General features: G+C 51.0%; 2 protein-coding genes and 2 long non-coding RNA genes across 4 annotated transcripts; 2 read left to right on the top strand and 2 right to left on the bottom strand.

Moving 5' to 3' along the window:
- Positions 1 to 17,329: 17,329 nt before the first annotated feature.
- LOC128138155 (uncharacterized) lies at positions 17,330 to 17,862 on the top strand. The gene is made up of 3 exons (XR_008233970.1): positions 17,330 to 17,398; positions 17,660 to 17,719; positions 17,807 to 17,862. It is a non-coding gene; the product is annotated as an uncharacterized LOC128138155 (long non-coding RNA).
- A 7,032-nt stretch (positions 17,863 to 24,894) lies between these two features.
- Positions 24,895 to 27,084, bottom strand: LOC128138152 (uncharacterized). Its single transcript, XR_008233967.1, has 3 exons — positions 26,213 to 27,084; positions 25,520 to 25,618; positions 24,895 to 25,027 (listed from the first exon to the last, which is right to left on the bottom strand). It is a non-coding gene; the product is annotated as an uncharacterized LOC128138152 (long non-coding RNA).
- An 8,435-nt stretch (positions 27,085 to 35,519) lies between these two features.
- On the top strand, positions 35,520 to 46,989 carry LOC128138158 (uncharacterized; the record flags this gene model as incomplete). The annotated part of the gene is made up of 7 exons (XM_052779464.1): positions 35,520 to 36,759; positions 42,089 to 42,200; positions 43,176 to 43,287; positions 44,928 to 45,101; positions 45,228 to 45,325; positions 46,519 to 46,715; positions 46,913 to 46,989. Coding segments are annotated over 7 exons (2,010 nt in total), but the record flags the coding sequence as incomplete, so codon positions are not given.
- Positions 46,990 to 48,186: 1,197 nt separating this feature from the next.
- Positions 48,187 to 58,756, bottom strand: LOC128138157 (uncharacterized). Its single transcript, XM_052779463.1, is given in 8 exon segments — positions 48,187 to 48,231; positions 48,234 to 48,393; positions 48,572 to 48,716; positions 49,117 to 49,189; positions 53,200 to 53,257; positions 55,631 to 55,737; positions 57,725 to 57,756; positions 58,699 to 58,756. Coding segments are annotated over 8 exon segments (678 nt in total).
- Positions 58,757 to 65,600: the final 6,844 nt, after the last annotated feature.

Genomic DNA, 65,600 nt, shown 5'->3' with positions numbered 1-65,600 from the left:
TCCTCCTCCTGTTTACTCTCTTCGCCTCCTAGTGCTGAATCTGGCTCATGTTGCCTCCTGTTGCATTGTTCCCCATTTGTTTCTCCTCCCCCTCCTCTTTCTTCCTCTTGCCTCTTGTTGCCTCCTCTTGCCTCCTCCTCCACCTCCTGCCATTGGTTCCTCTTGCCTCCCGTTCATTCCTCCACCTCACCCTGCTCTTGCCTCCCCCTCTTTTTCCTCGTATTATTGCCTCCTGTTGCATCCTCCTCCTCCTCTTGCCTCCTGTCTCCACGTCCTCTTGCCTTCTGCCGCCTTTCCTTGCCTGCTCTTCCCTCATTCTCCTGGGACCTCCTCTTGCCTCCTGGAGGAGAAGGGAACATGAGGGGGAGGCCGAGGACAAAACAGGTAGCAAGAGGAGGCAAGAGGAGAAAAGAGGAAGAGGGGAAGGAGGAGGAGGACACACCAAGGGTCAAAAGAAGGCAGCCAAAGGAGAAGGAGGAGGAGGAAGCAAGAGGACACAAGAGGAGGATGAGGAAGTGAAGGCAACAGGAGGCAGCAGAAGGCAACAGTTGAGAAGAGGAGGCCTACGAGATGGAGAAAAAGACAGAGGAAATAGGAGGCAAGAGAAGGCAAGAGGGGCTTAGGAGGAAGAGGTACCGGGAGACAAAGGTCAGCAAGAGGAGAAGGAGGAGGCGACAGGAGGCAACAGTGGGGGGAAATATGTGGAGGCAAGAGGAGGCCACAGCACGACACAGGAGGTAAAGGAGGAGGAGGCAACAGGAGGCAGCAGGAAAGGAGGAGGAGGCAACAGAGAGAGAAAAAGGAGGGGACAACACGATGCCAGATGAAGGAAGAGGAGGCAAGCGGAGGAGGAGGCAATAGGAGGCCACGGGAGAAGGAAAAAAGCAGAGGGAAGAACAGGACAGAGTAGGACATGGGGCTGCCAAGGGAAGGTGAGGGCCACCAACAGCTTTCAGTCCTGGCACCTTGCATGTGGGAGACCGAGGTGGTGGGTGTCCATTTTGGACCCGGGCTCTGGCTGGGCTGAGGGAGTAGATGAGGGTGACGGTTAGGTGGTAGAGCGAGCGCAGAGCCCCTTCCCCCTCCGCTGCCTCCCTGTGACAGAGTAAGGCTTCCCACGCGCTGCTGGTTAAGACACAGAAAGGCTTTCCCTGTGCTGACTCATCACGACACAGAAAAGCTTCCCCTCTCCTACCTCGGTACGTCACAGGAACCCTTACCCTGTGTTGCCTCAGTAGGACACAGAAAGGCTGTCCCTGCACTGGGGCTGGAAAACACAGAAATGCTTCTGCCACGCTGCCTCGGTGTGAGACAGAAAGGCTTCCCCCACAATGATTCGGCTGTCTTGGACAGGTCCAGAGGAGCCACTGGGCATGGACCTACTTCTAACATTGACAAAATGTCTCAGGTAGCTACCCTGGAGGTGTCTGGGGCTGCTACTTGGCACTTCACTTGTCTCTCGAGGAAGCCTAAAAACTCTTTGAGAAGTCCCGGGGAGATACAGGGCACGGATATGCCTCCAACTTAAACAACGCTCCTCGGGTGGCTACCTTAGAAGAGTCTGGGGCTGCTACCTGGAAACTCACCTGTCTCCAGAAGAAACCAAAATGCTCCTGGAGTTGCCTGGGAGGAGCACTGGGCAGCCAGAAGGCATGGACCTGCCTCTAACGTGGACAAAATGCCTTGGGCAACAACCTTGGAGGAGTCTAGAGCTGCTACCTGGGAATTCCTCCTCCACAAGAGGCCAAGACACCCCTGGAGATAACTGGAAGGAGTAATGGGGAGCTACTAGGCATGCACTTGAGTCCTACATGAAGAAACCTTGTCAGGCTGAAAGGAAGCTGCTGAATCTTGGATCATGTAATTAAGTTTCTCTTAATCACCCCCAAGACCCCTTGACCTATGTATTAACACTAATCAATAACCTACTGTTTAAAAGTAGATTGTTTAGATTATACTTTAATGAAAAAAGTAATTAGGTTTTGTAATTGATCAAAAAACTGTGTAGAAGTTATACAATGAATAATTATGTTCTCATGATATGGGGAACCAAAACCCACAGATGTGCAAACAGATAAGTCAACCATAAGCAGAACAAAGAGAAGTAAAACCTTCATGTAAGCAATAATGACTAATGCATGCATCGGGAGCTGCCAACAAGAAAACGTCAACTAAAGGACAAATGATGAAGAAGATGATACGACCACTAGATGAAGTCAAGGACCACCAGAGAGGCTGCGATGTTTAAAGGGGACACTAGATGGCAGCAAAGACCACGAAATGAAAGACTGTAACATGATGACATCATTTTTTTAGACTAGGCAGGTTTATGTAAAAGATTGCCAGGAAGATAACGTGGCTATGTAACAACTTTGTACATATAACTTGTTTGAAACCATCGTTTCGTTGGAGCACTTGTGGTGGACCAATCCCCAGCGCTGCCCAGCGCTGCTAATAAAGAATACCTGCTTAACAGTATCATCAAAGTGCTGTTAAGTTACATTTCTTGGTTTCAGGCCACTACCAAGGAGGAGTCTGCAGCTGCTACCCAGGAAACCCCCAGCTGTGCTCCAAGTGTTCTCCTGGCACAGGCGCAACTCTGGGTGTGCTTGGTGCGTACCATGCCTCCTGAAGGAGAACAGCAACACTCAAAGTTCCTCCTGGGCAGCGTCCTGCTGGGAAGAGCAGATTTCAAGGCAGGCTGGCAGCAGACCCTGAGGCTGTGCCAGGGCTGGCCACATCTGGCTCCTTCCAGCAGGATTTAGGAAATCCTCTTCCCAGCTGTGAGTGCCAAGCCAGGGGCAGAAACAGCCCCCACCTTCGAGGGCCCAGCTGGCCTCTGACCCCAAACTATTCAGACTTCCACACAGCCTCTCCCTCTAAATCAATTCTCTTCAGCTTTGAGAAAAGAAAGCATATACTTCCAGATTAAGTAGTCAAAGACTGTCAGAGGGCGATTTTGGCTTCAATTCCAGAACAAAAGAATTTCCACTACAGAATCTCAGCCACCACCTCCTTGATCATCTTGTCAGTGACCAACAAACACCATGCTGGAAAAAATCTAATGGCTAATAAAAAGTATCCGCTCCCTCCCAAATCTTTCCTTCTCTTATACCCTCAGACTAGCGCAGTAATAATCATACAATTATTCTGCAATTACCACCAATCTGAAACCCCTCTAAAGCATCGTTCACTGTTGATAAGGGAGAACCATCACTAACCATGCACCTACCCTTTAGTCCTTTTGCAGCAAGGCCTCTGTGACCAAGCACGTCTACATGGATATCTCTGCCTGACAGGAGATGACCGGCCAGAAAACAAAAATCTTAGGTCGTCTTGGCTCTAGTGAAAGCAAAGTATTTAGAATAATGATACAAACAATTTTAAGATGATGCAGGATCGCGGAAAAGGCAGAAGAGGTGATGTGTCGCACCCACCTCTAACTTCAGAGGAAGTTTCAAGGGGTTTTCTTTTTTTTTTTTTTTTTTTAATCATACCCCAGCACAAGCAAAAAAGCACACACCTGCTGCTTAAGGAGAATGGAAAACCACAAGAGTAAGACTATCGAGTCTGGGTAATTACTCTTCTTTCCAGGACACATTGGTCTTTTTTTTTTTTTATTTTTTTATATCTCAGTGGAGAGCTTTAACGGAAAATCACTGAGTTCTGATATGGGAATAGCAAAACGTCCTCTGTAAATCTTGGAAAAGAACAGTACATTGAAGGAAAACTGTTCATATAAACTGTTAATGACACGTTTCCGCTGTCAAAGATTCTAACGCTTTTGAGCATCTTTGCCATCCTCATCTTCCTTCCCTCCCCTTTCTTCTGATCGCACTATAGCTACCGTACCTCAGCATAACATTAAACTGTTCAAGTACTCTTGCAAATCGTATAAAATCCAAAATACCCCACACAGATGCCTACAGGTTTTGCTATTACCATCACGTTAACGACACAATTGGTCCTGCCAAACCTACTGTCGTGGTTTCAGCCCAGCCGGTAACAAAGGACCACGCAGCCGCTCGCTCACTCCTCCCGCCCCCCTCCGGTGGGATAGGGAGGAGACGGAGGAGAGAAAAGAAAAAAAAACTGGAACCTCGAGGGTTGAGATAAGGGCAGTTTACTGGGACAACACAAAAAAAAAGTTACAACAACAACAACGGTACTAATGAAAGAATATACAAAAAGAGTGATGCACAGTGCAACTGCTCACCACCCGGAACCCGATGCTCCGCCACTGAAAGTCCCGAGCCCTCCACCCGCCCCGCTCCCCATTTATATACTGAGCATGATGGCACATGCTATGGAATAGCTCCTTGGCTAGTTGAGGTCGGCTGCCCCGGCTATGCCCCCCCCACCTCCCAGGTTCCTGTAAAAATTAACTCTATCCCAGCTGAACCCAGGACATTATCCACCCCTTATTCTATACCATCTACATCATGCCCAGATCTTACATTTTCCAATCAACTACTATCACTTTCCTTGTCTTATATATATATATGTATATGGACACCTCCCCCCCCCCCACACACACAAATAGTATTCCCTTAGTCGATGGGCTATCCCTCCAATGTGTCCATCAATTTTATTTAGTCCATGACTTTGGGGCTCCATCTGTTGTAACAGTTCTTCAGGATAAGAGAGATGGTGTGAGGTGTGAGGTTGTTGTATGCTGCCTCTGGAACTTGTGGCTGGTACATTTGGTGCAACCCACACCCTTGGCCTGCAGGTCGAAGAGGCTGATCTTGAGGAAATTGCTGGGCACCAGTTCAAGTTCTATCACTGTTGTACTTGGCTCAGTTTCAAAGTCCATCCTTCAGTCATTTGGGTAATTCTTACAGTAATACCCTTGATATGGCATATAGACACTAGAGATACAATGACATACATTGGCAGGTTATTTAGCAGTTAAATATCATACAGCCTAATTCACTGGCTATTCTCTCCCAAAATCAAATCTCCCTGAGGTACACATCGAACTTCCCCATCCTTCTGCATCACCCACCAGGTGTACCCAGGTCCCTGAGCAAAAACAACCCCTTGGATGGGTTTGTCTCTGCTTGAGGGGGGGACTAACCCAGACTGCCTTTCCTAACATACTTCTCATGCGCACTACAGGGACTTTATCCCCTTCTACAGTATGTGGAAGTCTTGGTTGGGCAGGGCCAGCCCGATTGGCAGATCCTCTAGTATTAACTAACCAGGTGGCTTTTGTTAAATGTGTATCCCAATGTTTGAAAGTTCCACCCCCCATTGCTCTCAATGTAGTTTTCAGCAGTCCATTGTATCGTTCGATTTTTCCGGAGGCTGGTGCGTGATAAGGGATGTGATATACCCACTCAATGCCATGCTCTTTGGCCCAGGCGTCTATGAGGTTGTTTCAGAAGTGAGTCCCGTTGTCCGACTCGATTCTTTCTGGGGTGCCGTGTCGCCATAAAACTTTCTCTTCAAGGCCCAGGATAGTGTTCTGGGCAGTGGCGTGGGACACAGGATATGTTTCCAGCCGTCCAGTGGTTGCTTCCACCATTCTAAGCACATGGCACTTGCCTTGGCGGGTTCGTGGGAGTGTGATATAGTCAATCTGCCAGGCCTCCCACTGTTTATATTTCAGCCATCGCCCTCCACACGACAGGGGTTTTAACCGCTTGGCTTGCTTAATTGCAGCACGTTTCACATTCATGGATAACCTGCGCGATAGTGTCCATGGTCAAGTCCACCCCTCGATCACGAGCCCATCTATATGTTGCATCTCTTCCCTGATGGCCCGAGGTATCATGGGCCCACTGAGCCATAAATAGCTCACCCCTATGTTGCCAGTCCAGGTCCACCTGAGACACTTCAATCTTGGCGGCCTGATCTGCCTGCTGGTTGTTTTGATGTTCTTCAGTGGCCCGACTCTTGGGTACATGAGCATCTACGTGACGTACTTTTACCACTAGCTTCTCTATCCGAACAGCAATATCTTGCCACAGTGCGGCCGCCCAGATGGGTCTACCTCTGCGCTGCCAGTTGCTCTTCTTCCATTGCTGTAGCCACCCCCATAGGGCATTCGCCACCATCCATGAGTCAGTATAGAGATAGAGCACTGGCCACTTCTCTCTTTCAGCAATGTCTAACGCTAGCTGGATGGCTTTCACCTCTGCAAACTGAATTGATTCACTTTCTCCTTCAGCAGTTTCTGCGACTTGTCGTGTAGGACTCCATACAGCAGCCTTCCACCTCCGATGTTTTCCCACAATGCGGCAGGACCCATCAGTGAACAGGGCATATTGCCTCTCATTTTCTGGCAGTTTATTATACAGCTGGGCCTCTTCAGCCCGTGTCACCTCCTCCTCTGGCGACATTCCAAAATCTTTGCCTTCTGGCCAGTCCATGATCACTTCCACAATTCCTGGGCGACTGCGGTTTCCTATGTGAGCTCGTTGTGTGATCAGTGCGGCGCACTTACTCCACGTGGCATCAGTTGCATGATGTGTAGAGGAGACTTTCCCTTTGAACATCCAGCCCAGCACTGGCAGTTGGGGTGCTAAGAGGAGCTGTGTTTCAGTACCAACCACTTCTGAGGCAGCTCAAACTCCTTCATATGCTGCCAATATCTCTTTTTCAGTTGGAGTATAGCGAGCCTCGGATCCTCTGTATCCCCGACTCCAAAACCCCAGGGGTCGGCCTTAGGTCTCCCCATGTGCTTTCTGCCAGAGGCTCCAGGTAGGGCCATTCTCCCCAGCTCCAGTGTAGAGCACATTTTTAACATCTTGTCCTGCCCGGACTGGCCCAAGGGCTACTGCATGAACAATCTCCCACTTAATTTGTTCAAAGGCTTGTCGTTGCTCAGGCCCCCATTTAAAATCGTTCTTCCGGGTAACTTGGTAGAGAGGACTTACTATTTGACTGTAATTTGGAATGTGCTTTCTCCAAAAGCCCCCGACACCTAAGAAAGCCTGTGTTTCCTTTTTATTAGTCGGTGGGGACATAGCTGCTATTTTGTTGATCACATCCATAGGGATCTGACGACGCCCATCTTGCCATTTTACTCCTAAGAACTGGATCTCCTGTGCAGGTCCCTTGACCTTACTTTCTTTTATGGCAAAACCAGCCTTCAAAAGGATTTGGATTATTTTCTTCCCTTTCTCAAAAACTTCTTCTGCCGTGTTGCCCCATACGATGATGCCATCAATGTACTGCAGGTGCTCTGGAGCTTCACCTTTTTCCAGTGCAGCCTGGATCAGTCCATGGCAAATAGTGGGGCTGTGTTTCCACCCCTGGGGCATTCGATTCCAGGTGTACTGGATGCCCCTCCAAATGAAAGCAAACTGTGGCCTGCACTCCGCTGCCAAAGGAATGGAGAAAAATGCATTGGCAATGTCAATTGTGGCCTACCACTTAGCTGCCTTTGATTCCAGTTCGTATTGAAGCTCTAACATATCTGGCACAGCAGCGCTCAGCGGTGGCGTGACTTCATTCAGCCCACAATAATCTACTGTTAGTCTCCATTCCCCATTAGATTTCCGCACGGGCCATATGGGACTATTAAAGGGTGAGTGAGTCTTGCTGATCACTCCTTGGCTCTCCAATTGGCAAATCAGCTTATGGATGGGGATCAGGGAGTCTCGGTTGGTGCGATATTGCCGCCAGTGCACCGTCGTGGTAGCAATTGGCACCTGTTGTTCTTCAACCTTCAGCAACTCCACAACCGAAGGGTCTTGAGAGAGACCAGGCAGGGTAGACAGCTGTTCAATCTCCTCCGTCTCCAATGCAGCTATACCAAAGGCCCAACGGTACCCTTTTGGGTCCTTGAAATACCCCCTCCTGAGATAATCTATGCCAAGGATGCACGGGGCCTCTGGGCCAGTTGCAATGGGGTGTTTATGCCACTCATTCCCGGTTAGACTCATTTCAGCTTCCAATACGGTTAGCTCTTGGGATCCCCCTGTCACACCAGAGATACAGATGGGTTCTGCCCCTTTATAACTTGATGGCATTAGGGTGCATTGTGCACCAGTGTCTACTAGAGCCTTATATTCCTGTGGGTCTGATGTGCCAGGCCATCGATTCCACACTGTCCGGTAGACTCGGTTGTCCCTTTCCTCCACCTGGCTGGAGGCAGGGCCCCTCTAATCCTGGTTAGAATATCCGTTACTCACTTTTCGCACACGTGAATCAGAAGTCCCTTCAAGAGGATCAGAAATGGGATCAGCCCATCTACTGCGTCTGGGGGACTGCTCACGGGAAACTGGAGCAGCAGTTTTCCAAGAAGAATCCTCTTTTCTGGTTGCTTTTTCTCGCAACTCCTGTACCCGTGCATCCAGGACTGAGGTAGGTTTTCCATCCCACTTCCTCATGTCCTCTCCATGGTCACACAGGTAAAACCACAGGTTAGCCCGTCGTGTGTACTTTCTCTCTCCTCTCTCTTGGGCAGAGGAATGCTTACTCCTAATAGCTGCGATGCGGGCCTGTACAGGTGGGGAGGAGGACATATCCACTTTGAATTGCTGGAACTCTCGGGACAATTCCTCTACAGCCGAGACACAGGCCCGTAGGGAGGAAGAGAGACTTCCTTCGTATTGCCGGAGTTGGACAGCCAATTCGTCCACCGTTTGTCCATAGCCTTCTTTCCAGGACGTTACTGCCAATGAGTTGGCATAGGTTGGTGGTGCGCTTCGTAGAAACTTCCGCCACATCGGTTGTGTGCATTGGACTTCATCTGGATCTGTGGGTGGCTGCGCATTTTCTGGATCATTATAAATCACCTCCAGCACGGCTAATTCCCTCAGGTACTGGATACCTCTCTCCATGGTGGTCCACTTGCCTTGGTGACATGTAACTTCATCCTTGAAGGGGTATCTTTCCTTTACACCTAACAGAAGTCGCCTCCAGAGGCTGAGGACTTGTGTTTTTCTCCCAATCGCCTTGTCGATGCCCCCTTCCCTAGACAGAGATCCCAACTGCTTGGCTTCCTTACCCTCTAATTCCACACTACTAGCCCCATTACCCCAGCATCGGAGCAGCCAGGTAACAATGTGCTCACCTGGGTGGCGGCTAAAATCTTTTCGCATGTCACGCAACGCACTCAGGGATAGAGATCGGGTAATTATTTCAGGTTCTGCCTCTTCCTCCTGTTCTCGCGATGACCCTGGTTCATCTTCACCTCTCACTAAGCGAACTGATTTCTTTGTGTGTTTCTTTTTCTGTACAGGGGCGACTGATACTGGCACAGGTTGGTTCTCTGGTTTAGCTGCAGTACCTGTCACCGGGGTTGGGGTAGCCACGCTGCCTGTTGTCGGGGTTGGGGTAGCCACGGTGCCTGTTGCCCTGTTTTCCATCTTTTCCCCCTGAGGGTGCTGCCTAATATCAAGCAGTGTTTGGTAGATACTGGCCAGGGCCCAGCACAGTGCAGTGAGTTGTGTGTCTCTGGAATAGCCACAGCATTTTCCTTTCAAATATTCTACCACTTCATGAGGGTTCTGTAGTTGTTCGGGAGTGAACTTCCAAGCCACTGGAGGTGAGAAGTTCTCTAGATACCTGCCCGTATCCTCCCACATGCCGTGCCACCCATGAATATCCAGCTTTGGGGCAGATCTCTGGATGGTACTCTTAAAGAGCCTTTTTGTAGCCCTAAACAAGACCTGAAACACATTCAGGAGGCATAGCACTAACAGCACACTGGCTTGCACATCCCAAGGATATTCAAAATTCTCAAAAGCTGTTGTAATTAGTCGGAAGGAGAGAAGGGAGGTGAATGGACAGGGGGAAGTATCCCCCCCTGACTTCCCCATGGATTGGGTGTAATTACCAATAAAATCCGATAGAAGGTGCCCGAAGTATGGAAATTATATCACTGCCTCATACAGATACCAGCTTAACCTCATGACCAGTGATGTAATCATTTCACAAGTCAACATTGCCCAGTACAGCAAAATGCTAATCCCAATCACTCTCCCAGAGGTGAGAAACGTAACTATGTATTGCCTGTAGAGCATATAGGAACTTACAAAATGCCACCACGTAAACAAATGAACCAACATTGTGACTAACATCTATTTATCTAATATAAGAAATGCGTATGACAAATTTGTTTCAACACGCTCTGGCCAGATCCGTTGTTATCTCAACCCTTCGTGCCCCACGTTGGGCGCCAAAAAGGACTGTGGTGGTTTCAGCCCAGCCAGTAACAAAGGACCACGCAGCCGCTCGCTCACTCCTCCTGCCCCCCTCCGGTGGGATAGGGAGGAGAATCAGAGGAGAGAAAAGGGAAAAAAAAAACTGGAACCTCGAGGGTTGAGATAAGGGCAGTTTACTGGGACAACACACAAAAAAAGAGAAGTTACAACATCAACAACGGTACTAATAAAAGAATATAGAAAAGGAGTGATGCACAGTGCAACTGCTCACCACCCGGAACCCGACACTCCGCCACTTCCCCCACCGAAAGTCGAGAGAGAGCTCCCCCCGGCCCGCTCCCCATTTATATACTGAGCATGATGTCACATGCTATGGAATAGCTCTTTGGCTAGTTCAGGTCAGCTGCCCTGGCTGTGCCCCCCCCACCTCCCAGGTTCCTGTAAAAATTAACTCTATCCCAGCTGAACCCAGGACAGATGTCCCAGACAAAGCCCTGTCCAGCAGCATGTCCTGAATTAAAGCAATAAAGTTGAGTGCATTAATGAAGATTTGAGCTACCCGATGAAGGCAGGATCCTTGGAAGAACTGTCAACTGAAATGAATAGGGTTATATTATTATTATATAATTTTTGTTATTATGCTTCTAGGAATTACACGTAAATCTTTTATACTCAAAGGTGACATTTAATGAGTGTATCTTACGTGACAAAATTCCTTTACAGGATGATGTTTGATTAACATATTTTTGTCTAATAAGAATAGTACAGCTAATCTCCGTGTTAATTTGAATAAGGCTGTTGTTTTTGAACAGTAGTTTCTTTGTATTTTGGTTTAGAAGTTACGACCTTTTCTTGCATTGCTTCTCATAAGCACCTCTAAACGGATGTTTAGATACATTATTTGAGCAATTTTCGTCTTGTGGTACCTTTACCTACTTATTGTCATGCTGTTAGGTGATTGGGGATTATTTTTTAGGAACTATTTCTGTCACTTAGCAACCCTCAGTGTCTTCAAAAACCTTTGTTTATTTAGCTCCTAAGTAATTTTCTTCTTCAGAATGGTAGTACAAATTACAGATATAGCAGTGTTGATAGCATCACTGATACAAGGTACTTGTTGTGTATGTAGCCCACAACACAAAAGAATACAGAATACAAAAGCCCAGAATACAAAAGTTGGGAGGAAGGAGTGGCTGAGTGGGACTCCTATGGCTGGCAATTCCTGTAAGCCTGGAACTCCCTGTTGTTGCTGTTTAGGGGGGGTCTGCCTTCAGTGCAGCAAAACTGAAGACCAACCCAGGTGAATCCTGATGTAGTAGGTGGAAACTGCTGGGTTTGGCTTGGGAGGAGGGACTGTGACCTGAACACAGCTCCCCAGGGCATGATGCCCTTCCCCCCACCGTGCCCTGGTGATGGGGGGGGTGGGTGTTTTGATGACTCAAAATGCACGTATCACTTCCAAAAAGGCAAGGAACTCAATCCAGTGTTGACCAGGGATATGGTCAGAGATACGACCAGAGATCCAAGGCAGGGCAGGGGCTCAGCTTTGCTTTCCCACCCTCATCCCTTCGTGCCCTTCCCGTGGGCCTGGCCACGTCCAACGCCACAGGCTGCTCTGCACACAGCAGGCTGTCTGCCCCCGGGTCTCTCCCGGACACCGCAAGGCACCGCGGGAGTCCTCCCTTGGCGCTGGGAGTTCAGACCACTCTCCTGGGCGTGGGAGGGACAGCAGAATCACTGCCACAACTCTCTGTCCTCCTTGCAGACCCTGCGAGCCATGGACACCATGCTGGAGACGATGGTGCGCAGCTGTTCTGCCACCAGAGTCAGCGAGGAGCTGCAGAGTATCTTTCAGGTCTGGCATGTGAAAGGGGGGGCTTCACAGGGGCTGTTCCTCACCCTGGGGAGAAGGGGGTGTCCACTCTTGAGTGCATGGTCCTCACCCCAGTGCCATGCAGAGAGAGCACGCTGCAGGGAGGCTGCCCACCTCCCTTGGTAACCAGGGGCTGCCCAGCAGGCTCTTCTGGAGCACAGTGCCTGCAGAGGGTGGCATCTGCCTTCCTGCCCGGCCACAAGGTTGGCCCGGGGGATTTGTCCCAAGCCTGCGAGGGACCCTAGGGGCAGGAACCCCGCTACAGGCTTTGCTCGAGATCCCAGGCAGCCTTGACGGGCTGTGAGAGTCCAGCCCGGGAGCCGAGCAGTGCTGCTTCGGCTGGAGGCCATGTCTGCTCCCAGGGCACACCAGCAGCTTCTCTCTTCCCAGATGCTGCTGAACTTCACCAACTCTGAGAGAGCAGCTGTGCGGGAGAGGGCCGTGGGGAGGATTACGGTTCTGAGCCTTTTGCTGTCCAAGAATCCCACACTGAAGGTGAGGAGCCAGGCACCCTCCAGCCAGGCCATCTCCCCCTCCCTGCACACCAGAGCAGCCTGCAGCTCTGCCCACGCGGGGCTGCTGCCCAGCTAGCTGCTTTGGGAGCCGCGGCCGGCACGGCCCTGCAAAGCCCTGACTCACCGGGGATCCGGCCCTGGGCGCACTCTTGGGTTCAGGGCTTTGGCACCAGCTGCCTGCCCTCAACCCTTCTGCTGTTCTGCCTCCCTCGCCCAGGCTTGGCACCGCTTTGGACAAGACCCGTACGGCCCTCTCTGCTATGGAGACGTCCAGATCCCAATGCTGGGACAGCTGCTGGGACGTCTCCTCCTTTTCCGCTCTTCCAAGGAACAAATAAGCTGTGCTGCTTCTGATGCTGTTTATTTGCTCCATGTATTCATGCATAAACAAAAAAGTAAGGGGAGTTGTGGTGGGCTTTGTCCCTCTGCACGCAGACATCTGCTTCTCTTCCTGACCTCCTTTGCCCCTCACAGCTGCTCCCCGTAGCATCCCAGCTGTCGTTTTGCTGCAGAACCTGAGCGCTCTCCTGAAGTCCAGGACCTCTTCTCCGCTGCTCTCCTTCCTCCCTGCTTTCAGGATCTTGAAGCCCGCTGTTTTGCAGTCCCCACAGCCAAAGCCACCATTGATTACCATGTCCCAAAGCCACGTCTGCCCTGTTAGTGAAGAGCTGATCCATCTGTGCACCACCACGGCTGGCCCCTCCAGTGCCTGGAGCAAGAAGCTGTTCCTGACACCCTCCAGAAACCTCCTTGACCGCTTCTGTCCTGCCATCTTGCAAGCAGCTCTCAGGGCCGTTCGGTAAGCTTGCTGGCAAAGCTGCTGTGTCTTACTGACTCTTCTTTGTCCCTCCCCGCTGTTTAGGCAGGTCAACGCTAAAGGCTAAAGCACTGCGGCTCCGTTGGGAAGACGAGACCACCTCCTTGCTGCGTGTGACTGCCATCAAAGACATGGTAATGAGCTTCCCCCTTGCCGGGGCTCTTGTCCCTGCCGTCAGCCGGGGACTTGTGTCAGCAAAGGCATCCAGAATCGGCGGGGCTGGCATGGCCTCACTGCTGTCCCTGAGCAGGGACCATGCGAGGGCTGCACTCCAGTGTCCCACCAGCAGCAGCTCCAGCCCTCCTGGCCACCAGCAAGCCCTGCTTCTCTGGAGGGCCAGCACACTGTGCCCAGGAGCCCAACCCTCCCCCCTCACCCTGGGGGCCCTCTCTTCTCGTCCTCCCCCACCCAGTGACTGCAGCCCCTGCGGCCAGCTTTCCTGCGGGCACTGCTGCCAGCCAGCACTGCCGGCCATCTCTCGCCAGGGCCGCTCGCACTTGCCCAGCGAAGCAGCACCGTCAGGGCACTCGGTGTGACGCGTCTTCGCTCCCTTCCTTCCTCCCATAGTCCTTTGCAAAATACCTCACATCTTCTGAGAGGGCAGACATCATCCTTGTGGCCATCGAGGCGATGAGAGACTCCAGCATCCGTGAGAAGGAGGCGGCAAGAAAAGTGCTGCACGAGGTCATGAGAGACCCTGACTTCTGGCTGGCGGATGTAAGTGGCCTGTGGCCGCACTGCCCTGCCCTTCAGCCCTGTCAGGCCTTGTTCCTCCCTCCATCCCTCCCTCCCAAACCCAGCTGTCTCGGGCACCGCAAGCCACCGGAAGGCAGCAGAGAGGGATGGGAAGGGCAGCGGAGGAAATGGCTGCACTCCAGTGCCAGCACCATCCTCACCTGTGTCCTCTCCAGGTGCCAAAGATCACGAGCTGCATCCACAGAAACCTGGGATGCATCAACACGGAGTCAGCCCGGCAGAGCGTGGAGTCACTACTTCTCCTGATGAGCGACTGCTACCCCATCCAAGTGGTCACGAGCCTGCTGAAGTTCTCTCCGTCAGCAGACAGGTACTGGCCCTGACAGCCCTGAGGGCTTCTTCCCCATGGGGAGAGGGGCCCGGAGACTCTCTGGCTGCCAGACCCAAGGAATACTGCAGGACACCCCGAGGAGCAGGGCCCTCCATCCCACCACGCCTTCCAGCCCTGGTGGGTCGGCCAGGCCCGCAGCAGCCAAAGCTGGCCAAGCCAGCCCAGAGCCCTGCCACCACGCTCCTCCCAGCCCCACGGGGAACACCGCCTCAGCCTTCTGCTGCTGGCCCAGGGCATCCCAGCCGAGGGGTAGGGTCTGCCTTATGCGGGGCTGACCCAGGCCATGCTGCTGTGGCCGAGGCAGCCCTGCTGACAGAGCGCTCTGGCTTGCAGCACCGGCACGGCCGTGTGGGAGGCGATGTTGTCCACGCCCCGGACTTTGGAGGTGGTCTTCAAGGAGCAACTCGGCAAACTCCAGGGCATGGAATCACACAGCCCGGTCACCTCGGCCGCGGAGGACGCCTGCACCCCTCACTTGGCTGTGAGTTACCGGAAAGGGTCTTGATCACCTTCAACGAGCCCTGCAGGCTCTGCCAGGATCTCACAGCTGTGTTGTTTCAGCCGATGGCCTCCAGTGAGATCCAGTCAGAGGATTCTGGTGATGAGTCCCACATTGAGAGCTACCAGGGGCATCCAAGCCTGCGGACGGTCTCCCTGTTGCTCGAAAGCCTCATCACGCTGTCGGAGAGACCTGACTTGGTGAGCAGGGCATCATAAAGGGGAGCCATGTTGGCAGCCAGGCGCTGGGGCAGCGGGTAAGGCTGTCGCTTGGCCTTGGCTGGGAGTCGGGTGGTGGGGTGACTGCTCCAAATGCCCTCCCTGCCATGGTGGGGCCTGGTGGCTGCCTGGGGAGCTTTCCAGGCACAGAGGGTTACCAAGCCATCTGTCCCTTCGGGCCTGTGGCAAAAGGGGGTGGCTGAGCAGGGGGCAGGGAGCCTTTGCTTTCCTGCCCTCCCCGACCTAGCCCTGCTCTCCCGCGTCCCCAGCAGTGTGCCCACGGCCACCACCTACCAGGAGGCTGCCACAGAGACTCCTGTGCCGCCACCTGCCAGGAAGCCAGACAGGAGGCTGGAGCTCAGCAACCAGAGCATTCTCGCCAGGGTGGTCGCGGACCGTTTCACAAAGAGGAAACTCTGTCTTTCATACAGGCAGGAAAAATACAGGTCCTCCAGCCACACATCGCCGAGGTGTTCCACAACGGCAACACAGATATCAAGATGAAGGTCCTGATGGTCTTCAGAAACGTGATGGGTCACCTGAAGAGGACGGAGGCCAGCGCCATGGCTCTGCAGCTGGCGGAGGAGCTCCTACCCCTCTTTGATGACGTAAGGCTGATGTGGGAGCCTGAACCCTGCAGATGGGCACCCTGCAATGACAGCTGCCCTTCAGCCCAGCCCTGTGAGCAGCACTCACGGCAGGGACTTCTCTCCTTTCTCCCTCGGGCTCTTGTGGGATGGCTTCTGGGTTCTGCAGCCCAGCATGGCTTCCGCCGACAGGCTGATGACCCCGGGCGACCTGAGTCCCCTGTGCTGGGGCCCAGCCTGGCCCCTGTGCAAAGCACCTGTGGGCCAAGAGCTGCTCTCAGAGCCCCGAGGGCTCCCCAGCTGCGCTGCCAGGCAGGACCACAGATTGCCACAGCTCCTGCGCGCAGAGCCCTCCCCCAGAGCATCTCCCCACACACCTGCCCTCGGGCTAATGCTCACAGTAAGCAGGCAGTGGCTGTTTCTCAAGTCCCCCTCCCCTTCTCCCTACCAGGAGTCCAGCCAGATGAGAGAGCTCTCCATCAGCCTCTTCCGAGATGTGATGCAGACTGTGGTGGGGAATGACAAGAGGAGGATGAAGAAGAAAGTGCGAAGGGGCCTTCTCCCGCTCTTCTTTCACATGTGTGATGAGACCGACAGCGTGGCCAAGGTAGAGATTCCAAAGCTGGCCGGCGACACAGGGAAAGGCGTGCTGACCCCCCGGGCACCAGGGCCAAGAGCTGCTGGCACGCGGACTCTGGGAGCGTGTGTCATCTCGGGGTCCGACTGACCGAGTCGCTGAGGGCAGGGCAGGGCTCCCCTCCGTCCCTGCACCGCTTCCACCGCTGCCCTCCTCATCCCCCAGTGCCTCTTGCTGCAGAGGCAGAAGGGGAGGTGGGATCCACTCCCAGCCACGCTCCCTCCACTCAGCCCTCCTCCTAAGGCAGGGTCCCTGCAGAACCAGCGTGAGCAGGGGCAGAGAAGCTGGCATGGACATTTCCCTGCTCCGGCAGGGCTCAGCAGCAGCCCGTGGCCCGAGGCATGAATACGCACGTCCCTACAGGCTTCCCTGCTGTCCCTGCAGGTGTCAGAGGCCAGAGGTTTTCAGCCTCGATCCCTGTCCCCCAGGGCTGTGCCCAGGACACCCCCAGATGTTTGGGCCAGGGCATGTCCCAGCTTCCCAAGGGCAGGATCACCCCAGGAGCAAAGCCCAGAGGAGGGGGACGCCAGCTCTCCTTCCCCAGACCGTGGTGCCATCTCCCAGCTTCTGCTGCTCTCCAGGTCTCTGGGGAAGCCCTCATCACCACCGCAGAGCTCCTCAAGTGGAAAGAGCTCAAACACCTGGTGCAGACACAGCAGACATGGAGGATTGGAGAGTGCTTGGTGAGGACAAGCCCCAGGGCCTGGGGACCCTGGCCCGTGTGCGCCTTGCAGTGGGACGGAGGGGGTCTCAGCACCCCTTGGACCCCTCTGCCTGTGGCGCTCTCTCAAACTCACTCCCGCAGAGCTCCTGGCTGGGAGACGGGAATGGCCAGGGGGGGACGGGGAATGAGGGCTGCCGGGAGGAGGGACTGCTCCGGCCAACTGGGGAGGCTCTGTGACATGCCCGTACCCTTGTGCCCTCTCGCTCTCTCTCTCCAGCTGGTGCGGGACAGGAGCAGGGCGGAAGAATACTTGAGCCAGAGCCTGCCATACCTGGGGGACGCTCAGGCCACCTTGCGAGAGGTGGCCGTGAGGTTCATCGGTGAGCCACAGCCCCCGGGGTCCCTCTTTTGGCAGAGCCCCAGCTGCCCCGCGCGGGGCCTTGGCCTCCTTCTCCCACCCCTGCCCACGCAGGTGGGCTTGGTGGCCGCCTTGCGCAGTCCCACCCCCCTCGGCTACTGGTCTTCCCTGGGCTCAGCCCTGGCGAGGGGGAGGAGGGCGTGCAAGCCCAGGCAGCAGGGCTGGGGCTGTGCTGCTGGGAGCATGCTGGGGAGCGGGAGGTCTGACGACGCTCTGTGCCTAGGGCTTGCTGCGCGGCCCCTGAGGGACCAAAGCAGGGAGAAGCTGGCTGAGATCTGCAGGGGTGAGTAGGGAGCGTGGTCTGGAGGGGACGCCCGGGCGTCTCTGCAGACACGGTGGGTCATCTCGGCTCTGTTTCTTTCGGTTGCAGCTCTTCAGCCCATGCAAGAAGACAGCGAACCCGCCATCTGTTCCCTGGCACTTCAGACCGCCCTCATCCTGAACTCTCCAAGGGTGCAGCGGACACGGGGACGCAGCCTGCGAGCATTGTGCTGCGGGTGCTGCTGAGCCAGGCAGAGGTGCAGCTTTCCTCGGGAAAGCGGCTGTATTTTAATAAAGCTGGAACAACAAGCCCAAACCCACAGTGTCCGTCAGCTGTGTCGCGTGCTGAGCAGACAGCGTCATCCCTGGCCTGTCCCGCTGCCTGCAGGACAGCTCGCCCCTCGGCACGCCCTGGCCCCAGGCTTGTTTTACAAGTTTACCCCTCGACGACGGGTCTTTCCCCAGAAGAAGCCACCTTTGTTCACCCCCTGGGGAAGTCTTTTCCTTAGGGAGGCAGAGCGCAAAGGGGAAATGGCAGAGCGCAAAGGGGAAATGGCAGAGCGCAAAGGGGAAATGGCAGCCCCCGAAGGAATCGGGATTGCCCGGAGAGCTGCCTGACGCCCACGCTTGCCAGCAGCCCTCCAGAAGTTCTCCTTCGCTTCAGTCCCAGAGTCCTTCCCCACGCACAGCACCCCGGGGTATAGCTGGTATAGTGCTGTAGGTTGTATTTAGCATGACAATAATGTTGATAAAACAGTGATGTTTTAGTTGTCACGAGGCAGTGTTTATACTAAGTCAAGGATGTTTCAGCTTCTCATACTGCCCTGCCAGTGGAGGCTAGGAGTCCACACAGCTGGGACAGCTGACCCAAATGAGCCAAAAGGGTATTCCATAGCATATGATGTCCTGCCCAGTATATAAACGAGGGAAGCTGGCCAGGGGATGCTGCAGCTCAGGGATTGGCTGGGCACCTGTAGAGAAATTCCATGTGCGGACAGACAACAGCACACCAATGTGATGATCAAAGTCGCCGGTTTATTGAGCATAGCAGATCATTCTTATACAATTCTCTAAGTTCCTCAAAAGCTCTGATTGGTTGCTGCGTGCAAGCATACAGTGTCCACGCGCATAAACATAAAACATAATTGGTTATACTACTCTGTACACGCGCATAAACATAAGGCATAATTGGTTATATCAATCAAAACATGTGAAACTTGTCTCAATCTAATTGGTCAAGATAAACTGCCTAATTGAGGTTGGTTGTGCCAAGTTCCCTTTATCGTGGAATGTGCACCTGTGTTCTTCTAATTGGTAACTTTCTTTTTTTGTCTCCTTGTTTACCCTGTTCAAGGCCTTCTAAAGGCATCTGGAATGCTCTCGTGTACCCTACTTTCAGACCCAGTCACTAAGTTCCATATAATTGACTCCTACAGGCACCGGTCGGTGGGTGGTGAGCAAATGTTTATTCGTTAATGCGTGTAAGTCCTGGGAGTGAGTCTGCTCCGGGGCTTGGTGCCCGTACGCTCACCCTTCCCCTGGGACAACTTGGCAGTCGTTACTGCGGCAGCCGATACAGAGAACGAAAATACAGCGATGGGGAGCGAGAGAAAGAAACTGCGGTAGGTTGACCCTGGCTGGGTGCCAGGTGCCCACCAAAGCCGCTCTATCGCTCCCCCTCCTCAGCTGGACAGGGGAGAGAAAAATATAACAAAAGGCTCACGGGTCAAGATAAGGACAGCTTAATAAAGTGAAAGCAAAGGTCGCGCGCAAAAGCAAAGAAAAACAAATGATGTTATTCTCTAGTTCCCGTCAGCAGGCGATGTCTGACCGCCTCCTGGGAAGCAGGGCTTCGGTATGCGTAGCGGTCACTCCAAAAGACGAAAACACCCCCCTTCCGTCTCCCTTTACTTAGCTTTTATATCTAAGCTGACGTCCTATGGCATGGAACATCTGTTTGATTGGTTTAGGTCAGCTATCCTGGCTACGTCCCCTCCCGAGATCTTGCCCAGCCCCGGCCCGCCGTTGACGGGAGCAGAAATGTTGGAGAGACAGCCTCGATGCTGTGCCAGCGCTGCTCAGCAGTAGACAAAACACTGGAGTGTTATCGACACCTTTCTAGGTACCGATGCAGAGCACAGCACTACAAGGGCTGCTATGGGGAGAATTAACTCCATCTCAGCCAGACCCAATACAGGAACAGAAAGGGAAAAATAAAATGAGGGAGAAAGGCTGAGGAGCAGAGAAAGAAAGGTACAGGGCGATGCAAAGGTGTTTTGCTGAATACAATGACCTTGCTATTTCTCGACCCAATTATTTACTAACAGGTGGTAGATAAAAGTTCTGTATGTTACAAAACGTAGGAGAAATTGGTTTTGGATGGCCTTGCAGTTTCTGAAGAAGATTAGGACTTTAGCCCTCTCCCATAACTTAGCTTAGAAGTATCCATATGGATTACATCAAAGGGTAAGCATAGATAACAGAAGCACTAAGAAGCACTCTTTAGGATAAATTGTATCAAATATGCAGAAGATCGCACTGTGCAGAATCATCCGAGAAGGGTCAGACGGCAGACAAGCAAGGAGAACTACTGAAGACCGCCAGAGGACTCCTGAAGACCACCAGAGACCTCGAGTACGCCTGCGCGAAGGACGTTTACATATGATGATAATGAGTTCCCAGAAAACTAATGAATATGTAAAACTTTTCTCAGAAATCTGCTGAATACATATATAGAACCTGTATATAAACTATGCAATTAGCCTGACCAGGTACACACAATAGGAGGAGAAATGCCCTGTATGCCCAGCGCTGCAATAAAGGATACCTGCTGAATAGTCTTTTGACTATTGAGTCCCGATTTCGGCTTTTCACGGCTTCAAGGGAAAAGGACAGCGAGATGGAGAAATCGATAAAAGAGGGATGAGGAGCCCTGCAGGGACGTGGCAGAAGAAACACAGGGTCGGGGAGCATCACACGGCCCAGCTCACCTTCTCCCTCGGCGCAGTCGCAGCCCGGCAGTGCTTGACAACTGCTCTGCTCCTCCCTCGGCCTCTCTGCAGGCAGCCACCCCGTTAGAGGGAGGGGCTGTCACCATCATCCCCACTGCCTGCACCTGGGGCTCCTCCAGCCCTGGCCCACAGCTGGAGCCCAGCAGGACCACCAGGGGGGCATCCCCCGACCCCCACAATGCATCACCTCCTCCCCTGGACTCCCTCACAGCCCCTCGCTCCCTGCAGAGGGAGTGCAAAGGAGACGGCGAGTGTTTATTCAGTCATGCATGTAGTAAGTTCTGGGAGTGCATCTGCTCTGGGGCTCGAGGCCATCGCTGCTCCCCCTGCCCCTGGGACACCTTACAGTCGGTTGGTTGGCTCCTGGGGTGATGAGCTGGTGGGCAGAGGTGGAGGCTGCCAAAAACGATCAGGGTGCAGCACGCTAGAAGAGAGGAGAAAAGTGGCAGCCTCCTGGAGAGTGGGGGCTGTACTCAGAAAGCATGAGGCGGAGAACGGGACAGCGAGAGAAGGACGGGGACAGGGAGCCCGACAGGGATGGAGAAAGACACAGCAGGGAGAGCAGGAAGAGAGAGCGGGACAGCAACTGACAAGGAAGGATGGGGAGCAGGATGGAGATGCAGGAAAAACCTGGTATAGGCAGCATGACAGAGAGGGAAGAAAAAAGAACAAGGGCAGGGAGTTGGACTGAAAGATGCAGAAACACAAAAAAGGGACAAGGAACAGGGCACAGAAGGAAGAATGAAACGACAGAGAGTCAGGACAACAAATGATGGATGGAAGGGGCAAGGGCATGGGAAACAAACTGCATAGCTACACATAGCTACACAAACTGTACAAGCTACAGGGCAGAGAGGGAAGAATTAAGAAGGGGTGACAGTGAGGAATTAAGGAATAGGGACAGAGAGCTTGCCAGAGAGAGGTGGAGAAAGGCAAAAGACCGCACAGATGACAGGGCAGAGAGGGAGGAATTAAAAAACCAGGGACAGGGAGCTGGACAGAAAGAAAGGCAGAAATAAAATGGGAAAAAGCAACAGGCCACAGGGCAGAGAGAGAGGAATTGATAAATAGGGACAGGGGACCAGACAGAGCATGATAGAGAACAGAAAAGCAAGCAGTGGGCTACAGGGAAGAGAGAGGAAATAAAGAACAGGGAATGGGAGACAAAGAGAAAGCGGGGGCAGAAAGCAATGGCCTAAAAGACGTATAGGGAGGAAGTAAAAACTAGTAGCAGGGAGCCAGACAAGAGAGATGGAGTAAGACAGACAAATAGTGTGGGGCTTCGAGACAGAGACTGTGGAATTAAAACGGAGGGAGGGAGCCCAACAGAGAGAAGGGGGGGGTGGATCCAGACAGGCTATGGGGGCCAGAGGGAGGAATTAAGAACTGGGGACAAGGAGCCAGACAGAGAGAGATAGAAATTGCGGGGAATAGCTCTGGGCGCAGGAAGGAGGAGGAATTAATAAATAGGGACAGGGAGCTGGACAGAGAGGGTTGGAGAAAGGCAAAAATATCGGCATGGTACAGGGCAGAAAGGAAGAATTTAAAAATGGGGGCAGTGAGACTGACGTAGAGAGACTGAGAAAAGAAAAAAGCGACGAGCTATGCGGAAGAGAGGGAGGAATTAAAAAACAGGGCCGAATTAAAAAACAGGGCCAGGAAGCAAGAAAGAGCAAGGTGGAGAGCAAGGTGGAGAAAGGCGAGGGGGAACCCGAGGGTCAACAGGACAGAGCGGGAGGAATTAAAAGTGAGGGACTGGGAAAGGAGAGTCAACGAAAGAAACAGAATCACAACGTGCTGCAGAACCGAGAAGGAAGAAACTGAACAACAGGGACGGGGAGCCAGAGAAAGAAAGAGTAGCAATGGGCTACAGGACAGAGAGGGAGGAATGAAAAAATAGAGATCAGGGGGTGGGCAGAGAGAAATGGAGAAAGAGAAAATAGCCAGGGGCAACAGGGCAGAGAGAGGGGAGGGAGGAAGGAAAAAACAGGGATCCAGAGCCAAACACAGAGAGAGACACCACAAGAAAGTTATAGCGTCGGGCTACAGGGAGGAGAGCGGAATGAAAAGATAGGGACAGGGGGCCAGATGCAGGGTGACACACACGGGAAGTATAGCAACAGCCTGAGGGTGGAGAGGGAGGAATTAAAACAGTGACAGGGAGCCAGAGGTGGTGGTGGTGGTGGTGACACAAATAAGGGGCAGGGGGAAGAAAGATGGGCTGCAGGGAAGAGAAGGAGGAATTAAAAAATTGGTATCCAGAGCTGGACAGAGAGATGGAGAAAGAAAAAAATTGAAAAATAGGGAGAGGGAGCCAGCTAGAGAGACAGAGAAAGGAAAAAATGCGGTGGGCTCCAAGACAGTGAGGGAGGAATTTCAAAAAGGAAGGGACCAGGAGCCATGCAGAGAGAGACAGAGAAAGTGAAGTTAGCAATGGGCCGCAGGGCAGCAAGGGAAGAATTAAAAAGTAGGGACGGGGAGCTGGACAAGAGAGAGGTGAGGAAAGATCAATAACAACGTTGTGCTACAAGGCCGAGAGGGAGAAACTGAAAAATAGGGACCGAGAGCCAGAAAAAGGAGAGACAGAGAAAGAACAAATCACAGTAGGCCACAGGACAGAGGAGGAGGAATTTAAAGAGTGATGTGTAGAGGGCAGAGAAGGAGGAATTTAAAAAAAAAAAAAAAAAAGGACAGGGACAGGAAGCTGGACAGAGAGACACAGAGAAAGAAAAAACAGCAATGGTCCACAAGACAGACAGGGAGGAATTAAAAAATCCTGGCAGGGAGCCAGAGAGGGAAAGACAGCAGAAGAAATGACAATTGCAATGCGGCACAGGGCAAGGAAAGAGAAAATTGAAAAACAGGGCCTGGGAACTGGAGAGAGGCAGAGAAAAAAAAAGCTGCTCTAGCAGCAAAACGCGCCAGCATGCATGCGCGGCTCCCGAGCTGCAGTACCCACCTTTGGTCGCCAGGAGGCAGAATCCCCATAACGATCCTCCTCTGAGCGTCAGCTGGATGAGAGATGACTGACAGCCCAGCCCAGTATAGACCAGCCAAAGGTGGTAACTACTTACTGGGGGTACAGGGCTCACATTTCCCTGCCCTTTTCCCACTCGCAGCCCGGGCAGTCATCTTCATTGCCTCCGTACCAAAAAGAACCCGAGTGGCTGGAGCGTTTCCATCCTCTGCATTTGACTGCTTTAAAAGTCTGGGGGTCGCTTCTGTCCATGCCCCCCACCCCATTACCTGCAGAGGAGAAGCAGCACAGGGAACCTGCGAACAGGGGGGGCGGGGGGGTTGCCCTGGACCAAGCCCCAGGGACTGCTGTATCCATCTCTATGTGACATCGGGGTTGTGGGAGTGACAGCAGCCAGTCAACAGATGCTGGCAAGAGATTTTAAAACAATAAGGCAACACAGGTGACAGCCTGAAGGCAGGCCACGAGAGACCCAAAGCTGCTTCGTGCCAGAGGGGCAGCTCTGTTCAGCAGGAAACAGCGCATCCCAGCGGCCCAGATGCAAGCGGCCCATCTGCAAGTGAGCGATACCCTGGTGATCCTGGGGCTCTGTTGGGTTGGGCGCACCTTTCCTCACCTCTGTGCTGTCAGAACTCTGCTCTCCTAATCCTACACACACACAATTGTTGATCCTGTGATATCCTGTTGATAACACGCTGATGTTTTTAGTTGTTTCTAAGCCGTGTTTATACTAAGTCAAGGACTTTCCAGCTTCTCATACTGCCCTGCCAGCAGAGGCTGGGGGTGCACAAGAAGAGTGGCTGAGCTAAAGCAGGGTTCCAGGTAAACAGGTCAGCTCAAAATACACCACCTCCTTTAAAAGTTAGAGCAAATTGAACTCTTAAAATCAGCATTAAGACTGATACGATTTTGAACAACTTCTTAGCATAAAAGTAAACACTCCTGCCGGTGTTGGAAAACGCCTCCTCCCTTCCTTACGGCACTGCTGCAGGGAGATAACCCTGGGAGGCTGTGGGACGAGGTCGTACGCAATCAGAATCTACACTTACAGATCCACCACAACAGCTACAGCCCTTGCGCTGCTGCTGCTGTACATCTTGCTTGTTTGGGGAATAAAGCTGAAAGTGAAGTGGAAAACTGCAAAGAGCAAAATGAAAAATAAAGGATAAATCTCAATAATTCACTATAAAGGATAAATCTCAATAATTCACTTTATACTAAAAAGGTGTGCCCATGTTTATATACATCCAATAAAAATACATTATTGAAGCAGTAACTCACCAAAACCACCTCAGGACTCACTGTCACTAGTTACAAGGCTGCTAATGCTTCTTGGGAAAACCTGGAAAACACACGGAAGCGACGCCAGTTTGTCCTGTTTTGTCCACATCTCTTCTTGGACCTTGATTGCTTTTAGTACAGATGCTGGTTATCTCAGTAAGGTTTTCGAGTACTACTATAAGACATTTTAAAAAACTCATTGGCTGCAAATGCATAAAGCTTTTATCGTGAAAACAAAGCCTGTTTCTTCTGAACAGCTGAACGCTTACGAACAGTTTTTTCCCCTCTTTTAGTACAAAATTATTTTCACGGTATCATTTACTAGTAAGTGCACAGAAACAGAAGATTATATGCTTTCAGGAAGAGAAAATAAACGGAGGGAAGTAAACTTTGCATAGGCATAACATGCTCCAGAACAGACCTTAGTTTTACTATTTGTATTAAAATATTTCACAGAAAAAATGTAGAAGGAGAGTTGGCACATTCTTAATGTTAACTTTAGTCCATACTACAAGTACCTTCAGAAAAACGCAGACACACATCATAGGTGTACCTTGTACTCGCAGACCACTATGGAATCTTTCCATGTGTCTTGTCCTTTCATGGCAGAAGAAAGGGCAACCGCAGTGAAATGGTGGCAGCTGACATCCACCTGAGAGAGGAAAAAACCCTTTAGCATAAAACTAGGTAAAAATCCCAAACTGCCTTTTTTTGTGAAGGTTTGTGAAGACTGTATGACTGAGCGGAGGAAAAAGTATTTTGCATCATCTTCGGTACAGTTGTTGACACAGGCCACTAGAGCTTTTGCGTTTTTTTGACAACTGTGCCTTTTTTTTTTTTTTTTTGGCTCATTGGCAGCTTTAGTTTCACTAAAACTCACTTTCCTAGATACACGCAGATGACAGACATAGATACCTACATACATTTTCTCAAGCCTTAGTATAGCCAAGACTTCATCACCCTATACGTCTCAAGTTGAGTATTTTTGCTAAAGAGCACAGCAACATATCTGTCTTTGTGAACTGCCTCGTTGCAAAAAACGAATGATTTTTTCCAGGCCGTTGCTCCAAACGGTCAAGATCTTTTAAAACTGCAGTTGTGCCACCAAACCCGCTCAGGGTCCCTCCTAGCTTTTGACTGCCCTGAGATTTAACAGGCACACGCTCCATTCCATCTTCCAACAGCAAAAATACGTTAACGCTCTCGGACCCAGAGCACAACCCTACAGATGTCCACACACACACACCTTGCCGTTTTGATGAGGAGCCACTGAGCATCCCTGCGAGCACAGCTGCACACGCCACATCGGTTTCACCTACGCCGTGAGTTACCGGTTTCAGTGAATGTAGTTTCTGACGCTTTAAACCGAAAACCGTATCTCGACACTTCACCACAGCAGAAATGACCCATACCTAGAATGCTACAAAAATGCAGTAACACAAATTGCAAACCCACAGCAGCAACAGCTTCAGAAATATTTAGACCAGGAACAAGGGAGAAAAACAAAACAGCTTCATCTCACGCACAGGGGAGCGGCAGGCAGAGAAAAGGGTCGGCATTCCGAGCCCTTACAGAAAACAGGCATTCTCCTTCCATTCCTCAGCCTGTCCGTTAGGTCTAAATACCGCAACGCTACTGTGGCAATATCGAGAGTAGGGAACAACAGCCCTGCCACTGGACTAGCCATTGACCCATGCTATTTACGCAGCAGGACGCATACACAGAGGGACATGTTTTGCCACACACAACCCTGAACTTCCTCAAAATTTATGTTTACCAAAAAAAGCCATTTGGAACATATTGCCAAACAACATTTGGCAATAAAGCTTTGATGCGTTTGACACACACAAATTTTTGGTAACTTGCTATTTGCTTCCTGTTGTTGTTGTTGTTCTTCCTTCAGAAATTCTACTTGCAGCCAACTTATTCACTACTGGTTCAAGCATTTGCCTTCCTGCTATTACCAGCACATTTACAGAGGCAAGGAACTTAATTGCTCTTCTACAATTATCCAAATGACAACTACAGCCATGAAAGAGAAGGAGAGGTCAGGCAGCAGAAGAGCTCTGCAGGCTGGCACCAGTCAATGTTGCACTCTCTAAAAACAAACAACAACAAAACAAAACTGTGACCCTATTTTTTTTTTTTCTTTCAGAGCTCATCCCTGTCTCAGCATTTTGTCTTGTCAGAGCATGAAGTGCAGGTGATCTGTACCCTGACGGCATTCGTGTGTGAGGAACACCTGTTCAGAAATAGTCCAGATCTGTAGAGACTGGTGTCATTTTTATGGTTTTAATCATCATAACTCAAATTTTATATACTCACGCATTTGTGAGGAAACAATTAACTTTTAGACATTGCTTCTCCTTTTTGGGGAAAAAAAAAAAAAGTGTTAGAGACTGAAAAAAAATTATGATTCAGAGCTCCCAACCACGAGGGAGTGGTGGAGAAATCGGTGAAAGCGAAGACCAACAGCAGCAACATTAAGTGAAAGTTGGCTTTAATTCCGATCACGTACTTAAGCGACTCTCCAAGTCTATGCCTCAGTCCTATGAATGACTAGTCCTTTTTTGGAAAGACAAACTCTTTTACTTAAAAGTCCTAGACTGAAGACTCCGCTGAACAGAATGGGGACTGTGCCACGGGACAACATGCCATAACACTCTAATGAGAAAAAAAATCAAATAAAAATCAAGTTTAAGTACCAGTTTCCATCAGGTTTCATTCATTACATGTCTACTGGCATCTAGGTGCTCAAAATGAACTATAGGGACACCACATATTCCTAAAAATTCAGTTATACCTAAAAAAATAAAAGGCTATTTCCAACTTGCCCATAAAATCAGCATGAACAAAGAGAAGAGAAACACTTGGCCCTAAAGAAGCTAACAGGCAGCTCTGAGTTTATCATAGATGAAAGTTTGTTCTTTCACCTGAAACAAAAACATATCAAGGGACCAATTCAGGAACAGGGCACGATCTGTTAACAGCAATTTTTCATCAGCTTTTCTGCACTAGCAGCAAATTTGCCTTTTCTGGGTGTTTGATGTGGAGTATCTGTAGTGCCCTCGAACTCGCAAATGTTTCTCCCCACTCCCCCAGCCCAATACGTGCGATTACCTGAGCAGCAAGCGGAATTAACCATGCAGGATTTTCTTCGTGTGACACGGAAGGTGACACTGGGAAAAGAGGAGGCAAAAAGTGAACCTGCTTGTCACACCCAGCCAACAGTGAAAAGACAGGGGAGCATTCTGCTGGAAGGGCTCTGCGCCCCAGGAGCTCCGACCAGCCGGTTTCTCTCCCCTTTGCCCGGTACCGAGGGGACGACGACACCTCGCCTGCACCCCCTCGCAGGGGGGGCTGCCCCAGGAGAGCCGGGGGACCCCCACCTCACTTCTGCCCTCGGGAACGGACCGGGCGAGACCCTCCACGCAGAGAGAGGAGCGTGGCGTGGATCACATCCCCAAAGCAAGAGGCCGGGCTCTCCGCTGGCAGAAGGACAACTCCCCTCCCTGCTGCTCGGAGCTGCTTGCTACGGACAGCCCTGCCTGTGCCTGGCCGCTCTTCTGCCATGCTGGGAGCGCAGTCCAGCCGACGGACGCTCCAGCGAAAAGACAGTCCAGCTAATTGCAGCTCCTGCTCATTACAGCCACAGGTAATTTTGCCTCTGGCTAATGCACGCTCCAGACAGCAGACACCCCGCCTCGTTCCAGCTCCTGCTTGCTACAGTTCTGGCTAATTGAAGCCCCAGCTCCGCACTGAAGCTCCAGTTGATTTCAGCTTCTTCTTCTTACAAGCTCCAGCTACGTGCAACAGTCTGAGCTTTCGATAAGGTTGTGAATCAATTGGTGTCGAAACTTGAGCATTAGGATTAAACATCATAGTTATACGCTGTATAAATATTCATTAGTTTGTGCGATTAACTACTTAACAACTATTCTAAGCAGAGTAGAAAGAAGAGCTGGACTCAAAGAGGGCACGTGGGGTCTGAAAAGCGCCTTTCCCCCCAGAGACCATCACAGATGTTGAGTTCAGCCTGCTGCATGCTTGCCTCCTGAACTTCGGGGTCCAACACCACCAGACCCCCATCTCTGGGGAAGGTCCATGCACCCTGTCCACCCCCTGCTTTCCCCCGCAGCCCCCAACACCCTCCCACCTGCCTGCCTCTCACCCGTCTACAAAACCAGCCAAGCCGGCCTCTGCTTTTGGCCCCCAAACCAGCTGACTCGGTGCCCATTTAGAAACCAAAAAACCCAGCTGCTGAGCCTGTTCTCAAGGCCCAAAAATGCAGGGCTGGACCTCTGCTTCTGAGTCAAAAGCTGCGCAGCTCAGTCTGTTTCCGAGCTGCAAAATCAGCCGTGTGAGCCTGTTTAGAAGCCCCAGAACAGAAAACTCGTTCTCCGTTTCTGACCCTGCAGTGCCCATGGGCAATGCTGAGTGTAGCCACCCCACAGCCCTGCACCCCCGGGGCCCCACAAGCAGTTTTGGGGAGTGCTGGGGAACTGCGGAGGGCCCGGCCCCATGCCTCTGAGGGGCAGCCCCAGCACTGGCAGGGCGTTGCTTCATTATTGCCATTTCAGGCTTTATTTCCCTGGCATCACCAGCACGGCACGGCCAGGCCCGCACCCCAAACCACCAGCCAAAGCACCCCCGCGGGTAGCCAGGCCCAGCTACCCAGAAAACAATAAAACCAAAGAGGGAACAAGACAGAGTGCGGGGAAAGGCAAGGAGAAGGACAGAGAAACAGAGAGAGCGCGAGAGGGATAGGGAGCAGGACAGAGAGATGGAGCAAGAAAGGAAAAAAGGACGGGAGGCAGAACCAAGGGAAAGAGAGACAAGGATGGGGAGCAGGACAAAGGGATGGAAGAGAAAAAAAAGAGCGATGGGCTGCAGGACGGAGATGAAGGAATTAAACAGACACAAGGAGCATGACAGAAGGACAGAGAGAGAAAAAAGGGACAAAGAGCAGGCCAGCATTGGAGGGGAATAAACCAACTGCAATGGGCAGTGGGAGAGAGATACGGAAAAAGAAAAAAATACTGAGGAACAGAAAAAAGAAAGAAGAGACAGCTAGCTGGACAGGGGGACACAGTTAGAAAGGACGGGAGATGGAATGGGACAGAGAAAGACAGACGGAAAAGGTAGCGAAAGAAAGCAAGGCAGAGGGACAGCAAGGCAGGGGGGAACGGACAGGGGTCTGGACAGAGATGGAGAAATAAGCAGCAGGGACAGAGGAAAAGAGACAGAAAGAGGGACAGGGAACATGGCAAAGAAAGAAAAATCAGGACAGCGGCAGGACGGAGATAAAAAACTGGGACGGTCCTCAGGACAGAGAGCAATATGAATACGAGCAGGGAGCGGGACAAAGGGATACAGCGAGAAACGACGGGACAGGAAGCAAGACAGAGCGACAGACAAGAACAACGACAACGAGAGAGAGAGAGAAAGACAGGGACTGTGAGAAGCACAGGGGGCTGGAGAATTTAGAAAGAGAGGTATTAGGAGCCCTGCAGAGAGAGGGAGGATGAGTGAAAAAAGGGGCAGGAAGCAGCACAAAGGGTCAGAGAGAGTAAGAGATGAACAGGAAGGAGGACGGGGACAGTGAGATCCAGAATAAAAAAAATAAGCAGCAACAGCGAGCAAGACAAAGGGATAGAGAGAGAAAGAGAAAGTAGGAAGAAGAGAGATAGGAAGGCAGAGACACAGAGCGGCACGTACAGGCGCAGAGAGGAAAAGAACACCAGGGAACAGGCCAGAGAAATTGGAGGCGGGGGGGGGAAGAGACAGATGCAGATCAGGACGAGAAGATGGAAAAGGAAAAAACAGCGACTGGCTGCAGGACAAAGACACAGGGTGGGGGAAAAAAGAGGGAGAGGGAGCAGGACAAGAACGCAGAGAGAAAAAGAAAAGGGGGCAGTCGAACAAGAGAGAGAAAGGGAGAGAGGAAGAGGGAGCAGGACAAGAGAATAGACAGAAGAGGAGAGGTACAGGGAAGCAAAAAAAACCCCAAAACCCAAAAAACAAACATCACAGCAGCAGGGGAAAGAGAGGGGGCCAGGAGAGGGAGAGGGAGGGACCGGGACGCACGAGAGGAGCGACAGGGCCCCGAGGGCCCAGGACTCGCCACAGCTCTCACTCTTGGAGCTGCCAGGAGACCTTACCAGCTCAGATGCTTCTTTCTCCTTCTCTCCTCCCTTCCTCTTCTGTAGCTCCAGTCGCTTGGCTGTCCTCCACGTAATGGAACACACGAGTGTCTCACAGCTCTTATGAGACGAGGCTTCCTAGACACGTAGCCTCGCTCGCTCGCTCGCTCCCTACGTGGCCGTACCGCGCTGTTGGTCATGCATACCGACCCTGGTGGTCTGACCTGCTGTGGACTACAAAGAGGGATCCTTCCTCACCCAGAGAGGCAGGGTCTTCTCTTGCCTGCAGCGGGAGGCAGCTGCTGGCCAGATGGCCCTCCATTTCTTCTTTAACTTTCTCTAGCCTCTCCAGCTTCAGCAGCTCCTGTCCACAGCCAGGAAGCGCTGCTCCGCCTGTCCCTCTGTGCTCCCACGCCGCCAGGACAGGGAGGCCGAGCAAAGACAGCCCACGCAAGCCTGAGGCCGCTGCAGTCAACGGCATCCCCAGGGGACGAACGGACAACCGCACCCACAGCGTGGCCTCTGGGAGAGGGAAAGAGGCAGCAGTGGCCGTTATTACCGCAGCTCGACCCTTCCGCAGGGGCTTCCGCAGACGCCGCTCGTTCCCCGCGCCGCTGCTAACGGCACCCCCGTTAAGGGAGACTCCAGACCACCGCAGGGCCAGCTTGCTGCCCTCACGACAGGGCTCGGGGGCTGCCGGGGGCTACAGGACAGGCTTCAGGGGAGGGGCTGGAGCTGGGGGCAGCCGCGCGGGCCGAGCGGGGCCGGGGGAGGCTCCGGGGGAGCTCTGGCGACTCGGGCAGGCGCCCGCTGGCCGCGCCTGAGGGGTGCCCGCCTCCGTCCCCTCTTCCCTTCTACCGGCTCTCTCTCGGGGAACTCCCCGGCGCTGCCCTGGCCCGGCTCGCCTCCGGCGGACCGGCAGCCTGCCGCGGCGGCCGCTTCGCAGCTTCCCGTCCCGCCACCCCCGGGCGGCCAGCGGGCAGGAGGCACCCCCCGCCCCCGCCCCCGCCCCCGCCGGAGGGGATCGCTCGCCTCACCGGCGGTCCTTGCGCTCACCCGCTGCCGCCGAGACCCGCGCCCCGCGCGACGCCACGCTGCTCCCGGGCACCGCGCACGCGCCGGCCGCCGACGGCGCGCCGGAAGGGCCAGAGCCGGCGCGCGAACGCAGGGCTGCCCCAGGCGCAGGACGGCGCGCTGTGGCGCATGCGCTCTGGAGGCGCGTACGCACGGCCGGTCGGGGAGCGGGCGCAGCGGGAAGCCCGAAGAAAACGACGCGAAACCGGCAACAAAACTACACCTCGCGCCGCGCAGCAGGGGCCGCGGCGGCAGCGAGGGCTACGCCGCGCCGCACGGGCCCGAGAGCAACGCTGCTGCCCGGCCGCCGAGTCCGCGAAAACGACAGCTCCCGGCATGCAGCGGGAGGCAACCGTCCCTGCGTTCTGACCCGGCGGGACACCGCTCCCGTTTCCGTTTCCGTTTCCGTTTCCGCCCACCCGCCCGCCGGCGCAGCCGCAGTCCCCGCCGAGCCCCCAGCGCCGCCCGGGCAGCTCCCGCGCGCTCCCGCCGCCCGGCTTCGGCTCCAGAAAGTCCCCGCCGCCGGCTCCGGCGCGGCACGGCGCGGCGCGGCACCCCCCCGCCCGGCTCTGTCTCCGGGCACGGCGCGGCCCCGCTGCCGCTCCGTGCGTCCGACACGGACCCCGCCGTCCTCCTCGGGGCTTTCCCCGGCTCGGATCTGGGGCTCGGCAGGGCTTTCGCACCTCTTGGGTGCTGTTTCTTGGTGCCCCCTGCTCTCCCGCCCCCTCCCACACAGGCACGGAGCGGCTCTGGAGAAGGAGCTTGTAATTGAAAAGACGAGAGAAAAGGTCCCCTCCAAGCTGGGCTGACCCCTCCCTACCCCCCCTCCCCGGCCCCCCCTTCAGCAAATACCCCCACTGCCCCCATCTCCATCCCTCGCATCCCTGTCTAATCCCCGCCCCCCCCCTCACACCCCCACGTTGGCTGCCAGAGCCCTGCGCTTGCTGGGTGGCATTGGCAAGGAGCTCTGCGCCTGCCTCTTCCTCGGCTTGGCTGCCACGGCAGGCGGGCATGGTGGCAGGTCCAGCCCCGCATCCTGCCACGGCTCCTGGGGCTCCATCCCGCCGCTGCTGTTGAATGTTTTGAGGCTCAGCGTGGCGTTGCTGAGCTCGGGGGTGCAGTAGTCAGGGGGGAGCAGCTCCTCAGGCAGCGAGAGCGAGCTGAAGTCGCGGTCGGGGGTGGCTGCGCCGGTGCCGCCGGTGTCCCCAGGCGTGGGGCTGCTGCTGGGAGCGTGCTGGTTGACCGCCAGCCTGTCCAGGGAGCAATCAAAGAGCATGAGGGCCTCTTGGAGAGCCACTTTCTCAGCCACGGCAAGGTCATCTGCAGGCTCCCCAAGGGCTCGGCTGGGGAGGAGCGTCGCTCCCCGGGGGGGACGTCGCTGCCCGGGGCTGCCCCCGCAGGGGTGGCCGTGCTGGAGATGTTGGTCTTCGCCAACTGCCCCTCGGTGTGCTGGTAGCCGGGGATGGCTGTCAGCAGCACCGGAGGGGCGGGGGCCACCCCGCTCCTCTGATTTTCGTAGGGTGCGAGGTATTGTGGTTGGCCCTGGGGGGTCCCTGGGTCTGCCCAGGCCAGGGGGGCCCCGCAGCCCCCGGGACCCCCCAGGGCAGCACCCGGCAGAGAAGCGGCGCCTTGGCCGAGCGTGGCGGTGGCCGGTGGAGGCGGGTCGGTGGTTGCCCGCTGGATGCGGAAGACCCGGGGGTCGAAGAGGCAGCCACATGGAGCCCTCTGCAGACCTGTGTGGGTGAGGGGGAGCCGTGCTGGGCCGGGGGGACTCTCCAGGGGCACCCGCCGAGCCGGCCCCGATGGCCGACATCCCCCAGCTCTGGGCCAGGGGCGTGGGGAGCTTGTGGCTGGGGCGATCCCCACGGGGTGAGCTGCTGTGCCGGTGGGACGAGGTTGCAAATCAGGGAGGAGACTCGCATCTAGGAGGTGAAATAGGAGAGATGGCCCCAAATATTTGGGGAATTCTCTGCAGATCGGCTTTACTGGGCACGCGCCGCCCGGGCGAGGGCAAGGATGCTCACTGGGGCTTGCTGAACCCCCATGCGAAAAGCGCCGGGGGGACGGGTGTGATGGGGATGGCGAAGGTGCCAGAGCAGACTGGGGTGCCGTACCTGCTGGTGGTGCCTGGGGGGCCTGGGGTGCCTGGGCTGCAGGGAAGGGCTGCTCCCGCGCGGGCAGGCGGCACAGGTTGGCTGAGCCTAAGAGAGAGAGACAGGAGCGATGGCCGGCGGTCACCTCCGCTGTTGCCCCGCAGGAGCGTCCCTGGGCTGCAGGGGTTGGGGTCGGTCCCTGCCTCGAGGGTAGAAGGTTTTGGGGAGCACGAATGGCTGGAAAAGCTGGGGCGCCGGGGGGCCCCAGGGCCCAGGCAGTGGGAGCTGCATTGGTGGCCGCGCCATGGTCCCTTCTGGCTGTTGGCTGCTAAGGACTCTTTGGCGTCTCCCCGGAAGGAATGCGGGGGCTCCCTGTGTTCCGCCCCACCCCCAAGAGCCTCCCCAGCTCCTCCTGGGGAGGGAAAGGGTTAAGGGAGGCTGGGGTGCCCCCGGGGCCTACAGGCGGCTCTCAGGGTCTGCGGGTGCAAATCCTCTTGGCTTTCAACAGTATTTTTCCGGTGGGGGAAGAAGAACAGGTTGATTCAGCCGAGCCAAGTGGGGACCAAGCTGCAGCCACAGCCTCCTTGCGCCAGATGGCAAATGCATTTGCGACTATTGCCCGTGCTTCCGTTCGCTGCGTTGACCGGAGTGACGCAGAAATAGGAAAAAGGACCTCGAGGGCGCGAAGGAAGGTCACGCGGTGTCGCTCGGCGGCACGCTTTCCCCCTGCCCTCGCTCCAGTAGTGCTGTCAGGTCTTTTAGTCTCCTGATGGGAAAAGCAGCAGCTCTGGATCCCCCCCGGAGGGGGCGGCGCTTTCCCTGGGTGCGTGACGCCCAGGAGAAGACAGCACCTGCCGCCGCCTGCTCCCAGAAAAGGACTGGATTCTGCACAACATCCGATGATGAGATGCTGGGGCTGTTTGTGCTCTACGGGACCCCAGGGACCGGGTGAGTACATCCCCTCCTTGTACTTGGAGGATTTGGCACTAGCAAGGACACCCTGGTAGGAACACGGGCCTCTCGCTCCCGCCGTGTGAACAGTGTGTGGCCTGGGGGAGTCGGGACGACTGCCGTGAACCGGAGGCCAAAGATCTCTCCTGGCCTGTATCCTGTTAATTAAAGAGATTGCGCTCTGTTCGTGAGGCACCTCTGGCTGCAAGATTGTGCAAGGCCATCCGCTGCGTAACTTGTGGCAGGGACCGGTGCTGGGGGCGTGAAAGCAACCACGCTTCTAAAACCATAAAACTCCATTTTATTTCAGAGCGCAGCTGAGCCAGCCCGCTCCTCAACACTCTGCCGTCTGCACCGCTGTGGCTGGGACCGGGCAGTGCTGCACATCCCAAAGGCCACCAAGTCACACCCGTGTCCCTGCTGCTTTGCCGGGAGCTTCTGCGATGCGAGCGATGTTTTGGGGGCTGATCTCTTGGACTGCAGCTACTCCATGCCTGACCGGCAGCTGGTCAGGAGGGTTGCGTCCCAGGTGGAATTCCACCTCTCTGACGAGAACCTGGCCAAGGATGCTTTCCTCCTGAAACATGTCCAGAGGAACAAGGTGGGCTTTGTCAGCATCAAACTGCTGACGTCCTTGAAGAAGGTAGGCAGCCCGTTGCGTTGGCCAGCCGGGGTGGGAGTTTCTTCGACCGGCTTTTCGGTATCATGGGTCCCCATCCCTGAGTCCCTGCTGAGCATCCCCCCCAGCAAACTGCTGCTGGCCTGGGAGCTGCTGCTCCTGGAGCAGGACATGCTGCTGCTGCTCCAGAAGAATTTCCTCAAGACCATCACGAGGATGTTCAGCCCCTTCGGCACCATCGCCTCCATCCGCATCCTGCGGCCGGGCCGCAAGCTGCCCTCAGGTGTGCGGAAATACACGTCAGACTTCCCCGAGCTGCTGAGCAAGCACTGCGCGCTGGTGGAGTACAAGAGCCTGGGGAGCGCTTCAGCCTTGAGGAGCCTTGAGGACCTCGGCCGCCAGAGCGGTCCGTGTGGCGAGAGCATCAGGGTGGTCCGGCTCTGCAGGAAGGGCTCCAAGAAGACACCCGGGTCCGAGAGGGAGGTGGCGGAGGAGCTGGTGGACCAGCCGGGTTGGAAAGCGCAGGCGGTGGCCGCGACCTTCCCCGACGGCCTCGGGGACTCCCTGCTCTGCAGCTCCCCGGAGCTGAACGGTGCCCAGGCGTTGCCACCCCTCCTCCTGCACAAGGACCCCTCGGCACCCTCCCGGCCCGGCAGCAACTTCAAGCCCAGCAATTTCGGCAACGGCTTCAATGGATTGCTCCTCGCCAGCAAAGTCTTCCCTCCACTGGGGACAGGCTTGGGCACAGGCAGCTGCTACGGCCTCTGCTCCAGCACTGAGAGCACCCGTGGCTGCGGCTGGGGGAGTGGGGTGGGTGCCTGGGCACCCTGGCCCAGCAGCCCCTCTCCAGATGCCAAACCTCTTGCCGGCAATCCTCCGGCAGCGACGTGGGTGCCTGAGCCCCTCGGATGCGGTGCTTTGCCTGCCCCACTGTTGTCCCAAAAGTGGGGTCGTTTACCTGGTGTGCAAAATGCCAATATAGACACAGAGCAGAGGTATTTTATTCCAATTCATGTTTACGCAAAGATGGGGGCTAGGTGGTAATCTGCAACGCTAGCACCCCTCCTGCCTAAACGGGCAAGCAATTTGTACAGTTCAGTTAAACATATTCGATTTCCAAAGTTCTTCCCAAAACTATTACTGGGAGTCGCTTATCTAGCACAGTTTCTATTGGGCTAAAGTTTCCCTGCTTGGAATTAAAGGTACAGTGTTCTTTTCTTCTACAGCGCATGCTCAAGGAGAGAGTGGGGGGTAAGTCTTTTTGGTGTGGAATTGAGTTGGTGGTCATGATCTCCCCCTGCCACCTTTACTTTTCCTCCAGTTTTCAAAGATTTTTCTGACTTCATGCCTATTAGCAATTATTCAACTTTTCGGCGCCTCCTGGGGTAGGATGTTCCCTTCTTATCAGTCTTTTAGTTCTTCTTCAGGGGCACAGTTGTTAGCAAGGCATGCATTGGTTATACAAAGGGGATCTTGTTTCACAAGACCTTTGTGGCCTTTTTCATGTGGCTTAAGTACATAATTTCTTAAGTACATCATTTCCCCCCTTTGAGACTATGAGATCTCTTCATATGAGTCTCATGAGTCTCACTACTTCATTTTATCGTTCTATATGCTCTAGCCGTGGCTTGTAAAACCAGTCTCTTGACAGAACTTAAAACAACACAAAGTATGAGTGTAGTAACGACAACAGTGATCGAAGTTTAAATTAGGTTTGCCAGCCATCCAGTAAGGGAGGATCCTGTTCCATGTAATATTTTATTTAACCACCCTATTTCCATTGTTGTTCTTTTTCTTTCTTAGAAAAACTTTTTTCTAAGTCCGAAGGTAATAGTCCCCAATTTAAAGGATTGTCTGCCAACTCAGATGGAGGGAGACAAGCGGTTACGCTAACATTCTGGATTTGCCCAAAGGACTGGATAAGCTGTAAAACCAAATTCTCTTGACCTACTACTGCTAGTACCAAATGGGATATTATAATATTCAGGTTCTTCATTCTCTCAAAGTTCAATGGTCTCAGATTAGCTGAAATTTGAGTTTCCCAGTCTGTGGCTGTCCGCTTTTCCTGATCTGGTTCTGGTGCTCTTTTCACTGGCGTGTAATGAATCCAGGAGTCCATTCCTTCTACTTTGGCTGCAGTATAGGTTTTCAATAACATGGTGTAAGGTCCTTTCCGCCTTTATCCAACAGGAGAGAGACCTTCTGATTTAGATACCTGTGTAGTGAAGATAAAGCATGCGAAAGGGAAATCAAATACTCTTTAACATCAGCCTGCCCTTTTATATGCATTTGGTCTCCTGTGATGTTAGAAGATTCATGGGATATGCTTTCCCATAAACAACCGTAAAAGGACTTACTTTGACCCTAGGAGTTACTCGAATTCGTAAAAGAGCTATAGGTAAAATTTCTACCCATTTAAGGTGTGTTTTCTTGACACAGTTTAGCAAGTTGCCTTTTAAGAGTTTGATTCATTCTTTCTAGCTTCCCACTTGATTGTGGCCTCCAAGGGGTGTGTAATTCCCACTTAATCTGTAAAAATTTAGAAAGCCCTTGCATGACTTCTGCAATAAAATGAGGCCCATTATCAGAGGAGATTCCTTCTGGAATACCAAATCGGGGTATTATTTCCTTCAATAAGAGTCTAATTACCTCTCTAGCTCTTTGTTGGTACGGCAAGGGAAAGCCTCTGGCCAGCCAGAAAAGGTATCTACCAATATCAATAAATATTTGTATTGGTTATACCTAGGTAGCTCTGAACAATCTATTTGCCAGTATTCCCCAGGAGTTATTCCTTGTTTCACAATTCCTCCTATAACCTTTTTCCCAATTTTTGGATTATTAGCACAGCAGATGGTACACTTTTTTTACTACCATGTCTGCTACCCTTTGTATCTTTGGTCCAAAAATATTTCTTTTCGCAGTTATTGTCAATGCGTCTTCTCCTGTATGCATCTCCTGATGTAATCTCTTGAGCAAAATTTCCATCATTCTTTCAGGAATCAATAATGGCGTTAGCGGTGTTATCCACCAACCTTGTCCATTTTTGGAGCAGTCTATCTGTTCTGCTAATTAATCTTCCTTCTCAGTATATTTTGGTGGTGGTAATTCTAAACGAGGCCCTGGAATTAAAGCCTCTTCAAATTTTGGCTCCTTTAGAGCTGCCTTCTTAGCAAGACAATCGGCCTTCCAATTTCCTTTTATAGTTTCACTATTTCCTTTTTGGTGGGCTTTGCAATGCATTATTGCTACCACCATCGGCTTTTGAATGCTCTGTAATAGTTCTCATATTTGTGCAGCATGCTTGATTTCAGTTCCTTGTGTTGATAGTAGTCCTCTCTCTTTCCAGATGGCTCCATGGGCATGTACAACTCCAAAAGCATACTTAGAATCTGTCCAAATATTAACCTTTCTCCCTTCACTCAGTGCCAATGCTCAAGTTAAGGCTATTAGTTCTGCCTTTTGGGCTGATGTTTTGGGAGATAAGGATCCTACCTCTACTATGCCATCTAAGGTCGTCACAGCGTATCCTGACAGTCTCTTCCCATCACAAACAAAACTACTGCCGTCAGCATATAACTCCCAGTCTGGATTTTCTAACAGAGCGTCTTTAAGATCCCGACGGCTAGCATATATTTCCTCTACAGTTTGTAAGCAATCGTGTTCTGGTGAACTCTCCGCTCAACCAGTGGAGAGGAACACTGCAGGATTTGTAACTGCAGTGGTATTGAGATCGATGTCATCTTGTTCTAGTCGTACCATTTGGTATTTCAGCATACGGCTGAGGGACAACCAATGCCCCCCTTTTTGTTCCAAAACTGTGACTACCGTATGTGGTACATACACAGTAATTTCCTGAGATTCCGCTGCAATTAAGATGTCATCTCCATATTGTTATACAGTTCCCTGTCCATTTTCTTTTCTCCAAATCTCTAATTCATTCACCAGCTGATTTCCAAAAAGAGTTGGGCTATTCTTGAAGCCTTGTGGGAGAACCGTCCAAGTATATTGTGTCTTTCGCCCTGTTTCAGGGTTTTCCCACTCAAAAGCAAAAAGCTTTGTTCACTGGTGAGGGTAGTTAGTAACGTATACAGGTTTGCAACTACTGGATGTGTATCTTGTGCTCTCTGATTTAGTGCTCTAAGGTCCTGGACTAAACGGTAATCTTTTCCGTTAGCTTTCTTTACTGGTAAGACAGGTGTATTATATTTTGACTCACATTCTGTTAGCAACTTATATTTTAAGAATTTTTGAACTATTGGTACCAAGCCAGTTCTCGCTTCTAATTTTAAAGGGTATTGTTTAATTCTTACTGGTGACGATCCTGGTTTTAGATCGATTCTTACTGGTTCCGCTCTCTTAGACCTTCTTGGAACTTCTCCTGCCCAAATGATGGGGATCACTGCATCTTCTGTTTCTCGAGGTACCTTGTCCCTTTTGGGATTTGTATCCTGTAACAACAAGCCTACGGCTTCGACATATTTAGATTCTGGGATTAAAATTGCAACTTCCCCATCCTTGAATCTGATTTCAGCTTCTACCTTTTCAAGTAAATCTCTACCCAGTAAAGTTTTCAGAGAATTTGGCAAATATAAAATCTGGTGAGTAACCCATTGTTTTCCAAGTTTAAATTTCAGGGATTTGAAAAATGGCCAGGTCTCACGAGTCCCTGTCGCACCAATGACATTTATGCTTTTGTTACTTAAATTTCCTTCTAGTGTATTGAAGACCGAATACGTAGCCCCAGTGTTGACTAAAAATTCTGTTTCCTCATCTCCCAGCTTTGCTTTAACCAGCTTAGGTTCTGCTGGGAGAGGTTCCTCCGGTCCCCATCAGTCCTCTCCCCCTGCTTACTTCAAAGGCTTCTCTCAGCACAGCCACAAGTACACTTGATTCCTCTTTCCTTTAACATCCCTCTTCCTTAACCCTTTCCTCTTCTTGACCGCTGTAGCCAAACGCACTACCTCATCCATTAACTTCCCTGGTCATTCAGGGACATGTTTAGAAAAATATTTTTCTTGCTACACATATCCCAGATTTCCACAATAGTAACATTTTCTTCTAGTGTTCCTTCACATTCTCCTTCTCTTTTTCTAGGTCTTAGTTCAGACCCTGTACCTGATCATCTTTCTTCCTAATCCTTATCTCACTTGTAAATTCCTTGCAAAAGCAACTGCCAATAAATCAGCCTCTTGTTGCTTTGCTCCTCTTCTTTTTTTTCTCTCTCTTTTTTTTTTTTTTTGTTTTGTTTCTGCTGTCGGGGGCCATTTGACCCACAAGGACACTAATTGCAAGTGCATCATTAAAATTCTGTTAGCAGAGCTTGTCTGAGTCCCCCCAAATCACTGGGACGCTCATCAGGTCTCTGCCTGCATTCTTGCACTTTTAGTCCAGTTTACCAATTTACCCCTAGTTCTCCACATGCCCTAATGGCTTCTGTTAAATTTCAGAGCCCTGTCTGACAAACGGCTCGGTCTCCTACCCTGTTATAGTCCCAGTTTCGATTTTTTTTTTTTTTTTTTTCCCCTAGACTGTTGTGCTAGTTCTGCTCAGGGAAATTTAACATTCACCCTTCTCCTTTTCTTATAGGGACATCAGATCCCAGGAAGCAGCTGCAGCCTCTTCCAAGGAAGCTATCCTTGAGATTTTTTTTTTCTTTTTTGGAGGAAGCTCTCCCCTCCGGGATCCACCTGTGACTCCTCCCAGCAACTCCCAGAGTCTTTTGCTGTCTCTTTTAGGGACTTGAGATCCCGGGTAGCAGCCCCAGACTCATCCAAGGAAGCTATCCAAGGTGATTTTTCTCTTCTGCAGGAAGCTCTCTCCTCCAGGATCGATCCAGGACTCCTCCCCGGCATCTCCCAGAGTCTTTTGACCTCTGCTTTACGTAACTATCTCACATATCAGACCCAGACTCCTCCAAGGAAGCTACCCTTGAGGTTTTTTCTTTTTCAGAGGAAGCTCTCCCCTCTGGGATCCACCTGTGACTCCTCCCAGCAACCATGAGAGGCTTTTAACCTCCCTTTTAGGCACCTGAGATCGTGGGTAGCAGCCCCAGACTTCTCCAAGGCACCTACCCAAGATGATTTTTCTCCTCTGGAGGAAGCTCTTTCCTCCAGGGTCCACCTGAGGCTCCCCCGAGGCATCTCCCAGAGTCTTTTGGCCTTTTCTTGTAGGGACCTCAGATCCCAGGTAGCAGCCCTGGATTCTCCAAGGCAGGTACCCAAGATGATTTTTCTCTTTTGCAGGAAACTGTCTCCTCCGGGATCAACCCAAGCCTCCTCCCAGTTATCTCTCAGAGTCTTCTGACCTCTGCTTTTGGTACCGGAGATCGCAGCTACCTGCCTCAGGCTCCTCCAAGTATGTTACTCGACATATTTTTTTCTCCTTTAGATAAATCTCTCAACTCTGCCAGCCACCTGAGACTCCTCCCAGGCATCTCCCAGTCTTTTGACCTCTGCTTTACATACCTAACATCTCAGGTGGCAGCACAGATTCCTCCAAGGAAGCTACCCAAGGTGATTTTTCTCCTTTGTTGGAAGCTCTCCACTCCACGATACATCTGAGACTCCTCCCAGGCATCTCCCAAAGTCTTTTGACCTCTGCTTTCGGGACCAGAGATCCCAGGTAGCAGCCCCAGACTCCTCCAAGTAAGTTACTCCAGGTATTTTTTTCTCCTTTAGGTACAGCTCAACTCCGGCAGCTGCCTGAGCCTCCTCCCAGTCATCTCCCAGAGGCTTTTGTCCTCTGCTTTACCTACCTAAGATCTCAGGTATCAGCCCCAGACTCCTCCAGGGAAGCTACCCTTGAGGTTTTTTTCTTTTTTGGAGGAAGCTCTCCCCTCCGGGATCCACCTGTGACTCCCAGGCATCTCCCAGAGCCCTCTGCTTTCAGTACCAGAGATCGCAGATCAGATTCGACAAGGGTATAAAGAGGGTCCCGCCGGAGGACATTTTGGAATCAGTCCTCCCGAGAGCAGCGGATCTGCAGTCAGGGACTCCCCCTTGGGTCGGGACGCCGCCCGAGGTAACTCCTCGAGGTAGAGAGCCCTCATCTTTTAGGTGAGTGATACGCGCATTTTGAGTCATCATTTTAAATCTTGAGAATTCTTAAGTCGGCTGTGTAGTATTAATTCCCCTTACATCATTGAGCCTGTGGTTTACAAAATGTTACCGGAGTTCTAACTAACTTTTTACTAAAGAATAAAGCTGAGCTTTAACACCTGTGGGATTTGATTGTGCGTGCCTCTGTAACATCCCTTCGAGTGTAGGTTAAAGCTCTGCCAAGGAGGCCCGCTAGCTCGTGAGCCAAGACCCCCTTCTCCCTTTGAGAAAGGCGAATCCCATCTGACACCAGCAGGCCTGGGGCCGTGCCGGCCACCCCATTATCGAAAAAACCCAAAAGTCTGGCGGGGACACCAGCCACGACCCACGTATTAACGGACCGGGTCCGTCTCTTTCTTCCAGTGTCGCTGCCCGCAACTGGAAGGAGAGAGGGAAAAATAACCCATGTTCCAGATTCCCCTCCCAACCATCCCAAGGCCCCAAAGTCTCTTTCGATCGCCCTCGGACCACGCGTTGCAGCTTCGTCGCCACCCAGGCGGAAGAGCAGTAGTGGGCAATAGCCCGTGGGCCGTCCCAGGCTAGGAAGTTTCCCAGTGCTGCCCTGAACCCGGGCCCCGGGGAGGCAGCAGGCTTCCCTAAGAGGAGGCTCTGTCCGGCATCTCGGACCCTCTGTTCCCCTCAGAAGGGAGTCACCCACACCCCTAAGCCGTCTTTGCTTCCTCGGGGAGGCGGTCGTAGGGTAGGGGGTAGGCCTTTCTGACCGTGGCAACACCTCTGGCGTAGCTGGTCCGAGCTCCACAGCCTTCCTGGACTGGCCTTCCACCTCCGGAGCCTCAGGCACCTGGGAAGGCGAGGAGGGGGTTCACCTGCCGCCCCCAGCCTGGCCTCGCCTCCTTTCCTTTTTCCTTTCCTTTCCTTTCCTTTCCTTTCCTTTCCTTTCCTTTCCTTTTCCTTTTCCTTTTCCTTTTCCTTTCCTTTCTCCTTTCCTTTCTCCTTTCCTTTCTCCTTTCCTTTCCTTTCCTTTCCTTTCCTTTCCTTTCCTTTTCCCTTTCCTTTCCTTTCCTTTCCTTTCCTTTCCTTTCCTTTCCTTTCCTTTCCTTTCCTTTTCCCTGTCCTTTCCTTTTCCTTTTCCTGTCCTTTCCTTTTCCTTTCCTTTTCCTTTCCTTTTCCCTGTCCTTTTTCTTTCCTTTTTCCTTTCCTTTCCTTTTCCCTGTCCTTTCCTTTTCCTTTACTTTCCCTTTCCCTTTCCCTTTCCCTTTCCCTTTCCCTTTCCCTTTCCTTTCCCTTTCCTTTTCCTTCCCTTTCCCTTTCCCTTTCCTTTCCTTTTCCTTCCCTTTCCTTTCCCTTTCCCTTTCCCTTTCCCTTTCCCTTTCCTTTCCTTTTCCTTCCCTTTCCCTTTCCCTTTCCCTTTCCCTTTCCCTTTCCCTTTCCCTCTCACTTTCCCTTTCCTTTTCCTTCCCTTTCCCTTTCCCTTTCCTTTCCTTTTCCTTCCCTTTCCCTTTCCCTTTCCCTTTCCCTTTCCCTTTCCCTTTCCCTTTCCCTTTCCCTTTCCCCTTTCCTTTCCTTTTTCCTTCGCTTCGGAAAGGGCTGGGGGTGGCGCGGCCCCTGGGCCGAGACCTGCCGCTCCGCTCCGCTCCGCTCCGCTGCGGGCCGGGCCGGCTCCGGGGCAGCTCGCCTCGGCGACCGACTGCCGGTTGCAGTGACAGCCGGGCAGCGGCCCCAGGCTGCTCCAAGGAAGCTCCCGGAGACGAGGGTTCTCCTCTGGAGGAAGCTCTCTCCGCCGGGAGCCACCCGCCACTCCGTCCGTCCTCGGGTCCCCCTTGTCCCGGCAGGCTGCGCTGGGGCCCGGGAAGGGCCTCGGGAGAGCCCCGGGGCTGCGCTGGGGCCGGGGCCGGGGCCGGGGCCGGGGCCGGGGCCGGGGCCGGGGCCGGCTCTGTCCTGGCGGCGACCCCCCCTGCGGCGGGGGCACGGGAGGACCCCCTTTGGTCCGCCCCGGGACGGACTGACAGCGCTGCCCTCACAGCGGGGGGGGGACGGACTGACTGACAGCGGCGGGGCGGGGGTGTCGCCCCCCCTCCAGGCGCTGGGGGACGGCATCGCATCCCCCTCGGCCGCCCCTTCCTTCCCCAGGCAGAAGAAACGGACGGACACACGGCCATGGGGGCTTCCTCCCCTGAACCGCTCCGCTCTGCCACAGGTTGCCGCCAGGTCCCCGCTAGCAAGTGGGCCCGGGGTTCAAAAAGCAAGTGTCCGTGTGTGTGTGTGCAGGGGGGGGCGTGGGGGCTGTGTATCTAGCTCGCTAGCTCTCTCTCTCTCGAGCTAGTGCAACTGTAATTGCCGACAAGGTAACAGCAACTATCGATCCCAGGAGCACCTGGTGTCTATACAGTATTTTGATACAAACTTATCATCTCCAAGAAAGTAAATCGCAAAAAAAGCAAAGCCAGCAGCAGGACAAGCAGCGCCGGGGCAGAGGAGATTCCCCCTTTTGGGGAGGGAGTGGGTAAGTAGCATAGAAACATCCTGCGGGAGGAGGAAAAACGGAGAAGCCTTTTCCAGTTCCGACTTCCCTCACCCACGAGCTCTCTGGCCTGATCACACTGACTTCAGCAGCTAGGAGCATCAAGGTCCACAGTCACCAGTGCCGACAACACGGCACCGGTGCCATGAGCCCAGGTACTGCTGGAAGCGATGTCAGGTACAGAAAACCCTGTGGTAGATTGGAAAGTCCTGTTCTAAATTTAGTCAGTTAGCCAAGATCAGCCTGATCTTTTCCAGTCTTCCTGTTTAACGATGCCACACCTGGAGCACCAATGCTGATCCTTTCTGTCCTTCCTCATGGATGGTGCGTCCCTCTTGGCAGGAAAATGAACCACTGACCCGATACAGAGCGACTGAGCGGTCAAAGCGAGGAGGGGATACCTGCTCAAAAGACCACCGAAGACCAGCCGAGACCCCCGCGCCTGCGGAGAAGGCATCATCTGATGCGTCAGGGTTACGTCCTGCTACGCACATGCATCAGATAGTTTGAATATGTATTAGGTAGGAGTAGTTTGATAAATTAGATGCAATTGTTACTGTATAAAAGGGACACAACTGATGAATCTGGCGTGCTTGATTTGTGCAAAGTCCACGGAGCACCCTGCGCAGAACAAAACATTATCTCTCCCGCCTGTGTGAGATTGTTCTCTTGCACACCGTGTACCGAATCCGCTTTTAGGACAACAGAAGCAAGCGTGTGGCTTTTTCCAGCCTTTATGGGATGCCAAGGGGAAGAGAGGGAAGAGCTTGCTTGTTTCTGCTTGTTCTTTTTTAAGTACCTTTTCCTTTCCTTTAAGAAAGCGGCCACTGCTTTAAAGAGCAAGGTGCTTTCTCAAAGTTAAAAGAATGCCTATCATCCCAGTTAAAATAAAAACCATTTTTGTTTAGATTTCATTAACCCATGTTCTTTATCATCAAAAATGATTTTTCCAAAATGGATGCACATCTTGCCCATAATTCTGTAATGGCATTTTCCGGATTGAGACATCAAAATGTCTTTGTGTGTAGGTTGTAGCCTCAGCCAGCCCAGCTCTTGTAGGGTAAAGGCCCTTTCTTATGCAGCTGCATCTAAGATCAGGGAAGTGGGACATCCTCCTCCTGACAGAACCAGTGCTAAAGAAGATCAACTCACGGATAGCTTCCCTTATTTATGGCTTGTTCTCCGTCTGGTCAACTCTCTATCCATTCCCTGGTCCTCACCGCTGTTCGTCTCATTGTACAGCCCCCCAGCAGAAGGGACCGAACCCTGGTGCACTCAGCCTGTACCACGGTTTGTGGGACAGGCCTAAGGAGAACGGCATAAATGGAACCAGTTTCTCAACCTCCCATTTCTTCTGGAGGGAAAGCATTCTTTCACTGCTGACGGGAGTCCGGGAAAGAATACAGAGGCGTATAGGGTGGATAATCCGTGCACCACGGTGGCAACAAGCCAAACAGACCCCATGTTGCATTATCTGACTCATTTAGAGCATCGCCTCATTCTGCCAGACACATTACCCCGTCAGACGGCCACACGTCGCTACTGCTGCAGTAACAACCAGTAACACAGTGTTATGTGTTAGACCAGCATTGTGCATGTACGTGCTGACGGTGCCTCAGCTCAGGAGAGGGCTGAAGAATGACGGTTTATTGCAAATGCGCTAGCGTGATGGCAAAAAGCTGCCTGAGCATGCCCTAGGCACATCTGAAATCTTAACTCCCAGCCTCATCCCACTACGTATCAAAGGCATAAATAATGACACACCTTGTAGCAGAGTGGTAAAATCTAATCCAAAACATGTTCACCAATTTTGACCTTTTTAATGCTGTGAAGCATAGGGCAGCAGTCCATCCAATACTAGAAACCTCTACTTCTTCTTCTTGGAGGGAAGGAGTGTTTTCTGCCAGGGTAAGACTGATTAAAATAACACACAGTTCCAAGCTGATGCTTGTTTTACTAGAGTCTCACACAACGATTTTCAAATGTAAAATTCCCGATTTATGACACTCAAGGATCAACACCTTAAAGCTTGTTGCTCTTTTTCCAAAACCTCTAGGTTGTGAAGAAAAAGACATTCTAACCCAACATCTTCAGTACGTTAATTTGAAAACATACACAAAGTAGAATTTCATTTTAAAGCATTTAATAGCGGAGACAAGCAATGCGTAAAGCTGAATTACAAAAGAAACAATACAACCTGACATTCATGCCACAAGTTTACCTTTCCACAACCATTAGTACTTCCAGGTCAGTTCTTTCCAACAAAGAGATGCTGTAGTGGCGAGAAGATTATGCTGGGGAAACAACAACAACAAAAAACCCCCACGTTGTACCTAAAATACTTCTCTGAGAATTGTAACAACAAGGTAATTTCTGTCCACCAGAAAGACACAACCCCAGCACAAAATAATACAGAGGAAGACCGAAAAAGTAGAGGAAACATAAAGAACAACCTGTGCCGTAACGGTCTAGTCTCAATAGTTAAGGGGACTGGCATACATTATGATTAACAAGGCGTTTTATTCCTTCCAAAACTAACCCACCTATCAAACAGTTACTGCCGATGTTCAACATGTGCTGTGCAGAGAACAGACCACTCTTGCGGCACACAGCTTCGACAGCTTTAGAGCACTCCTTCAGTCAGCAATGCCCAGCAACTGTTGGCGGGGCTCCTTTCATTTCGGTTTGAAACGGTGTCTTTGGGACACCAAAGTTACAAAGGCCACAGTTGCTGAGCGGCCAAATAAAGGCCATACTTGCCTTAAGGGGACTGAAGGTCCCTCCCAGGAAGGCCTCGCGAGAAGGGGCAGTGTGTAAAAGTCCTTTAGAAACTGGGCTGGAGGTGGCACTCCTCAGCTGATAAAAGCCACATCCTATGAGGGCTGTGACTGAGGTCAGCAACCCTCCCCTGAGGAGTTTTTTCCCCAAAGACAGCTCAGAAGAGGACCATTTCCTGGGAATGTTGCACCTTACCACAAGACAAAAGGACACCCCTGAATGCTCCTTTGCCTTGGCAGACTTTGGTTTAACCACAGAAAAGAGGTACCCATTCTTCAAGAGAACGGAGAATCACCTGAACTGCCAGAATCAGGCACAGGCTCGGACAGAGCCAGGACTGCACCTGCTCGTAGCTGCAGTAGTCGTACCTTCTCCAGAACCTGGAGAGACCTCTTCCTTCTGACTCCACGTTTCCTTTGTTCACCATTTGGTCCAGTTGCTGCAGTAGCTGCACCGCACCCTCAGCCTGACCGGTTCCTGTTCTTTGTTCAAGGTTAGATCCCACAGGTGCCCCTGTAAGAAACAGCAGCAAGAACAAAAACACAAGCTCGCTCTCTCCACACTCCCTGCAGACCCAACGGCAGACCCTGAAACCGAGAGGTGGGTCCAGGCTCTGACTGACGTCACGCCTGGGAGCTTTCAAAGCAATCACAGTGCAGACTGGTTTGGAGGTAGGCTCCCATCTCACAGCCCAGCTCTGAAAGAGCTACGGAGCCTGGCTCTATGGGTGGGAATTGCTTACAGCCCAAATCATTGCTGACCTACTGCTCTTCGGTGGTTCTAATTCCTAGTCTCACGTGCTGGAAAATACCAAACACCACTTTTAAAGGAAAACTAATACGAAAGTCATCCTTGCAGCTTTTGATTTTGTATGACCAATTCGAATGAAACAAGCCAGGAATTCCTTACTTACACAAACTCACTCGGTTACAGCCCACAGTAAGGGATGCTGGACTAAACTCACGCTCATCTTCTTTGGAGGAATTCTGAAAGGAAAAGGAACCCAAGAACTTTCACACCATTGTTGAAAATATTTTGATAAAGAAATTAAAATCTAATTATATAAAAGAGTTTGGTTTGATTAAGAATTAGAAAATTGTGAAGCATAGGTAGGGGAGTGTTAAGTTTGAAATGTAGTCATAGGAACTTAGGAAGTTTAGAAAATGTACTATGTGTGACTATAAGAATTCAAGTATTGTCTAAAATCAGTTAACCACAGAAACTTTGGCAAAGATTTGTTGGTTTGTAGTGTTTTGTTTTAGGAAACTAGGGAAACCGTTATGGACGCCAGTTTGCTGCCTGGAAACCCCTTACCCTTCCCACCTCGATCTAATTATCGAGGATTCCAATCAGTAGAGTTAAGTGAGATTAAGCAATGATTGTTTTAACATAAGAATATTCATAAGATGGTGTGACTGAAGGACCAATTATTAGAAAGGTTAAATTTAAGAATAGACATAGTATGCATTTTTATGTAAACTAATATAGATGATGGTGAGAATCGTACTGCGCAGAATCACCGAAGAGAGGTCAAGAAGCGGACAAGTGAGGAAGACTATGGAAGACCACCAGAGGGCTTCTGAAGACCACCAGAGACCTTCACTGCGCTTGCGTAAAGGACATTTACATATGTTAATAGTTTCCTGGAAAACTAATGATTATGTATAACATTTCTCGGAAATCTAGTGAATATGTATAACAGGTGTGCATTTAACCTGCATAGTTAAACCAGACAGATGCACACGATAGGTGGAGCGATCCCCCGTGTGCCCAGCGCTGCAAGAAAGGAGTGCCTGCTTCTTAACTTCTCATTGCTGTTAAGGAGTTTTATTCCGGATTTCGGCAACACCATGTAAAATTCTGTTCTACAGGAGATCTTTGTTTCTTTGCTTGCTTGCTTGAAGAACTAAAAGGCAAGGTCTACTCTCTTGTTCTGTGACTTTATTTTCTTTCCTGCTACTATGAGGACTTTCTTCACCAATATCTTTCTACCCCTCCCTCCTCAGGACATTCCCAGGCCTAACATAAAGCTGGAATTCATGGACTAGACTTTAATAGAGCAGATAGACAGTGAAAGAGGAACAGCAGCTATGGCACAGACAGAGATTTTAAAAAACATCGACAGAGGTGCTGTGGGGAATAACAGCCGCTGGACAATACAGGCCCCTAGACATCAGCTCTGCTAAGACACACTCATAGGAAGCAGAGTAACAGGGCAGGACAAAAGTGAAAAGTGCCAGAAGCAAGAGGTGAGCCAGGAATACCCATTCGCAAGGCTATCAGCAATACAAAGGACCACAAACAACAAAACCACCAGGTAAGCTTCTTTAGGAGAAAGTAAAACAACTTTGTCACAGAGATAAGAGAAGAGAAGAATAGATCCCTCCCTGATGGTGCTTCTCTTGCACTAAGCTCAGGTTCACGTGAAATTCCAAACTTCAGATGGCCAGAGATCTTTGCAGTTTAGTCTCGGAGCATTAACTAAGGTAGCAAAATTATCTGCAGTGACAGGCTGAGCGTCTCCCCGTTCTTTCTTCCTTGGACTTCTACTGGTGCTCCTGCTAAGCAGAAAGATGCACAGGTTCAACTCCAATCATCCTGACCAGACAGCCTCCTGTCAAAATCGCAGGCCTGGAAGGCATTTGGGTGAGAGCTGAAAATGCAATCTATTCAACAGCCATGCGACTGCGGCACTTCCATGCTCCTCCTTCTGAATTGACTGCCGATGCTGTAAAGTCAGTCCTACGTGTACTAAGCAGACAGATTTCCTTCATGTTTTAACGAGACCCTTCCCTTTTTGAGATGCACTCTAGAACACCAGCTGGATTTGGATCCAAAGTCATACACTGCTCATAAACTGAACAAGAGCCCTGGAGGAATGACCAGAAGAATCCTGAGAAAGTACAGGCACTACTGAGATGGTTTTTTCTAAACCCGATCTTTCTTCTCATCCTGAATACCAGAAGAAAACAAATGGAAAGCAAACCAAATGGAAGGCATGTCACAGAAGCACCTGGCTCTGATCTCCTAAAAAAGCACACGAGGGAGAGGTCATCTGCTCAGGATTCCATGCGGTGCTCCTGACATCTGGTCTGGTATTCATAAAGACACCAGTTTGTGTCTGGAGCTCCCTCCCAGCGTAACAGTGCCCTGACTAGTGCAAATTGCAGGTACGAGTCATGGTGGCACAAGCATCTCTTCTGGAGAAGGTTCTTCTCACCTGAACTGGTATTTACCAAGTTGATGATTCACTCATCCTACTTCCAGTTTACCTGGAAAGAGCTCAGGACATGTCCTCCCACATCAGTTAACACAGTAGGAGGTTACGGTGATGTCTGCCACCTACCACATCATTTCTCAGGGTCCAACATGCTAACCTGGAGCTCCAGCTTCCGAGGACCCTAATGTTTGGGAAATTCAGCCACTGTACAAGGAGCGGAGGCATTCTGGGGACAGCGATTATAGCAAAGCGGGGAATAAAAAAAAGCATCTTTCAGAGGATGACCTTATCCCACCAACAGAGTGTTTGGAGCACCTGAGGAAAGAAGCCAGAAAGGGCATGTGTAGAGAGACCTGTCACTAATCCTGCAAAGGTGAGCCGAGGGGAATAAAAAGGGATACAGGGTTTAGAGACAAATCAGCCTGCTTGTTTTAGAGAAGTTCTTCTGTACTGAAGGCTCCTGAGGAGTTACCAGGCAGTCTCCTTCCTATCTTGAAAATCCAAGAAACCTGCCAAAAACCCCTCTTCTGAAAGAAAGTTTTGGGCTTACAACAAGGTGAGGGCTGTTTCAATACAGGAGTTTACCTGTGCAGGCTGAAGGTAACCATGCAACTAGCAGCACCTGAAATTGCAGGCCACTGTATATGCAGGGGATCCCTGCAGGGCAATTACGCTGAGATTGGCCCTCTGAAACCAGTCCTACAGCAGCAAGCAGGCAGTATGCCCTGGCCAGCAGGCAGCAAGCCCACAGATGATATTTGCGTAAAGGCTCAGCCAGTTGTGGAGAGGTCCAAAAGGTTTCTGAAATGGGGGCAGCACGTCATCCTGCAGAAACACGCAGAAATCTGGGCATCTGATGCAACTGTTCACCTCCCAGGGAATGGTGGGAGAGGCAGCTGTTCCTTTTATACCACCAGGCAACTTCCTTTCTGGACAACCCCAAGAGGAATAAGTTTGCCTCCTCGGAAAAGACTCTCTCCAAAGAGCTGGAGAGGGAAGGCGGCCAGGAAGGCAATAGCATGGCAGGGGTTTGAACTAAATGCAGAACGGCTATCAGGATCCAGAAAATGGATGAAATGCACTGGGAGGATGGGCAACAGCCAGGAGGAGGAGAACAGGGGGGGTGAGGGAAGACCCTCCTACCTAAAGGGTGTGCCTAACAGCAGTTCTGTCAGAGCAGCCTTTTAGCTTGTGGGCTAAAAGAGAAAGAATCTCACCCTCCTGACAAGGTCTCTGGAGAACAGTGGGTTTAGAAAGCAACTGCCAATCCCTCTGGAACAATCCTGTCGTAAATCTGCCTTCTGATGACATAGCAAGAAAAGGCATGACACCGTTTCAAGAAGAGGGAGATGCCTGCAAAGCCATCTGCACAGAGAAAGGACACTGGTGAGGAGTGGCAAGTACTCGCACTGAAGCCAGTGTCAAGGTGTCAGCACCCACTCTTGGCCCTTCATGGAGTTCTGCACAAAGGAGCAGGTGAGGTAAAAGAGGACTGGAGTCTCTTGAAGACAACGCAGCGCATCCTTCAGGTTCAGCTCTGAGAGGCTAAGCTCACCCCTAGAGTTTGTAGCTTCACAGTCAGAAAAGCCTGTGTTGGCTCCCGGTCAAACTCATCCCGTGGCTAAGTTTGATGAGCAGGAATCACAAATGCCTCCATGCAGGTGATGCAGGTGAAAAGGGAAAAAAAGTTACCTGAAGGCATTTTTATGCTTGCCACTTTAAGAATCTAGGACTAAACAGATGCTATTGTCTCTTTCTGAATATTCTGTAGCTTACCGTTTCAAATCCATGCTTTGCTTTACTCGTATGGCAAACACGCCCGGCTCCAGTTCGAAAAATAAGTCAAACAGGTAAGAACTGAGTTTACCAAAAGTCACAAAAAGGAAGCAGTCTTGTAAATGGCTGCTCAAGTATTTCATTAGAAAGCAGGGGTTTAGCACCTCCCTCTAAGCCAACAAGATAGATACCCTTAATCTGTATTTGTACTCATGTTTCAAAGTCTCATTTAAAAAATGAAAATCGGCACTCACTCCAGTATTAGGCTTTCTGCTTTTCTAGTAAGCCCAACAAGCAGTTAAAGAGAAAAACAGCGTGGCGTGACAGGGAAAGGGGGATGAGCAGCGAGGTGACAAAGCTTGCAAATCCTACAAGATTACTAACACAAAGAGAAGGGCAGGTAGCAAAGAACCATAGAAAGATCTTACAAGACTCGGTCGTGGAGCAATAAAAAGGCAGAGAGGTACAAAGTGATGCACGTGGGGAAAACCGGTCCTGGCTTCACACACAAAATAGTGCTCTTGGAGCTGATCAGCATCTCCTGGAGATTCCGATAGCTCAACACTCAATAGCACTCCAAGAAAACCCAAATCCAAATGCCCCAGGAGGACTTAAGAGCAAAAGAGCTTCCCAAAAAGAAAAAAAAGATCAAGAAGTGGTCTGACTACAGCAGGCAAACTCCTTCCCAGGGTGGGGGAATGCTCAGACTGAATGCTCAGCTCTTCAGTCTAACAGAGTAACCAGAAAAAAATGACAGAAGGCTTGAAGTTGATGCCTGACCGGTGTAATCCTGAAATCAAGAATACACTGTAGAATTATTAACTGTTTTAATATTTTCTGGAATAGCATAACTGCTGGGGCAAGACACAGGACTAAGAGAGAACTGCCAGACTGGACCATGAAATAGCCCTTTCTGGCCTTGTATTTTATGAATCTACAACTCACGCCTTGGCTAAAAGAGATTAGAAAGCATTCTGGATCCTGGTCTCATTCTTCACTCATGTCCAGCAGTTTTATTGTGACTAGAAACTGATGGAGGGGGTGGGGTGGGGAATGAAAGGACTACATCTGTATGAGCAGGAAAAGAACTGGCTTCAGACTTCTCCCATTATAACCTCTGCATGAAATACATTTGGGAATTGGGTAGAATAGAAGGCAACAAGGGAGATGATTTGACATGGTCTGTACGTCACCATGGAAGGGGAAAGGTGAGCATAAACACTTCCGACCACAATGCCGGATCTGGGACTCTCTGCCACATACTTGTGAATATTAAGTACAGACACGAATCTTCTGTTTTTAAAAGCGACACTCCATGAAAGAAAGAAGCCTGCCAGACTATAACTAACAATGGGCCTGCCTCTGAAAGGTAATCAAGAACTAAGCTTGAAGTTAGCTACCACAAGCCAGCATTGCACCCTCGCACTGAAGGCGGCCAACAACACCCTGAGCTGCGTTAGGAAGAGTTTTGCCAGCAGCTCGAGGGAGGTGATCCTTCCCCTCTGCTCAGGGCTGCTGAGGCCAGCCTGTGTGCTCTGTCCACACTGGGCTCCCCAGGACGAGACTGGGACTCACTGGGGTGAGCCCAGCAAAGGGCCACAAAGATGATGAAGGGACTGGAGCACTCTTCATATGCGGAGAGGCTGGGACTCTTCAGCCTGGAGAAGGCTCAGGGGGCTCTTACCAATGTACACCTGATGGGAAGGAATGAAGAAGAGGGAGCCGGGCTCTCCTCAGCAGCGCCTTCTGGCAGGACAAGAGGCAAAGGGCACAAACTGCAAAACATGAAATTAAAGCTGAACACAAGAAAAAACTTTCTGACTGCAACTGTGGTCGAGCACTGCAATCGGTTGCCCACAGAAGTTGTGGCGTCTCCACCCTTGGAGCCCACTCAAAACCTGAGGGGACACGTCCTGGGCAACCTGCTCTGGGTGACCCTGCTTGAGCAGGAGGCGTTGGACTCGATGATATCAAAGGTCCCGAAAACCTCAATGCTTCTGCGAAAGCCACAGACAGAGATCTCTGCCTCAAGCCGAGAGGCAGCAGTCATCAGCCGACTCAGAGGAACAGGCTGGGAGGCAGCTAGAAAACTGTTCCCAGTTCCTCCCTTGTCATCCCTGCCTCAGCTGTGCAAGCCAGTGCACTGCTTTGTCGAGCTGCCCAGTTCTCATCCCGCTGTGATTCTACAGGTAACGTTAACACAAAGGAGTTAAACGGGAAGAGCTCTAGTTAACGGCATGGGAACCTGAAAGCACAGGAGAACTTTTCTCCAAACGTGGGCAAAGCTGCTTAGATTCTGTCACCTAGGGAAGAGAAGGAAGAAGACAAATGGGCCAAAGGGTTACACAGGAATGAAATATGAGGAAGGCGCAAGAGACATCAAAAACATTGATATGTGCCCTGGAAGGCTACTTTGTAGTCAACTGACCTGCCCATACCCGACTGTGGGCGTGAGGCCTCTGCTCTGACTTCCACTCTTCTCCTCTTCACCATTTCTTCCACTGCAGCACTTCCTGACACTTCTTTTCTTCTCTTGACCTTCAAAACATTGCAAACGTGGTATTGATAAAATTTGATTTTGACTTTTTCTGGCAGGTTGACCCTGGCTGAATGCCAGGTGCCCACCAAAGCCATTCTATCACTCCCCCCCGCCCCTCAGCTGGACAGGGGAGAGAAAATACAACAAAAGGGCTCGTGGGTTGAGATAAGGACAGGAGAGATCACTCACCAATTACCATCACGGGCAAAACAGACTCAGTTTGGGGAAAATTAACTGAATTTATTACCAATCAACCAGAGTAGGGTAATGAGAAATAAAACCAAATCTCAAAACACCTTCCCTGCACCCCTCCCTTCTTCCCGGGCACAACTTCACTCCCGGATTCTCTACCTAACCCCCCCAGCGGCGCAGGGGGACTTTGGAATGGGGTTTACGGTCAGTTCATCACACGTCATTTCTGCCGCTTCATCCTCTTCAGCGGCAGGACTCATCACACTCTTCCCCTGCTCCAGCATGGGGTCTCTCCCATGGGAGACAGTCCTCCACGAACTTCTCCAATGTGGGTCCTTCCCACAGGCCGCAGTTCTTCACGAACTGCTCCAGCATGGGTCCCTTCCACAGCATGCAGTCCTTCAGGAGCACACTGATCCAGCGTGGGCCCCCCACGGGGTCACAAGTCCTGCCAGAAAACCTGCTCCGTGGGCTCCTGTCTCCACAGATCCGCAGGTACTGCCAGGAGCCTGCTCCAGCGTGGGGTTCCCACGGGGTCACAGCCTCCTTCGGGAAACCACCTGCTCCGGCGTGGGGTCCTCCACGGGCTGCAGGTGGAGATCTGCTCCACCGTGGACCTCCATGGGCTGCAGGGGGACAGCCTGCCTCACCATGGTCTTCACCACGGCCTGCAGGGGAATCTCTGCTCCGGCGCCTGGAGCATCTCCTCCCCCTCCTTCTGCACTGACCTGGGGGTCTGCAGGGTTGTTTCTCTTATGCGTTCTCACTCCTCTCTCCAGCTGCCATTTCTGTATGTCCCAGCAACTTTTTTTTCCTTCTTAAATATGTTATCACAGAGGTGTTACCACTGTCGCTGATTGGCTCGGCCTTGGCCGGCGGCAGGTCTGTCTTAGAGCTGGCTGGTATGGGCTCTGTCGGACATAGGGGAAGCTTCCAGCAGCTTCTCACAGAAGCCACCCCTGTAACTCCCCCCCCGCTGCTACCAAAACCTTGCCACACAAAGCCAATACAATTTTCTATTCTAGAACAAAAGTCAGACTTAATATACATCCGTATTTCGCAACATTGTCCAGGCTTACACAACAAAAACCAAAAAATTATTCAGGAATAAAAGATTAGCTGCCTTATTCAAACAGAAGGTAAGCACTGAGAGGCCATCCAGAGAATTATGCTCAACAGTTTTAAACAAGAACTACTGCTTCCCAGGACATCCTATTTGCTCCATTTTTAGAGGAGGGCCTAGGAACGTAATTAGCAGGAACGTAATGCTAGCAGAGAGAGCGGGATTTTCTCTGGGGGAATTTGCACAGGACACCTTCACTAATTCACTCCATCTTCAGACACTTACCTGTATTGAAAACAAACCCACCCTGAGCTCTCACTAAACAACAACTTTCCAAAGAAGCTTAACTTTGTTGTTTTCGACACGTACAGCACTTAGGAAACTACTTAATTATTCAGCAATATTGACCTCATACAGACTCTCACAGTGAAGAAACCATTTGACAGCTCAGCTCAGACTTGCCAAAAACACATTTAACTGAAGCCCGCACGGCTCTCACGTCCTCAGGCAGGACTTCATTCAAAGTCCACTGGAATTGACAGGAAGGTTTCCCTCAACTTGGATGGTTCTAGGTGAGAATTCACTCCCACCTGACACTGCCTGACTGACACCCTGAAACAGGAGAACTATAGCATTGCCTAGATATATATTCTGCTTCTCCAGACTACTTGGAATATCACTTTTTAAAAAAAAAAAACAACACACAAAACAAAACCACACACGCAACTTACAAGCTCATCACTGCCCTTGTTTACTTCTTTACCTGTAACAGAGGTATTATAAAATCTGGTGAATATTTGGTGACTGGACTTTCTTTAACCAACTTTAAAGTACAGTTTTGCATTGTACCTCACTTCCTGAGAACAAGATAAACGACTTAGAAACAATGTTGGACTTCCATATGATATCTTGAAACTGAAGAACTGCAAATACAGCTCTTTCAGAATTCCTGGCTGTGAATAACACATGCCAGGGGGATGGGGACAATTGCTTTGGACTACTTGTCCATTTGAGAAAGGAGATCTGAATATCTACTAAGCGCTCACAAGAAAGACCAGCAGCAGCTTCTCCCAGGGACCAATAATCAGAACAGGAAACAGTAAGAAAAAACAGTCAGTTTTCACAACAGAGGAGGTTCAACGCAGAGTCCCACAGAGGTCTCAGCTGGGGCCTGAGGCTGGTCAGGGAATTCATAGAAAACCTGGAAAATGAGACACTAGGGAGGTGAAACAGTTGCTAATTATACAAAAGACATTAGTACCATTATTACTATCATTATTTAGAAAAACAAATGCATTCTTTCTTTAGGAAAATAGAAACAAAGAGTGTGAAGTTCAACGTCAACAAATGTAGTCAAGCACAAGGAAGAAAAACACGTGTTCCATATGTATGTACTGGCTCCAGCCTAGCTACTGACATTCAAGAATGAAGGCTGGGAGCCACTGGGCATTGCTTCATAAAAATACTAGCTGAAGAGTCAGCAGTGGGTGAAAAGGCAAAGAGAAATTCTAGACATTTTCAAAAAGCAATACAGGACAAAAGAGAACACATTGCTATGCTCTCTTTCAAATCCATGGTACAGCCATACCGCACGCAGTTTTGCTCCCTCTAATTCAAAGACACAGTGGAGGAAGGGAAAGGGAAAAGCAAGACATAGATCGTAGATGTTTCCAGACATTATCCAAACATACCCATAGTGACTTACCACAAGATAGGTTTTGCTGAAAAGAGCTGAGTTCTAGATACATAGTGCAAGGTCCCATGGACCTGCTTCATCTCCTACCTCTAACTCCTTGACAGCACTTTCAGTGGTGTCGAGATCCGGAGCGCTGTGAAACAAACAGAGAGAGTTAGTCCCACCCCAACCAAAAAGCAATGGAGCTACATTCCTTGTAAGAGTTTAAACAACAACAAAACATCATTCCCATTGCACAGAGAAAATACTTAGCAGGCAAATGAATTCCCAGTTTATTGTTCTTAAAAAACATCCATTCTTCCACAAGGACTGTTCCTTTGCAATTTTCTGCCCTTTTGTATTTTGTGCGTCTGAGGAAACAAAGGATCAGAGATCAGATCTTTTCAGTCGATCCTCAGTAACCTTTAGGATTGGGGTTTTTGACAAGGTGCCCTCAAACCAGCACCTTTCTCTTCCAGCCTATTGCAATGCCATTCTGCTCAAGGGACTAAAAGAAGGAACCGGCAGGACGTGTCTCTTAATCCCCTCCACAGTGCAAACCTGCAGAGGAACGGGCCTTCACGGCATTGGAGCTAGGCCCTGTGATGCTGGGAGCTGTGTACTGCCTGCATCAAACTGTGTTCCCAACTAGTAACTACATCTTTTGTAAGCCAGCTTCTCAAAAGTTGTTTGCTGCTAGGTATCGGCCAACAATAAAATGCACAGGGAGAGAGAACGTCTCAAAGAAAAGCTGAACCCATGAAGAAGTAAACAAATGTCACACAAATGTCACTTGGAAATAAGGAAATACGGTGGAGCGTAAGGAATTACGGCATGCAAGTATTCTCTGGTATATGGTCTGGCAGGCAGCCATTCTCATATCCTCCACATTCAGGGGCCCCAGCCAGAACTCGGTCAGAGATGAGAACTTTCCTTCCTCTTCAGAAAGGCCCTCTCCTTGCTTAACATGGAACAAGTTAATGAAAGGAATTCAACAGCGCGCCACAGCAGAAGGACAGATATCACCTACCCAAGACTTACGCTGTGGTCATGAAGTCTTCATGAATCAGCAGGGACACAAAAGTACGATTCAGGAAGGGACGCTGCCATGGCAATGAGGAGAAGAGGGTGGAAAGAATGGAAGAAAGCAAGGGGCGATGACAGGCTGCCAAACTCAAACAAATGCAGTGCTCGCTCTACCATCAGGAGATCAAACACCTGCAGGCTGTTCAGAAACGTATGCACGCTACTGGCAGTGCTGTCCACTGTGGGAAAGAGCTTGGTCACAGACAAGAGCAACATTTCAAGCATCTTCTGAACACCACACGACACCACAAGACAGACAACACACCTTCCTCTCCAAAATCAACACAGAGAACAAAACAAGGAGGAAGGTTAATCCTCCTGGATCTGACACTATTCCAGCAGAATGCTAATAAGCAAAGCTAAAGAAACAACTGCGTTTCAATTCATCCCAAAATAAACTCATGCGGCAGAATTTCAAAGACCCAGCCCACTTCTCCAAAGGAAAAAGGAGACTAGTGTGGCACGAGATTTAATGTAGCTTCAGGTCTGGAGACAGCCTAATTGGCGTGGTGTTCCTAGCACAGCCTCTTCAATTCTTCTGCAGCTAACAACAGTCACTTCCAGAGTAAACCCAGGCCTTGGCAGTGCCTGTACACATCTGATTGCAAAAGCAAATTCACTCACACTCCTAAAACCACTCTCTAGGCAGAGGCTTGAGTCGTTGCCTATGGCATTTTAGCCCTGCTGCAACCTCACTGGCATGAAAACAGGGGTTTCGGGATGCCACGACACAGTTCTGTTTCTCTGATGCAGGGATACTTCCTGGCTCAAAAAGATCTCAGTCCTAGTTTCTGCATGGGTGCCACCACCTGAAAAGAGACTTAACCTCAATAGTTTAGAACACTTTCCAAAAGCCTCTGAGGGCATCAGCCTTGAACTGCTGTCTGATGACGATCACAGCCTTGGAACAATGTACACAGGGAGCCGGATTATGCTGAGCCACTGCTTTTTTATTAATACTTATGAATACTATCATTATTAATTTTTTATCAGAGGCTAAGGCAGCAACAACTCATAAAGTTTCAGACCAAGTTTGAGCCCTACAGAACACTCCTTCAGCAGGACCCAATCTATAAGCACCTGCTTAAAAATACAACCCTTAAACCTAAGCAGCTCCAGCTCCTTTTTCAGAGCAGCTCAAACTTCTGGAATTGTTACAGATCGCAGCCTCTGGGATTCCAAGTCCCCTCTCAAACTAAAAGCTCCAGAGCTCCTCGAGTGAGCTGGTCAAGGTTTTGCCCACTCACAAAAGCACTTGCCCATCATCTCTGTGTGCCTGACTAGCAGACACAAGCAGACTCCTCCAGGGCAATACCCTCAGGGAAAGTCTCTGTTTCACTTCTAAAGGACCATCCTCTTCACTTGTTTTACATCTTCCCCAGCTGACCAGACTGCTCAGCACCCTGTGCTTTAGTTACTTTGCTGGCTGCTAACTCAAACTTCCCATTTGAGGCTTACCACACAACTGGTACCTCCCACAACCCTCCTATTCACTGTCCCCTGCACACCCAAAGGCCGCTTTCCTTTCTCTGCCTTGCATGCCAGCAGTACCACAGACTAAAACACTCTCCCTTCACTCTTGTTTCTCAGGCTTGCCACTACAGTGCCTTCTAGAAACTGAGAGCAGCAGTTATCCTAAAAGTCCTGCTCAGCCCCTCTGCCTGCAGCAGAGGCACGCTCTTGTTTCAAAACAACAGGACAGGTTTGTCACAAACACATCTGAAAGAGGAGTGGCAGCGCAAGGGGAACCTTGTGAAAGAAAAAATCCCAAGAGCACAACAAACAACTACTGCCAGTGAGAGTTTCCAAAGACTCTTTCCACATCCACACTTGAGAGCCAGATTGCCAGGCCAGCGAAAGGCACACTGCTAACAGCAGACAGCCCAAGAAATAAGTACATACTTTGAGTACAGAGCTCCATGGCTGTGCTGGTTTTGACTGGGAGAGTTAATTTTCCCCACAGTAGCTTGCACGGCGCTACGTCTTGGATTTGTGCTGAAAGCAGCGCTTACACAGCATCAAGGCCTTTTCTGCTCCTCACCCCACCCCACCAGGGAGTCGGCTGGGGGTGCACAAGAACCTGGGGGGGCACGAGGCTGGGACAGCTGACCCCAACTGACCCAAGGGATATTCCAGACCATAGGATGTCACGCTCAGCAATATAACTGGGGGAAGAAGAAGGAAGGGGGGACATGCCCAAGTAACTGTTAGGTGTGATGGAGCCCTGCTTTCCTGCAAATAAAACACCTGCCAGACAACGAGAAGCAGTGAATGAAGTCCTGATTTTGCTTTGCTCGCGTGCACAGCTTTTGCTTGACTGATTAAACCGCCTTTATCCCAACCTGCGAGTTGATTCACCCTTCCAATTCTCTCCCTCCTCCCACTGCGGGGCAGCGAGCGAGCGGCCGTGCGGGGCTTAGCTGCCTGCTGGGGTTAAACCACTACAAAGGCTCTAGAGCTTCTCAGTTGAACGCTTTAAACAAAGTTTCAAAATACCATCAGTAAAGCCAGCCTCTTTTCCCCCTGAAGCACGAAATCCACACACGGCAGTGAAACAGGAGCACTTTTTACAGCTCCCGTTACTCTCTCAGGCCGATGCTCAGCCTGTCCAAGGGCAGTAGCCACTCGGAAGTGACCGCTTTCACGCTCGGTGAAAGAAGGCAGGAAAAGAGCAGCCCGCACCGTCTGAATTTAGGGTCTCCTATGAACTCACTGTTACCTGCAGTCACCAAACGGCACGCTGTAGCTTCAACATGCTCACCTGCCAGATTTTAAGTGCGTACACAAGAATGCCTGCATGAAGAAACCTGGTTTCAGGCAACCGACAGGGAAGTGTTGTTTTAGTTAATCTAAAAGTAGATTGTTTAGATTATACTTTAATGAAAAAAGTAATTAGGTTTTGTAATTGATCAAAAAACTGTGTAGAAGTTATACAATGAATAATTATGTTCTCATGATATGGGGAACCAAAACCCACAGATGTGCAAACAGATAAGTCAACCATAAGCAGAACAAAGAGAAGTAAAACCTTCATGTAAGCAATAATGACTAATGCATGCATCGGGAGCTGCCAACAAGAAAACGTCAACTAAAGGACAAAGGATGAAGAAGATGATACGACCACTACATGAAGTCAAGGACCACCAGAGAGGCTGCGATGTTTAAAGGGGACACTAGATGGCAGCAAAGTCCACGAAATGAAAGACTGTAACATGATGACATCATTTTTTTAGACTAGGCGGGTTTATGTAAAAGATTGCCAGGAAGATAACGTGCCTATGTAACAACTTTGTACATATAACTTGTTTGAAACCATCGTTTCGTTGGAGCACTTGTGGTGGACCAATCCCCAGCGCTGCCCAGCGCTGCTAATAAAGAATACCTGCTTAACAGTATCATCAAAGTGCTGTTAAGTTACATTTCTTGGTTTCAGGCCACTACCAAGGAGGAGTCTGCAGCTGCTACCCAGGAAACCCCCAGCTGTGCTCCAAGTGTTCTCCTGGCACAGGCGCAACTCTGGGTGTGCTTGGTGCGTACCATGCCTCCTGAAGGAGAACAGCAACACTCAAAGTTCCTCCTGGGCAGCGTCCTGCTGGGAAGAGCAGATTTCAAGGCAGGCTGGCAGCAGACCCTGAGGCTGTGCCAGGGCTGGCCACATCTGGCTCCTTCCAGCAGGATTTAGGAAATCCTCTTCCCAGCTGTGAGTGCCAAGCCGGGGGCAGAAACAGCCCCCACCTTCGAGGGCCCAGCTGGCCTCTGACCCCAAACTATTCAGACTTCCACACAGGCTCTCCCTCTAAATCAATTCTCTTCAGGTTTGAGAAAAGAAAGCATATACTTCCAGATTAAGTAGTCAAAGACTGTCAGAGGGCGATTTTGGCTTCAATTCCAGAACAAAAGAATTTCCACTACAGAATCTCAGCCACCACCTCCTTGATCATCTTGTCAGTGACCAACAAACACCATGCTGGAAAAAATCTAATGGCTAATAAAAAGTATCCGCTCCCTCCCAAATCTTTCCTTCTCTTATACCCTCAGACTAGCGCAGTAATAATCATACAATTATTCTGTAATTACCACCAATCTGAAACCCCTCTAAAGCATCGTTCACTGTTGATAAGGGAGAACCATCACTAACCATGCACCTACCCTTTAGTCCTTTTGCAGCAAGGCCTCTGTGACCAAGCACGTCTACATGGATATCTCTGCCTGACAGGAGATGACTGGCCAGAAAACAAAAATCTTAGGTCGTCTTGGCTCTAGTGAAAGCAAAGTATTTAGAATAATGATACAAACAATTTTAAGATGATGCAGGATCGCGGAAAAGGCAGAGGAGGTGATGTGTCGCACCCACCTCTAATTTCAGAGGAAGTTTCAAGGGGTTTTCTTTTTTTTTTTTTTTTTAATCATACCCCAGCACAAGCAAAAAAGCACACACCTGCTGCTTAAGGAGAATGGAAAACCACAAGAGTAAGACTATCGAGTCTGGGTAATTACTCTTCTTTCCAGGACACATTGGTCTTTTTTTTTTATTTATTTTTTTATATCTCAGTGGAGAGCTTTAACGGAAAATCACTGAGTTCTGATATGGGAATAGCAAAACGTCCTCTGTAAATCTTGGAAAAGAACAGTACATTGAAGGAAAACTGTTCATATAAACTGTTAATGACACGTTTCCGCTGTCAAAGATTCTAACGCTTTTGAGCATCTTTGCCATCCTCATCTTCCTTCCCTCCCCTTTCTTCTGATCGCACTATAGCTACCGTACCTCAGCATAACATTAAACTGTTCAAGTACTCTTGCAAATCGTATAAAATCCAAAATACCCCACACAGATGCCTACAGGTTTTGCTGTTACCATCACGTTAACGACACAATTGGTCCTGCCAAACCTACAACCTGCAAAACCTGAAGGCAATTAGCACACAGCCACATACGTATCGATCTTGTTCTGTCCTTGCCAAAACTGCTGGGTGACTTGTCATCAGCTTCAGTGACTAATAGCAGGCAAGACTCTCTCATCTGCCTTAGCTCTGATGCAGCTCCTAGAAAAATGGCTACTGCAGAAAGTCATGTCTTGTTATTTTGGGAACGTGTTATTTCCCACTGAGTACCAAGATGACAGCTCTTAATTATATGTCCTGAGAGCAGCCTCTACCAACTGTCCCCTGCTGCGCGCCAACACGAACAGCACCGTCCTCTCCCCTGCCCATCTCCACGCTTGGGAGGAGCTGTTCACACACCCCTACCCTGGCCATGCTGCCTGAAAATTCCTGCTGTGCTGCTCAAGGCCATGAAAACTGTTACACTACAGCTGTACCCACATCACTGTTCCTCATTCTGAGTGAGACTGCCCGTTCCTGTGTATTCCCACCTGTCTACAGCAGCTGTTGCCTTCTGTCTTGTAAGCCTTTTGGAAAAGTACCCTTTTTTTTTCTGAATACCCTCTTTGACCTCACTACAGGACAGGTCCGGAGTCCACCACCATGGCTGGTAAAGTCCGTAGCGATACAGAATTGCACAGGGATGACAAATACCCAGTGGTCCAGCTCATTTTGATTGTTTAAGACCAGGCTTTTGGGTAGAACACAGTCGAGAAAATTTGAAACCTAACACTCCCATCTTGATTGGCAGCTCTTTCTTCATCAGTTCTTTGAAATTCTTTCATTCCTTGGGAATACATAGCAAGACTTTCCTCATCAAAAGAAGCAACAAAGATCAGTCACAAATATGCAGAAAACCGGACATCCACCTACTTGCCGCCTACCTAGTGACATTAGCAAGGCCCTGCCTATACACAAAGATTAAATTAATGGCCAATTTTCCTACACAGGAACTAAGGATCA

The sequence above is a fragment of the Harpia harpyja genome (assembly GCF_026419915.1).
Source record: "Harpia harpyja isolate bHarHar1 chromosome W unlocalized genomic scaffold, bHarHar1 primary haplotype SUPER_W_unloc_3, whole genome shotgun sequence".
Taxonomy (NCBI): domain Eukaryota; kingdom Metazoa; phylum Chordata; class Aves; order Accipitriformes; family Accipitridae; genus Harpia; species Harpia harpyja.
Note: the sequence above shows the minus strand (reverse complement) of the source record. Positions and strands in the feature narration are given on the sequence as shown.